Source organism: Pseudophryne corroboree, chromosome 1 (assembly GCF_028390025.1).
Source record: "Pseudophryne corroboree isolate aPseCor3 chromosome 1, aPseCor3.hap2, whole genome shotgun sequence".
NCBI classification, from domain to species: domain Eukaryota; kingdom Metazoa; phylum Chordata; class Amphibia; order Anura; family Myobatrachidae; genus Pseudophryne; species Pseudophryne corroboree.
In genome coordinates this window covers 992,432,802-992,504,890 of record NC_086444.1, presented here as the reverse complement: position 1 = coordinate 992,504,890, position 72,089 = coordinate 992,432,802, and the positions used below count along the sequence as shown (strand labels likewise).

The following is a 72,089-nucleotide window of genomic DNA, read 5'->3' as shown; positions in this document are numbered from 1 at the left end:
GCTGGATAAATTGAAGGAGGTGCTAAGACGGTGCGATTCCGCAAAGTATGTGGGACTTGTGGATGGAGCCCTTCATTTGCTTTGCCAGGATTCAAGGGTGGTCAATCTGTTGAAATCAGAGCACTACATTTTGTCCACGTACTCGATCCTAGGTTTAAAGCCTACGTTGTATCTCTCTTTCCAGCAGACACAAGTGTGCAGAGTTGCAAAGACCAGCTGGTTAGTAAATTGTCAATTCAAGCGGAACGTGACCCGTCAACAGCTTCTCCTTCAATTTCTCCCGCCACTGGGGCTGCAAGGAAAAGGATAACATTTCCTAGCCCACCCGCTGGCGATGATGCAGGGCAGTCAGGAGCAAAAGGTGACATCTGGTCCGGACTTAAGGACCTGCCAACGATTACTGACATGTCTACTGTCACTGCATATGATTCTGTCACCATTGGAAGAATGGTGGAGGATTATATGAGTGACAGCATCCAGTTAGGCATGTCAGACAGTCCGTACGTATACTGGCAGGAAAAAGAGGCAATTTGGAGGCCCTTGCACAAACTGGCTTTATTTTACCTAAGTTGCAACCCTCCAGTGTGTACTCCGAAAGAGTGTTTAGTGCAGCCGGTAACCTTGTCAGCGATCGGCGTAGGAGGTTACTTCCACTGAATGTGGAGAAGATGATGTTCATCAAAATGAATTATAAATTCCTCCGAGAAGACCTTTACCAGCAATTGCCTCCAGAAAGTACACAGGGACCTGTGATGGTGGATTCCAGTGGGGACGAATTAATACTCTGTGAGGAGGATGTACACAGTGAAAAGGGTGAGGAATTGGAGGATGATGATGAGATCGACATTTTGCCTCTGTAGAGCCAGTTTGTGCAAGGAGAGATTGATTGCTTCTTTTTTGGTGGGGGCCCAAACAAACCAGTCATTTCAGCCACAGTCGTGTGGCAGACCCTGTCGCCGAAATGATGGGTTTGTTAAAGTGTGCATGTTCTGTTTATACAACATAAGAGTGGGTAGGAGGGCCCAAGGACAATTCCGTCTTGCACCTCTTTTTCTTCTTTGCATCATGTGCTGTTTGGGGACTTGTTTTTTTACGTGCCATCCTGTCTGCAACTGCAGTGCCACTCCTAGATGGGCCAGGTGTTTGTGCCGCACACTTGTGTCGCTAAGCTTAGATATACAGCTACCTCATTGCACCGCTTTTTCTTCTTTGCATCATGTGCTATTTGGGGCCTATTTTTTAAATCTGCCATCCTGTGCGTAACTGCAGTGCCACTCCTAGATGGGCCAGGTGTTTGTGCCGCACACTTGTGTCACTTAGCTTGGCCATCCAGCTACCTAATTGCACCTCTTTTTCTTCTTTGCATCATGTGCTGTTTGGGGACTAGTTTTTGAATAGTGACATCTTGTCTGCAACTGCAGTGCCACTCCTAGATGGGCCAGGTGTTTGTGCCGCACACTTGTGTCGCTTAGCTTAGTCATACAGCCACCTCGGTGCAACTTTTAGGCCTAAAAACAATATTGTGAGGTGTTCAGAATAGACTGAAAATGAGTGGAAATGAATGTTCTTGAGGTTAATAAAACCGTAGGAGCAAAATTACCCCCAAATTCTGTGATTTTAGCTGTTTTTATGTTTTTTTTTTTTTTTTAAATCATCCAGATCCAAAACCAAAACACAAAAGGGTGGTTTTGGCAAAACCAAGCCAAAACCAAAACACGAAAGTGGAATTAGAACCAAAAACAAAACACAAAACACGAAAAGTGCCCGCCGCACATCTCAGCCATTAGAAAGTTATCGGAAGATGGAAACCCTTTTTAACATTATCTTATACTGTAAATTTCTTACCCTGTTTCCAAGACCAAGACATTGTCAATTATTAAGTTAACTTGTTAATTAAGTGAAAGGGAGACATGATATTTTTTGGTAGATGTATCAAGCCACGGAGAGAGATACAGTTGGGTATTTCCCCAAAGCAAATGATGGTTCTAACTACAGGTATAATTTCATGCACTGTGCTGGATAAGTGACAGAAGATGATTGGGTGCTTTGGACATTTCCACTTTCTCTGTGTCCAAGGCTTGATACATCTCCCCAAGGGGTATTTTCAATTAAAGTCGGATCCATTCCGACATGTATTTGTCGGAATGGATCCGACAACCCCTATTCAATCCCCATCTGAGTTTGACTTTTTCAAGTCGAATTTAAGATGGGATGCAGAGGAGGCGAGGGGGGCGAGCCACGGGGGGACAGCCGGCGGGCACACAGGAGACATCAGCGCTACAGTAGCGCTGCAGCAGGATGTCACTCAGCCGCCCGACCTCACGGCAGCTTCCACGTGGCTCCAGCAGCGTGCTGGAGCCGGGTGGAAGCTGCCGTGAGGTCGGGCGGGTGAGTGACATTCAGCTGCAGCGCTACTGTAGCGCTGATGTCTCCTGTATGCCCGTCGGCTGTCCCCCCGTCTCCCTGCGGCTCCCCCCCCCTCGCCTCCTCCGGGTCCGCATCTTAGTCCGACATCATTTTGATGTCGGACTGAGATGGTCAAAAAGGGGGCCAAAACCTGTCGGATTTGGCACAGTCTTCGACATTAACACGTGGATCGGCAGCTATTCTGCCGATCCATGTGCTTTTCGACAAGTCAAATTTATCGACTTGTCGAAACATTTTGAAAAATATTGAATATGTCGAATCTGGATTCGACCAAAAAAAGTCGAAAACTGCCGTCTTTTTCAACAGACGGCAGTTTTCGACCTCAATTGAATATACCCCCAAGAGTGCTGTATATAAAATATATGTCTAGCTGCTATACAGCAGGTCAGGTGCACCAGCAGGACAGTAGAGTAACAGTCATATCAGTAATAATTTGCTGACCCTGTGAAATTATCATGCATTAAAGAACGGAGACTCAGTCAATTAATACATAAAACATTTTTAGTTTATGCTAAAATATAAAAAATGTATTATGAAGAATATTTAACAAATAATATTTGTGAGACATCTCAGAAATCAGTCGGTTTTGGAGGCTGCCCACAAATATTAAACAGCCCCTGAATGTATGTATTGGGGGCAGCAATAGATATTGAAGATATCTGCTGCATTCCTCCTATTGTCCACCAAAAGTTTCTACGGCAGTTGGTAAACTGCAAAACTCACCAAACTCCAGAATATGAAGCATTTCTGAGCTTGGCCCGGCAGCTAATGCCATTTCTAAATGGCGTTTCTATCCCGTGAGCTACATTATGCAATTCTTCCCAGGAGAAGGAGCCTTTGGATCCCTCTGCATTACTGCCTGCTCTCATATCTGCAGTCTGACCGAATGCACATGTGAAGTAGCACAGCCGGGGTCTAAACCCAGAAGTAAAGTGATCACATTAGCTATTATTTTACTTCTTATACATTGCAGGGACGGGCATGAGATACTCATTGTGGCATAAAAGCTACACTTCTGGACTCACAAAGAGTCATCCTTCAGCACTCAGGAGAGGAAAAACCCCCTTGGGAGGAAACCTCTGGGGAACCATGACCTCAGGATTGCCCTTCCCTCTGGGCATTAAGAGGTGTACTAATAGGGGGATCAGTATGATATATTGGCGCACGGGATCCTATTGGTCGTAAAACCGACGCCGGGATCGCGGTGCAAAAAAGGCCAACAGGAGTGAGTAAGGGGTTTTTAACCCTCTTCCCACCCCCTTAACCATCCCAGTCCGCAGCCTAAAACAGACCTCCCCCTTTGTGCCTAACTCTAACCCTCCCGCGGAGGTGCCTCTTTCCACCCGCAGCCTAAATCTAACCCACTGGGAGCTATGGCTAATGGGAGTGGCGGAATGCTTACCTATACTTGCCAAAGGTCAACTGCTGTGTAGACTAAGAGGAAAAGATTAAAAAATATTGTTAGTGTATGAACAAGCAGAGAGACAAACTGCAAACAGTGGTGTGGTTGAATAGAGAAACAAATCTCTCTATGTAAATATGTTACTCTAACTATTCAGGACACGGAAAATGCCTAAATTAAGAACTAACCCAAGGGCCAGTTGTTTTTATATAGTACACACATGGGGGGGGGGGGAGTTCTTTCTTATAGTAATAAGTGGGTACCTTCAGAATAGAAGTTTGGCCAGTACATAATAAAAGCTATAAATTGCTAACATTTAGGGGTCAATCCAATTAGGTACAAGTTGTCATTGCAGCGATGTTTCAACATCGGCAAAGGCACCCAAACTCGCACTCCTTGTGGCCAGATAGGGCTGCGGGCACATTTGAGCGAGTGCCAGAAAGTGCGGCTGTTGTAAGATAAATTTGCACCTAATTAAATTGACCCCTTAGTTGTTAAATGTGATAAAATAGTAAAATATAATGGTGTAATTGTGAGCCTGATTCAGTTGTGGTTATTAAAGTGATCGTTGCTGCAATCTTTTGCCATTCGCAATTGCATCGCAGTCCAGGGATGTACGGTGAGCTAAATGGCTAAGGAGGCACTGGCTAACCCCAGAGCCAGATTTCCATGCAATATATAAGCCAAAGCGTACATCTGGATAATATACACAGGTGCAACAATATTAACTCCTGGAAATTTGGTGAGTTTTGATCAGAGATGTGCGGAAAAGATAAGCAGGTGAGGCACTGCCTCACCTGCCATAGACTTTTTACTCCAGAGTTTGGGCTATAAAAATTATTAGAATAATGCAAAGACGATATTTCAAACATATTATTAGTATTTTTCATATACTTTATTTAATCAAAACTCTTGTTTAAATGTAAGTATACCAGGAAAGGCTCTGCCTCACCTGCCTCACCCCACCGCACGTCACTGTCGCAGTCCACCCTGCGTGAATCTGAGCAGTCGTAGGCTGAGCAAGTCTACTAGACACTGAGGGCTCTTCAGCATCAACACAGGTCGCAATGGGTAATTTATACACATGCATGGAAAGGTGTTTGAACAGAAATGGCACTCCTGTGTAGTATTAGCCACCCCTGTTACCACCCCAAATGCCGACTTCCTGTCAGTCACTTTGCAATGGGATATTCTATGTGCATTAATATATCTGCCCCCAGTTTATTGATAAAAGGTCACCCAGTTCACTATCTCCAGAGGAGCAGCTTTTCCAATTTTGACATTAGGGGAAACGTACAGAGTAAAAATAGGCTCCCCACTACTACTGTGGGCATTATGTGTAAAATGGCACTACTACTGTGCGCATCATGTGTATAAGAGGCATTACTACTGTTGACTTTATACATATAAGGGGAACTTTTGTTTACATAATGTGTACAAGCAGTACTACAACTGTGGGCATTATTTGTAAGGGGCATTACAACTGTGGACATTATGTGTATAGGGTACACTAGTACTGTGGGCATTATGTGTATAAATGGCACTACTACTGTGTGCATCATGTGTGTAAGGGGCATTGCTACTGTTGACATTATGCATATAAGGGGCACTACTGTGTGGTATTAGATGTACAAGGGGCACTACTACTGTGGGCATTATGTGTATAGGGGCACTACTATTGTGGGCATTATGTGCATAATGGGCACTACTGTGTAGCATAACATGACTAGGGGGCACTACTGTGTGATGTAATGTAAATAAGGGACACTACTATGTGGCGTACTATGAATCAGGGGCACTACGTGCGGTGTAATGTAAATAAGATTGTGATTTTGTGTGACGTAATTTGAATTTGGAGTACTATTGTGTGGGGACAACCCCTTCTTTGTGAGACCACACTGCTTTTTTTCAGCCAGCTAGCTGTCACTTTATGGGAAGGCTCAAATTTATAATTTGCAGGGGGGCGCCAAACATTTTAGCACCGCCCCTGCCCCCACTCCCTCTGTATGTTCCATACTGAGCTGCCCCCTTCTGCATGATTTGCATTGTCCAATCTTCAAATATGTAATGGGTCAGCACAAGGAGCTAGCAGTGGATTTGTTTATTAAAAGAACTCTGTATAGGACACATGGGCACTCGCTGAGGCTAGAGGAGAGAAAATTCTGTACACAACTTAGGAAAGGGTTCTTCACGGTATGGACAATTAAAATTTGGAACTCCCTGCCGGAGAAGATAGTATTGGCAGACTCTGTAAATTTATTTAAAAACCGATAAGACAAATTTCTAACTGGAAAGGGTATCCAGGGTTATAGCATTTAACATAGTGACATTGATCTGGGAGTGGTAAGAATCTTTGTTGTCAATTGGTACTAAGCCATTACATCAGCAGGTACATAATTTTAACAGCTGATCACAAAATACAGGTTGAATACAGGTTGAACCCGATGGGCATTTTGCCTCTTTTCAACCTCACTAACTATGTAACTATCTCCCCCATAGTCTCTGTTTTGTACTGTGCTCTCAATACTGTGCTCTCAATACCCACACCACACGCACAATTAGATAAGTATGGTAACTTACCTCCTGCATGTTATCCTCCAGTCCTTACTGCCTGAGCCACCCCTCCCATCATCTTCAACTGACACTTTGCAGATCTCTTTGCCGGTCACCCGACACTCTGCAAATCTTTTTGCCAGAACTTTGCAAAAAACAACCATCATTTCTTGGTCAGACATACTATGTTTATAATTGTACTACTACATTTTGTTACGTACTTTCAATTTGATTAATTTGCAATTTATCTATTTTATTGACTTTTTCATCCAAAACCAAGATCCTGTCTCATAGACACCCAAGTTATCTGCTCCAGGTTTTATCTTCCCTATTGCTAGGACCATGTTAGTATCATACAATATCCACAGTGTGCAGGTTACAGTCATAATTTTAGAGCTACAGTAAATATCCTTTATACTAGAAATGACATTATGTGTATAAGGGGCACTACTTCTGTGGGCTTTAAGTGTATAGGGGCACTACTACTGTGGGCATTATGTGTATAAGGGGCACTACTATGGGCATTGTGTATAAAGCATTATGTATAAAGGGCACTACTGTGTGGTATTAGATGTACAAGGGGCACTACTACTGTGGGCATTATGTGTATAGGGGCACTACTATTGTGTGCGTAATGTGTATGGGGGCACTACTACTGAGGGCATTATGTGTATAAGTGGCACAACTACTAAGCGCATCATATGTATAAGGGGCATTACTACTGTTGACATTATGCATATAAGGGGCACTACTGTGGGCATAATGTGTATAAGCTGCACTACTACTGTGGGCATTTTTTGTAATGGGTATTACTACTATGGGCATTATGTGTATAATGGGCACTACTGTGTAGCATAATCTGACTAGTGGGTGCTACTGTGTGACGTACTGTGAATAAGGGATACTACTATGTGGCATACTATGTATCAGGGGCACTACATGCGGTGTAATGTGAATAAGATTGTGCTTTTGTGTGGTGTAATTTTAATTGGGAGTACTATTGTGTGGCCATGCCCCTTCTTTGTGAGGTCACACCCCCTTTTCAGGCTGCTTGCTGTCACTTTACAAAGTTTGGGAGCACTCAAAATTATAGTTTGCAAGGGGGCGGCGAACACCCTAGCACCGCCGCTGCCCCCACACCATACTGAGCTGCCTCCATCTGCCTGTGTCCTATACTGAGCTGCCTCCATCTGCCTGTTATGTATTGTCCGCTCTCCCCCACCATAGTTTCTATTTTGTACTTTGCTCCCAATACCCCCCACCACACACACAATTACATAAGTATGGTAACTTACTGTACCTCCTGCATGTTATCCTCTAGTCCTTGCTGCCACTCTGACCCGTCCCATCGTCTTCAACTGACACTTTGCAGATCTCTTTGCCGGTCACCCGACACTCTGCAAATCTTTTTGCCAGAAGATTGCCAGATGATGATCTTCTAAAAAACACAAAAGACTATCCTTAAGAATAGTACTAGTTTAAGTATAATAAAATGTCCTTTAGTCAACCACTTTTCCAATCTTCCTTAAACCAAACAACATATTTTCACATTTATCAATTTGCCATTTATCTATTTTATTTACTTTTTCATCCCAAAGCAAGATCCTGCCTCATAGAGACTTATATGCATCCACTGCCCTCTTTATTTCTGTAACACTACATTTATATTCTTAAATATGTAATTCCTTCTTGCGCTTCTCCTAATGTGTGCTTGTACCTATATTCCCTGTTCTGTCTATCTTGTCTTGCCTTTCAGCTGACTATACTGCACTCTGTCTTCCTTACCCCCCTCCATCATACCCTGCTATGTAGGACTCACCTCCTCCTACCTGTCTTCCTGCATGGTAACTGGAAACTTCTGCAGCTGTAGATAGAATGTTACAGGAAGAAGCATTGTGATGTCACAGGCTAGTGATGTCACAGTCTAGGTGTGATGTCACAGTAACCAGCAGCAAAGCTACTAAGTTACAGCTTTCTTACATATACATTTTATATATCAATTTTAACTGGATTTACATGAATTTCTAGTTAAAAAAAGAGACTAGTTTAGAAAATGAACTATACAGCTATGATGTACAGAGTTCCTCAATATATAGGTAAAGGGAAAACAGAAGTGAAAGGCATTTCTAGACTAACTCACTACCAATATTTTATAAGGAAATAAAGCTCTTTATCTAGCAGGCTGAATGAATCATTTTTCATTATATGAGTATATATATATATATATATATATATATACATACATACTGCCCAACTGTCCCGCTTGTTGTGGGGCCAGAGGCGGAACTACCGGCAGGGCAAGCAGTGCGTTGCACTGGGGCCCGCCTCTGTCCAGGGGCCCAAGCATGTAATGAGTCAAACTGACTCATTACATGCCGCTGTGCGCTGCGGGCAACCGCTGCCCGCAGCGCACAGCCGCCCACAGAGGAGAAGAGCAGCTGCACGGACGGGGGAAGGAGGAGGACGGAGGTGAAGGAGGGAGCCGCAGCAGCGCTTTGTTACTGGTGGAGGCGCTGCTGCTGCTGCCCCTCTGCTTCACTATAGGCTGTCTTCCGAGAACAGCCTATAGTGAAGCAGGGGGGCAGCAGCAGCAGCGCCTCCACCAATAACACAGCGCTGCTGCGGCTCCCTCCTCCACTTCGTCTACTGCCCGGGAATCGTCAAGCTGCACGAGGAGCCTGAGCCAGCGGAGAGGGTAAGTATGATTCTACTTTCTTTCTTTCTCTTTATTTCTTTCTGTCTCTTTCTTTCTTTCTGTCTCTTTCTTTCTCTATTTGTTGAGACTGCCTGCCGCTATGTGTAAAAATGGGGGACTGCCTACCGCAATGTGTAAAAAGGGTGGACTGCCTGCCGCTATGTGTAAAAATGGGGGACTGCCTGCCGCAATGTGTAAAAAGGGGGGACTGCCTGCCGCAATGTGTAAAAATGGGGAATCTGCCTGCCGCAATGTGTAAAAATGGGGAATCTGCCTGCCGCTATGTGTAAAAAGGGAGAATCTGCCTGCCGTAATGTGTAAAAATGGGGAATCTGCCTGCCGCAATGTGTAAAAACGGGGGACTGCCTGCCGCAACGTGTAAAAAGGGGGAATCTGCCTGCCGTAATGTGTAACAAGGGCACGCTGTCTGCCGTAATGTGTAACAAGGGGACGCTGTCTGCCGTAATGTGTAAAAAGGGGGACGCTGTCTGCCGTTATGTGTAAAAAGTGTACGCTGTCTGCCGCTATGTTTAACAAGGGCACGCTGTCTGCCGTTATGTGTAAAAAGTGTACGCTGTCTGCCGTAATGTGTAGAAAGTGTACGCTGTCTGCCACTATGTGTAACAAGGGCACGCTGTCTGCCGTTATGTGTAAAAAGGGGACGCTGTCTGCCGTAATGTATAAAAAGGGGGACGCTGTCTGCCGTAATGTGTAAAAAGGGGACGCTGTCTGCCGTAATGTGTAAAAAGAGGAATCTGTTCGCTGTAAAGTGTAAAAGGGTCTCTACCTGGTGTAGTGGTGCTACTGTGCGGCGTAATTTGAAGAATGGAGACTACTGTGCACCGTTTTAGGAATTGGTATTATTTTGTGGCCACACCCCTTCCCCGTGAAGCCACGCCACTATGTATTTTTGCGCGCGCCTACGGCGCGCACTGCCCCTGTTTTGCATGCAGGGGTGGGGCTCCGATGCCGTTTCTTGCACACAGTGCAAAAATGTCTAGTTACGGCACTGTTGCTAGGTATCCATTTCTCTGGCCCTGAGCAGGTTCCCCTCACCAGATCCTCTCAAGGGGTGAGGGGGTGGACTTGGATGGGATGGGGGAGGGGGGGGGGGCAAAGCATTTTGTCGCACCTGGGCCCACCGCTTGCTAGTTCCGCCACTGTGTGGGGCATCCCCGTTTTTTGGGGATTGTCCTGCTGTCCCACCCGCCGGCCACAGTGTGCTGCAGTGTCCCTCAGTGGGGGTGGGTGGGTGGGGGGGATTGCAGTTCGGAGGCTCCTATCAATCACTGCTCTGTTGTAGAGCAGCAGTGATTAGATGCCGTGCGCATGCGCTGTGCAACATGCCCCCATTTTCTGCACTGCTGCCTGTCGCCGCAGCATCGCACTCCCTGATCTGCACATGCGTATATATCTAAAAACATCACAGATATACAGTATGTACACACCGAGTTTACTTTATGGGCAAAGCAGTAAACGAATCCTTAAATCTCTGTTAGGGTGAACTGCGTTGATAAAAAGAAGGCATTCAGAATAAGAAGTCACCTTAAGCACTGCTGTTTCATAAATCACCCCAGATATGCGGGCACAGATAGTTATAATTGGTAGCATCAGCAAAGGCTACAGCTATAAATGGGATTAAAGGGGTTTTGTACAATGCTCCTTAATCTATTCCCACAGAGATGGGGGGGGAGGGGGGAGGGGGGGGGGACCATCCTGCAGCCTGAGTCAGAGGATTGTAAGGGGTATATTTATTACTGTGTGTTTTTTGGGGGTACCTGCAAATATAATGGATTCAGTAAAGAAATAGGGTGATTCTGCACAAGATCATTCTGTACATTCAGTAAGTGCAATGATTGGACTTCCGAGTTTAGGACCCAGGAGTCCTTCTCCTCACATACAGAATGATGCTCGCACTGCAGGGGACACTGGGAGGGATCCATTTAGATCCCTCTCAGGAATCAATAAGAAGGCCCATAGGCTTCTATTAGGCAAGGCTACCTACAGATGGCATTGCCTACTGGGTCCAAGTCCTGGAAAGTATCTCTTTCCAGAGCTTGGTACATATGGGAATAACTTTAGTACATCCCGTCTAAAGTCCTTTATGTGTTTTAAAGGGAGGCAGAGTATTATTTGTATTGTAGCAATCATACATGATATATGTATTATATTGTCCTAATTCAGATAAGTACATTAGGCCTGATTATGACTGGGGCACTAAAGAGGCAGGCGATGGGTTGTCTACTGAGACACCCACCAGCTGTGGCTGTAACCCACTGCGCTGTGCAAACAGTCGTACCATCAGACTTCGAGTAACCCCATAGGGTCAGACCACTCGCCCTCTGTGGGTATAATGAGAAAAAGTCCAGCACTCCACTCTTCCAATTACTGTACTTGCCCTGGTTCCCTCCGAGATGTCCAAGCATCAGTAATTACACAATATGGAACAGCACTACTCATGGTCACACGCAGAATAGATAACTGAAAGGCATCCTCTGTCCTTTATGTAGCCCACAGGAGATAGAAGGGTATATGGGGAGAAGCAGACGGCTGATTATTTGATCCTGCTCCAGTTATAAGGGCCGGCGACAGGGGGCGGTCAAAGGGGACCCTGTACCAGGCCCCACGGGTCAGAAGGGCCCCAAGGATATGACACTTATTGCACAGCAGGGATATGAGCCGTCTTGTCCAAATAGGGCACGAGCTGTAGGCTGTGTGGGTGCAGCCTCAGAGTGACAGGAGCCTCTCACACATACTAGCTGTGCGGCACAAGTGTGTGCCTGCTCTTCTGGGTCCAGCTCTGTTGCAGGCAGTTACGGGACGTGGCCAGTGTCGGACTGGGACATGAAGGTCCCAGCGGGGGGATGCTGTTGTAGGGGCCAAGGCTTAAGGGTGTGGCCAGGCTCCAGTGGGAGCATGGCCAGCCACCACAGAGGTTTGGCTAACCATTACAGAGTACATGTTCTGTGCCCCTTGGTAAATGTATAATAAACCAAATTCTTGTGAAGTATAATGTAACATATGTATAATACATAATTCAAGTGCACTAGGATAGAGTCTGGAACCTGATCCCCAGAGGAGGAGGAGGGTCCACAGGCAGTGGGGCCCACCGGTGGTTTCCCCTGTGGGCGAGTCCGACCCTGGACATGGTGTCAGCTCCCATGGCCAGGATTCATGTGCTCTGCGCTGGCCTCTTCTAGTGTGGTGTGAGGGCCGCATGGTACCTGCTGTGTGGTGTTCAGGTCTGGATACTGGGGAGTGCAGCGCAGGTTAGTCTCTTCCCAGGGTAAGAGTGGATTGGTGAGGGGATACAAGGCTTTGGGATGGGGTGGGGGAGCTAGGAATGCAGCATGGAATCATTTGGGAGAGACAGACTCTGGGGTGTGGGAGGAAGGAGAGAGGGAGGCACAGACTATGGGGTGTGTGGGGGAGGAAGAAGAGATATACATATTTATATATGTGTATAGATAAATATATATATATATATATATATATATTTATTTATTAACCGTTTCTTATATAGGGCAGCAAATTCCGTTGCGCTTTGAGATATATATAATATGAATGATCTGAGGGGGCCCCAGAGAAATCAATGTACCGGGCCCCAAGATTTCTGTTCCTGGCCCTGATAATGTGTTTTATAAAATTAGCTAATACATGTATCATGTTTAAGTGATTTCATAAGTTGACTTATTATTTCTTTTAGCATTATCGAAACATGATTGATCATTTTCATCACATTAATAAAAAGCCTCTATTTCAGGTAGAACATGGCACAATGGCTCGGGTGCAGGGTTATGTATGGATCTGCATAAGCCTTGGTCTTATTTCATACTCTGCAGCTTTCTCACATGGTGGAAGCTTTGCTGCCTGCTCTGACATGAGGCCAAAACACATCCGTGCTCAACCTCAGAACCCCAGGAGAAACTATGTTACCATTCATACCAACCGGTCCTTCTATCTGCCTGGAGAAACGGTCCCTGGTAAGCAGTCCAGAAAGTCCATAATTACCAGAAAGGACAAACTGGGATGTGTGTGTGTGTATGTGTGTGTTATTGTGGATCTGCATCTATTTAGATAAGCTTTCTATGCCCTGTGCATCTAACCCTACCATGTGCAGTCGTTTAACTATAACCAGCGCAGTAAATGCAATTGTTCCAGTATGTTGCCTAGCTATGCAGGGTGGGTGCCCCTTTATCGACTTGCAAGCTTATTTACTGATTGTATTTGCTAGGAACTGGTACTGAGAAATAAATATACTGTATGCACCCATGCATAATGACACAATAGTATCAGACAGCCAGATGATGTGTAAATGTGTGTGACTTGGGTTAGGGATAGAGCACAGCTGGTTTGTGTCAGTCCAGTCATTTCCATTTACTATTCCCTGTCCAACTATTGTTTCCTGCCTTCACGTGTGGTCTAGAAAGCTCAGTATCCTGAAATACTGGTGCCCTGCGTGGAAACGGGAATATTCACCTCGAATACAGTGCAATGAGTGAGCACTCTAGACTTCCGTCCATCAGATCAACTCTGACATAATCAATAGCATTCATATTCAATAATTAGGCCTCCTTTCCTCACCAGCCAAATCAACATTAAAAAGCATTCCTATGTATTAAATAAGCATCCCCAACTAGCCCCAAATCAGATTAATAGCATTTATATTTAATAAATAGAGTAGTCCTGTAATCCTGACCAGACTTGGCATAAACAGCATCTAATTCACAATTAACAAATAGACCTATTTTGCACTCAGGCAGCCCTCACATTAAATTAATAGCATTCCAAATAACTCCTCCCCCCCTCCACCACACACACACACACACACACACACACACACACACACACACACACACACACACACACACACACACACACACACACACACACACCCCCCCCATTACTGCTCACCCCAGTATATTTATCATCCCCAAACGCGTGCTATCTGTAGTAAGCTGTGGTCTGTTTATTGACCCTCAAGATGTGTCACTTTAAAAAATGACTGACCTTTTCTGTAGATATAATACAAATTCTAATAAATACTTCTCTCTCTCTCTAAAAAAAAGTGGCATTTGAGAATTTTAGCAATATTGACCTAGTTTCACTTTCATCCACACTCTGTACATGGAGGGAGAAAAGCTGACAATCACAAAGCCATGTTCAATATTGTTGAATGAGCTTGTATTGTTGGCATAATTTACAATGATGGACGAGTTGCTTCACCACTTCACTCAGCGTTGCTGCCAACCACTAATTAGCATCTGACGGCATTTGTTCTGTAAGTGCTGGCAAAGAAAGTCTTTACTGTTTACGCTGTTAAATATCTAGATGACACATCATTGTTCAGTTCATCCCAAATCAATAAATGATCTTTGAGCTAGTGACAGGTAGTTACTGCTGGTCGCACAAAACCTCAGGCAAGAATTACACACAGCTACTAACCAGTGTAACATTACTGCACTCCGTCATTTCCTTACACAGAGCAGCTCTATAAATAAGTCATAAGACTTTAAGTTTAATATGTATTTGGCTTGGTATCACTTAGAAATTGCAAAGGAGTCCTATTATTAGTTACATATTTTAATTATTTTCTTTATTTCTACTGAAAACTATTACATTTTTAAAATAAATTCTGCTATGTGAGTGCAGGAAAAATACTGACTGGAAAGAGATATTTTAGTATACAGTAATTTCATCATGCAACATTTGGATTTATTTATTTTTTGCATATTTTTGCCACAGAGAATGTACTGTAGCAACATGACTTTGTGGGATGTACATATGTATTGTGTGCACATGCAAACTACAATCTAGTGAGCTCAGCCTAATCAACCAATCAATGGGATAATTAAAATACTAGATGGGCCAAGTGGTTCTTATCTGACGTCAAATTCTAAGGTCAGCTGTTAATAGTTTGAGTAACAGTTGTGCCTGATTTAGAAACACTGCTTATTAAAAACCTACCATTAATGTTAATAACATACAGCACATTATGGGAGGTATTCAATTGTTTGAAAAGTCAATTAGGAGTCTGTTTTTTCCTATCTAATAGACAGGAAAAACCAGACATCCAACCGACTTTTCAAACAATTGAATTCCACTCTATGTCTCGAAAACATGTTGATTTCTATAATTCTGGAAAGGGTTAAAAAGTATTTTCAAAGTCTTCAGGGCTCCACTCAAAAAATAAATCTGAATTTCAAACAGAAAAACACATTTTCCAGGAGACGCCATTCTGCCAAATTCTCTCATTACACTAGAACACTGTTTCTCATAATCAGTCCTCATGGAACCCTAACAGTGCGTGTTTTCAAATTTCCTCAAGAATAATTAGTGCCACCTGTAGATCTATTTTGTTACTCAAGTAACACATCTGTGCTCCAGCTACATGATCTGGAAAACATGCCGTGTTAAGGTTCTGTGAGGGTCGGGTTTAAGAAACACTTTTCCAGAACAACATTTAGAAAGCTAGAAGCATCTCTTCTGTCATCTAAGGTTCATGACTCAATAAGGAGAAAGACCTTAGGCGAGGACGGGATTCAAGGCAAAGTGACATGGTGGTCACTATAAAGAAGATGAATGTTTACCTCAGGTTTGCAAAAATATACCTGGATGATCTTTAAATGTTCTATGGACAATGAGTCAAAACTGGAGCTTGGTGTATAGTGACCACATTATGTCTGGAGAAAAGCTAACAATGTATTCCACAGTATAAGGTTTATACCCACAGTCAAGCATGATGAGGTGGTGTTATCATTTCCGGATATATTTGTATCTTAACATAGATGAACTGATATGCTCTTAATTACGGGATTGTTAAGAAGAAAGTCAGGGTCCATCAATCAGCTGACGCACAGGTCTGTTACTACAGATTTTCATTTAGCATTTGGCCTGTCCATGACTTCAGCCTTACTTGGCATAGTTTGCTATGTGTTTGCTGCATTCTTCTCTTATGCCGCTTTCAGAATTAAGAGCCAGATCAAGCAGCCAGCAAATTTCTGGGTCTGAGACTGGAATACCTAAAGATTTATTGTCCAATCTGGCTGGTTGGAACGAAAATCTGGTAATGTATGGGAGCAAATGACAGTTGACCATTTGCTCTGACATGCCTGAAAACTGACAAAAATTGTCAGATTGGTTAAACCATTTGATTTAACCACTTTGAACGCCCGTTTTTGTCAGCTTTCTGGCATTTCGGAGCAAATGGTCAATTGTCATTTGCTCCCATACTTTACCAGATTTAAGGACAACAAATCTTTAGGTGTATGTCCAGTTTTAGTTCCATGACCCTGGTCGGAGGCAGAGTCGTTAACCGGGTTGTTTCTTTTCACACACGCAGAATTCCCAGGTTGATGAGTGTTCATGTGCAAAAACACAGAATATAGCTGTATTTGTGAAAGGTGTATTAGTCAGTGGCTGCAATTATTATTTTCTCTGACGTCCTAAGTGGATGCTGGGGACTCCGTCAGGACCATGGGGGGAATAGCGGCTCCGCAGGAGACAGGGCACAAAATTAAAAGTTTGACCACTAGGTGGTGTGCACTGGCTCCTCCCCCTATGACCCTCCTCCAAGCCTCAGTTAGGTTTTTGTGCCCGGCCGAGAAGGGTGCAATCTAGGTGGCTCTCCTAAAGAGCTGCTTAGAATAAAAGTTTGTTAGGTTTTTTATTTTCAGTGAGTCCTGCTGGCAACAGGCTCACTGCAACGCGGGACTAAGGGGAGAAGAAGCGAACTCACCTGCGTGCAGGATGGATTGGCTTCTTAGGCTACTGGACACTAGCTCCAGAGGGACGATCACAGGTACAGCCTGGATGGGTCACCGGAGCCGCGCCGCCGACCCCCTTACAGATGCTGAAGAGAGAAGAGGTCCAGAAATCGGCGGCTGAAGACGTCCCAGTCTTCTTAAGGTAGCGCACAGCACTGCAGCTGTGCGCCATTGCTCTCAGCACACTTCACACCGCGGTCACTGAGGGTGCAGGGCGCTGGGGGGGGGGGGCGCCCTGGGCAGCAATGTAATTACCTTTACTGGATAAAAATGCATCACATATAGCCCCTGGGCTATATGGATGTATTTAACCCCTGCCAGGATTACAGAAAAAACCGGAAGAAGAGCCCGCCGTGAAGGGGGCGGGGCCTATCTCCTCAGCACACAGCGCCATTTTTCCCACACAGATCCGCTGGTGGGAAGGCTCCCAGGCTCTCCCCTGCACTGCACTACAGAAACAGGGTTAAAACAGAGAGGGGGGGGGGCATATTTTGGCGATATTAATATATATTAAGCTGCTATAAGGGAAAACACTTACTATAAGGTTGTCCCTGTATAATTATAGCGCCTTGGTGTGTGCTGGCAAACTCTCCCTCTGTCTCCCCAAAGGGCTAGTGGGGTCCTGTCCTCTATCAGAGCATTCCCTGTGTGTGTGCTGTGTGTCGGTACGTGTGTGTCGACAGGTATGAGGACGATGTTAGTGGAGGCGGAGCAATTGCCTGTAATGGGATGTCACCCCCTAGGGAGTCGACACCGGAATGGATGGCTTTATTTATGGAATTACGTGATAGTGTCAACACGCTACAAGGTCGGTTGACGATATGAGACGGCCGGCAAACCAATTAGTACCTGTCCAGGCGTCTCAAACACCGTCAGGGGCTTTAAAACGCCCATTACCTCAGTCGGTCGACATAGACACAGACACGGACACTGACTCCAGTGTCGACGGTGAAGAAACAAACGTATTTTCCAGTAGGGCCACACGTTACATAATCACGGCAATGAAGGAGGCGTTACATATTTCTGATACTACAAGTACCACAAAAATGGGTATTATGTGGGGTGTGAAAAAAAACTACCTGTAGTTTTTCCTGAATCAGATAAATTGATTGAAGTGTGTGATGAAGCGTGGGTTACCCCCGATAGGAAGTTGCTAATTTCAAAGAAGTTATTGGCATTATACCCTTTCCCGCCAGAGGTTAGGGCGCGCTGGGAAACACCCCCTAGGGTAGATAAGGCGCTCACACGCTTATCAAAACAAGTGGCGTTACCGTCTCCTGATACGGCCGCCCTCAAAGATCCAGCTGATAGGAGGCTGGAAAATACTCTAAAAAGTATATACACACATACTGATGTTATACTGCGACCAGCAATCGCCCCAGCATGGATGTGCAGTGCTGGGGGGGTTTGGTCGGAATCTCTGACTGGAAATATTGATACCCTGAATAGCGACAATATTTTATTGACTATAGAGCATTTAAAGGATGCATTTTCTTTATATGCGAGATGCACAGAGGGATATTGGCACTCTGACATCAAGGGTAAGTGTGCTGTCCATTTCTGCCAGAAGAAGTTTATGGACGCGACAGTGGTCAGGTGATGCGGATTCCAAGCGGCATATGGAAGTTTGCCGTATAAAGGGGAGGAATTATTTGGGGTCAGTCTATCGGACTTGGTGGCCACGGCAACAGCCGGAAAATCCACCTTTTTTACCTCAGGTCACCTCCTACCTCAGGTCACCGTCTTTTCAGCCTCAGTCCTTTCGTTCTCATAAGAACAAGCGGGCAAAAGGCCATTCATATCTGCCCGAGGCAAAGGAAAGGGTAAGAGACTGCAGCAAGCAGCTCCTTCCCAGGAGCAGAAGCCTTCCCCCGCTTCTGAAAAGTCCTCAGCATGTCGCTGGGGCCCTACAAGCGGACTCAGGTCCGGTGGGGGGGTCGTCTCAAGAATTTCAGCGCGCAGTGGGCTCACTCGCAAGTCGACCCCTGGATCCTGCAGGTAGTATCACAGGGGTACAGATTGGAATTCGAGACGTCTCTTCCTCGCAGATTCCTGAAGTCTGCTTTACCAACATCTCCCTCCGACAGGGAGACGGTGTTGGAAGCTATTCACAAGCTGTATTCCCAGCAAGTAATAGTCAAGGTACCCCTACTACAACAAGGAAAGGGGTATTATTCCACGCTGTTTGTGGTACCGAAGCCGGACGGCTCGGTGAGACCTATTCTAAGTCTGAAATCTTTTGAACACTTACATACAAAGGTTCAAGTTCAAGATGAAATCACTCAGAGCAGTGATAGCGAATCTGGAAGAAGGGGACTTTATGGTGTCCTGGGACATCAAGGATGCTTACCTCCATGTCCCAATTTGCCCTTCACACCAAGGGTACCTCAGGTTCGTGGTACAAAACTGTCACTATCAGTTTCAGACGTTGCCGTTTGGATTGTCCACGGCACCCCGGGTCTTTACCAAGGTAAAGGCTGAAATGATGATTCTACTTCAAAGAAAAGGCGTATTAATTATCCCTTACTTGAACGTTCTCCTGATAAGGGCAAGATCCAGAGAACAGTTAGAGGTCGCAGTAGCACTATACCAAGTAGTGCTACAACAGCACGGGTGGATTCTAAATATTCCAAAATCCCAGCTGATCCCGACAACACGTCTGCTGTTCCTAGGGATGATTCTGGACACAGTTCAGAAAAAGGTTTTTCTCCCGGAGGAGAAAGCCAGGGAGTTATCCGAGCTAGTCAGGAACCTCCTAAAACCAAGAAAAGTGTCAGTGCATCAATGCACAAGAGTCCTGGGTAAATGATGGCTTCTTACGAAGCGATTCCATTCGGCAGATTCCACGCAAGAACCTTTCAGTGGGATCTGCTGGACAAATGGTCCGGATCGCATCTTCAGATGCATCAGCGGATAGCCCCGTCTCCAAGGACAAGGGGGTCTCTTCTGTGGTGGTTGCAGAGTGCTCACCTTTTTGGAGGGCCGCAGATTCGGCATTCAGGACTGGGTCCTGGTGACCACGAATGCCAGCCTGAGAGGCTGGGGAGCAGTCACACAGGGAAGAAATTTGCAGGGAGTGTGGTCAAGCCTGGAGACTTCACTTCACATAAATATACTGGAGCTAAGGGCAATTTACAATGCTCTAAGCCTGGCAAGACCTCTGCTTCAGGGTCAGCCGGTGTTGATCCAGTAGGACAACACCACGGCAGTCGCCCACGTAAACAGACAGGGCGACACAAGAAGCAGGAGGGCAATGGCAGAAGCTGCAAGGATTTTTCACTGGGCAGAAAATCATGTGATAGCACTGTCAGCAGTGTTCATTCCGGGAGTGGACAACTGGGAAGCAGACTTCCTCAGCAGACACGATCACCACCCGGGAGAGTGGGGACTTCACCCAGAAGTCTTCCACATGATTGTGAACCGTTGGGAAAAACCAAAGGTGGACATGATGGCGTCCCGCCTCAACAAAAAACTGGACAGGTATTGCGCCGGGTCAAGAGACCCTCAGGCAATAGCTGGGGACGCATTGGTAACACCATGGGTGTACCAGTCAATGTATGTGTTCCCCCCTCTGCCTCTCATACCCAAGGTACTGAGAATTATAAGGCGAAGGGGAGTAAGAACGATACTCGTGGCTCCGGATTGGCCAAGAAGGACTTGGTACCCGGAACTTCAAGAGATGCGCACGGAGGATCCGTGCACTCTACCTCTAGACTTACCGCGGCTGCGTTTGACGGCATGGCGGTTGAACGCCGGATCCTGAAGGAGAGGGCTCCGATGGAGGAATTTCAACTGGGTCGATTCCTACATTTCCTGCAAACAGGATTGTCTATGGGCCTCAAATTGGGGTCCATTAAGGTTCAAATTTCGGCCCTGTCGATTTTCTTCCAGAAAGAATTGGCTTCAGTTCCTGAAGTCCAAGCTTTTGTCAAAGGAGTACTACATATACAGCCCGGTTGTGCCTGCAGTGGCACCGTGGGATCTCAATGTAGTTTTGGGATTTCTCAAATCCCATTGGTTTGAGCCACTCAAATCGGTGGATTTGAAATATCTTACATGGAAAGTGACCATGCTACTGGCCCTGGCTTCGGCCAGGAGAGTGTAAGAATTGGCGGCTTTATCGTACAAAAGCCCATATCTGATTTTCCATTGGGACAGGGCAGAACTGCGGACGCGTCCTCAGTTTCTCCCTAAGGTGGTATCAGCGTTTCACCTGAACCAACCTATTGTGGTGCCTGCGGCTTCTAGCGACTTGGAGGACTCCAAGTTGTTCGACGTTGTCAGAGCCTTAAAAATATATATATATATTTAAAGGACGGCTGGAGTCAGAAAGGCTGACTCGCTGTTTATACTGTATGCACCCAACAAGCTGGGTGTTCCTGCGTCTAAGCAGACGATTGCTCGTTGGATTTGTAGCACAATTCAACTTGCGCATTCTGTGGCAGGCCTGCCACAGCCAAAATCTGTAAATGCCCACTCCACAAGGAAGGTGGGCTCACCTTGGGCGGCTGCCCGAGGGGTCTCGGCATTACAACGCTGCCGAGCAGCTAAGTGGTCAGGGGAGAACACGTTTGTAAAATTCTACAAATTTGATACCCTGGCTAAGGAGGACCTGGAGTTCTCTCATTTGGTGCTGCAGAGTCATCCGCACTCTCCCGCCCGTTTGGGAGCTTTGGTATAATCCCCATGGTCCTGACGGAGTCCCCAGCATCCACTTAGGACGTCAGAGAAAATAAGAATTTACTTACCGATAATTCTATTTCTCGTAGTCCGTAGTGGATGCTGGGCGCCCATCCCAAGTGCGGATTGTCTGCAATACTTGTACATAGTTATTGTTACAAAAATCGGGTTATTATTGTTGGAAGCCATCTTTTCAGAGGCTCCTCTGTTATCATGCTGTTAACTGGGTTCAGATCTCAAGTTGTACAGTGTGATTGGTGTGGCTGGTATGAGTCTTACCCGGGATTCAAAATCCTTCCTTATTGTGTACGCTCATCCGGGCACAGTATCCTAACTGAGGCTTGGAGGAGGGTCATAGGGGGAGGAGCCAGTGCACACCACCTAGTGGTCAAACTTTTAATTTTGTGCCCTGTCTCCTGCGGAGCCGCTATTCCCCCCATGGTCCTGACGGAGTCCCCAGCATCCACTACGGACTACGAGAAATAGAATTATCGGTAAGTAAATTCTTATTATTGTTGTTAATAATAATTATAATAGTAATTTAATTATATAGCACTCTTTCCCAGTAGGACTGAAGGTGCTTAACACATATAATGAACATAATACAATACAGTAACAATGAAAAGCTTTTTCATACAATACAGAGAGCATGGAGATATTAAAGGGGCATTAAGGAAACACTTAAGTAAACAGGAAAGTCGTGAGTCTGTTTTTGAAAGATCCTAGAATGGGGGCCTCTCAAACTATGCAGGGAAGTGAATTCTATAGAATCGGAGCCTCATGGGCAAAAGCTCGACAGTATGGAAGCTTTGAAAGTCAGTATGCCAATCTTGAAATAGATTTGCCATTATACAGGCAGTCAGTGAGGGGGGAGTAGGGAATGGGTGTTATGTGTCTGGAACTGGGCTGGCTGGTTAGGGATACAATTACAAATGCATGTATGACTTTTGGCAGATCTTAAGAGTGCTTGATTCCGGCTAAGGTATGTTCCTCAGATGAAAGAATGGGGATATGATTGTGGCTGATACCTGATGTTTAAGTGTCAAGCCACCATCCAGGACAATGCCAAAATTCCACACAGTGGTTGTTCATAGTGAGAACATTAGTTGCTCATAATGAGAATTATATGGGGATTTTTCATGAGGAGGCTTCATCATTTGGACTACAAGTGATCGAAACATTTTTTCCTGTTTCATAAACTCTCAAATAAAGAATTTAGGGTGTTATTTAGCATCAGTCGCAAAATTGGTAAAACACACACTGGGCGATTATCGGCTGTCTGCGCATGTACTGTGACCGCATTGCGTGTGCGCAGACTTTCACAATGCGATTGCATCCCGTCACAATGCACTCACATAATGATTGATAGGCGGCAGGTGTTCGGGGTCGATGACGCGGTGTTCATGGTGAGTGATGCGGGAAATGCAGACGTCATGGGTGGGTGACATCATATGCGATTGTTGCAATAGAAAATATGTCGCCGGTTCGTTTGCTGCGTATGCAGGGAGGCAACCGGCATTTCCAATATTTCTCAATTTCTGTGCTGCGTTTGAATTTCAAATGCGAACGCAGCGCTGGGTGGTGCTTCACATGCTGGACAGACTTGTCCTGTGCTGGGCTGCTCTGAGCATGCCATTTTGAGCAGTAGTAGTTCCGCAATTTTAGCAGAACTGCTACTAAAGCTGAATAACCCCCTTAGTCAGCACTTTATTTAAAGTTTATATAAAATTGTGTTTGTGCATACCTGCTGACTGCTGTGCTTTTAGAGGGACAGTCCCCATACTGTTCCATGGACCTGCAATCAGCTTTGCCCCAATTCATGGGGGCCGGGAGATATTGCACTGTGAATGCCAGTGTCTCTACAGCAGTGTTTCCCAACTCCAGTCCTCGGGGACCCATAACAGTGCGCGTGTTACACATCTCCTAGTTGGTGCATAGGTGTATTCATTACTGGCTGTCACAATTCAAAAGATCCAAAGGTGGAGGTAATTATTTCTGTGGGGACTGGAGTTGGGAAACACTGCTCTACAACAAACATCATAAGAAAAAAAATAGGGGGACATGGTCATGCTCATCCCCATATTGTCGTATCCACGCCCCATGCTTCTCTGTTGAGACATCTTATTTTGGGAAACATGTAAATAATTATTATAATTATATATATATATATATATATATATATATATATATATATATATATATAGGTCCAAAACGTGTTCAATACCCCAGCACCCACAGCTCATGGAGGTTGGAAAGAGCTACAATACATACAGATGTGTTCTGGCTCATTCAACCTGCGAATATGTCACATGGCTGCATGCATCCTTATTGCAATTAGCCATGGCCACGTGTGACCCGTTTGCGGGAGCATATGTACCATGTGATCCTATGGATTGTGGGAGCATATGTAATGCACTCGCACGGTCGCGGGGACGCTAGTCATGGCAATCGACTAGCGATTACCATTGTTATCAGCAAAGATGAGCTAGGACTCATCTGTAACACATGTATTAAAGGAGGTCTCAATGTCCACTTTCCCACAGTTTATGCCATAAGAGGGCAATATTTAGCTGAATATTAGGAAAATTTAATTTTCATTGACACTGGAGAAACTAAAGCATTGCTGTCGTTCAAACTCTGCCTAGTTCCAGAAGAACGTTCCTCATAACAGGACCACCAGCTACAGAAGAGAGAAAATGGAGACTTATGTATTTAGTTCAGTATAAGTACACAGTGCATATTACTCGTATCAACAACACATCCAAAAGGGACCAGAAGTATTGTGATACTGAAATCCTTACTATTTCCTTTGCAGTTACCATAAGAAGTACTCGGGATTTCATGGGGTTTTTCCTTCAAACTCGTAGAACATTGGATGACCAAGTAGCTGGATCTTTTGTGTTCATTCCACCTGGATCCAAACTACTGCGCTGCTTTGAAGATGGAGACACTGTGACCCATTCGGACAAGTCCTTGAAAAGAAATCTCTCTTTTGTATGGAAGTCACCCGATCATCCTGTTGGAGACATAAAATTCTTGTGAGTGTTCACAAATTACATTCATATAATATTTTCCTGTATTTTTCAATTGACTCAAAATAGATGTATTTGTTTCAGGGGTCCTTATACTTTATATTATTTCATATTGTTAACTAAAATATATAAGGCGGGATGTTTGGCATCCAAGTTTGCCGGAGGTGCGGGATGCCAGCCGAACCCTGACCTTTTTTTAAAACAGCAATCATTTACAAGGCATGCTTTTGCCTTTAAAAAACCGTCCGAGTTCGGCCGGTATTCTGCACCTCTGGGAAACTGGGGCACCATTACATCCCACCTATAGTGTTGTGGTTATCTGTGTTACAGTATATGCTTCTCTGTTCAAGCACAGAAAGATAAAGGATATATACCGTGGTATGTGGTTGTTGTGTTGACAAGCAAAATGTGGACTCCAAAACACTGGTAATGGGAGATCGAAAAGTCAAACATGCTGGCACTACAACAGTAAACATGATGATTAACCATGAAAATAAGTAGCATTTCACATTTCTCACTCACCCAGTGCTGGCGTTCCAGGATCCACATATTGTTTTTTGACATTTGAAAGGGAAAATTCAATTGTTGGAAAAGTCAGTTGGGTGTCTGTTTTTTTCTGGTCTAACAGACTTTTCAAACAATTAATACTGCCCTAAAAGTCAACAAGAGGCATGTATCCCTTTACTGTGAATAGTACATGTACTTTTCAGAATGGAAGAGTATGAAGACTCTAGAAGAGAGGAAATATAACAGAGAGACTTCACAGTGACAAGTTAAGATACATCGCCACCTACTGTGACTCCAGTATAGCTTCTCAAGTACTGCTTACCGTACAGCTATTATATTCAAACTATATATTCAGCATTATTCTGAAGATGGAAACAATTCAATATTTCCGTAAGAGAAGTTTTAAATGTTTTAACAAGTATCAATTTCTTTAAAAATAAAAGGAAAGCGGAATGTTCCTTTTTTGTTTTTTCTATTTATCATAAATTTGTATAAACATTCAACACAATGGGAGGTATCCAATTACCCACGGTAAAACATCAGGTGCGAAAAACTGACGTTTTTCGCTATTTTCCCCGATGTTTCACAGATTTTTTTTTGTTCACAGCCTCTCCTATTAGATCGCATATAAAAATTGCCCTTTATCCCGAAAACACACCAGTTCAGTGAAACCTGTGGGGATAGCCAAGGGCCTAGCTACCATAGGTGCAGGGAGTGCAGCTGCTATGGGGCCCAGAGCTGAGAGGGGCCACCTTCCCTGTCATAGTAACATGTGTTATATACATTTTTCACCATTGTTAGGTACATAGGAGCCCTTACAAACTTTTGCCTTGGGGCCTACAATATATCTTGGTATGCCCCTGGACCTGTTAATTATAATGTGGTAATAAGTGAACTGGAGGGTACTGTACTATTACAGACTGGGACATTGTAATGTTGCGCAATATGAACTGGAGGCACTGGCTTTATGTGAATTGGGGATTCTGTGTTGCATAATATGTACAGCCAGCCCTAGAAATGACACATAACGTAAGCTAGGGCACTGCTATGGGGCATAACATCAATAACTGCTGTGGAAAGGGGTCTCTCTACAATAGAAGCATTGTCACAGGGGCCCCTCGAAAATGCTGCTATGGTGCCCACCATGTTTTGGCTACGCCCCTGGGGATAGCCCTGGGGAAGAACATTACCCGCGCTAATGTACCATGGGTAATAGGATACCGCCCAGTGAGTAAATAATGTAATGGTGAAAACATTGTAACTCATTAAAACATGAACATTTTATAGTCCAGTAGATTAAATTAACAAAACAGAAGAACAAGAGGTTTCAGGATGATTATAAATCCCTGGATAGTCAGATGGGAAAAGTCAATCGGACTGGTAATACAGTGAAGCTAATATAATATAATCCTTGTCGACAGACTATTGATAATAATAATAATAATAATAATAATAATCATAATCATAATAATCATATATTAACAGTAATTATGCACATACATTTGGTTGTATTAATATGATTTATCCTGGCTGGAAAACTATTTACATTTCACAGAGTACTGTAATATGTCTGTATTACACAGAAAACCTCCTTTATTTTCTTTGATGCTATAATAATTTCAATTGAATGTATGTCATTGTAAGTAGTTGAAAATACATTTCCTTGTGACTATTAAATACACTTTACTGTTTAATACAAAATAATAATAATCTCCCTGTGTACATTTTACAGTATGCGTATAATTGGTGGCAAACAGCGCAATCTACATTAAATATTAATTATGGTGACTATTTTTTGATGCTGATCGAGTATATATTAATGTACTTTTGGGTTAAAGTTTTACTGGTTTATTATTACTTTCAATGTCAACACTCCATTCACACATACTGTACTAAAGACACAGCCATAGGACAATTAAACACTAGGCTTTGTGAACTTGATGTGTTAATATTAAACAATTTCTTTCACTTTTACAGTGTATCAGTGGTTCAGTCATACTTTGTTTATTGGGCACGGATTGAATCGACCATTGTGTCTGGACACATACATAACAAGATTTCTGAGCAGCAGAATCCAGAAGCATCAAACATGAAGACATCTTCAGTGACGAGTACTCCTCTCCATAAAATATTACACCTAGGTAAAATATTCCACTATATTGCCCCTCCATGGGGGCTGCTACATGCAGACCTGAGAAATCCATTATACTAACCGACTTTATACAGCAGAGGCAGGAGGCGGGCTAGTGGCATACTAGTCTACTCTCAAATGGCTGGGAGTCTCCCAAAAATTGGGTGTAGCTCTTGGCCCCCTGGAAGAGTGGGCAAGTCTCCTGGAGCCCCCCACCAAGCTGCCTACTTACCGAGTGAAGTCAGCAGTCCAGGACACTGAATCACGCCATTGTAGACACCCCCCCCACTGTACAATGCAGGGGGCATGGCCACAATGACATGATTGTGACCACCATGCTCCCATACCTCCTCCTATGCTGTGACAAGCCCCTACTGCACCCCTATGCCTCCTCACACCTTCGATCCTCCCTGCCGACCTGGCAGCCCCCTCCCAGAGAGGATGGGGGCAGAAAGTCAGTAACTATTGGTAGTGGTGAGTGGGTGGACCTATAACAGTTTGCAATCTCTTAATTGTTGCTTGTGATTGGTCATTCTGCTCACTTCTTTTTCCAACTAGGGTTAGTGGCCCTATTAGTATAATTACTGACCTAAGTGGTAGTGCAGATTTACTAATATTGCATAGTACATGGATGGGGAAAAGAAGGCAAATGGGCCATATGTGGCTTGTATGGCAATTGGGTCTAGCATGTTGCCTCTCATGCTGTGATGAAATAGCTGAGAGCACACAGATCAGAAGTCCCTTACATCTGATTGGACAAACTTGTCAGTTGGCACATCAACACCAGGAAGTGTCTAACATAGTGGGCATCTGGCATATTGTGGCTGCATGTTACAGAGCTGAAGCTGGATTCATATGGTGGAATGTTAAGGCACACACTCTACCATTATCACTGAGACTCTTTTTGTCATAAAATGGAAAAAGTGGAAAAGAAAGACTTTGTTTCTCCATGGACTGGTTATGCAGTTCCTGATAGAGCACTTGTTAACATCATACTGTAGCATACCAATAAGACAATAATTCTGTCATCACAAATCTTATCTCAGTGCTTTATGGCTGCTTTGGAGCCGTTTAATTAGACATACTGTAGGGTTTCCAAAATCCTGATAAGCAGCTACAGCAATAAGACACTTTGGGCTTACTTCAGTTAGCTGCAAATCATAAAATCAATTTGCCACATTATAATGCATGGAGTGCAGAGGCATTTATGTTTTTTCATGCAGAAAAAATAGCGGCTACTTTTGTGTGTAGTCGGGGTTGGACTGGCCCACCGGGGTACATGGGAAACCCCCGGTGGGCCCCACTGCCTGCAGCCACCATTTCCTCCACCTCTAGGGATCAGAATCCAGACTGTGCACTTGAATTATACATTATACATATGTTACCTTATACTGCAGAGGATTATGATGTGTTTTCTATAGTGCATTGCTGTTATTAATCGGATAAATGATCATGCATGCACAAGCAGTATTTACTATATAAATTTGTCAAGGGGTCCAGCCCATGAATTCTTTAATGGTTATCCAAGCCTTCAGGGGCGTTTCTACAGAGGAGGGGGCCCATGTGCACCTCCGGGTGGGCCCCCTCCTCTGAACGGCGCTGTAGACTCCGGCAATGTGCCAAAGTCTACTGCGCATGTGCAGGTCTCCAGAAACATGGCACCCACCATGATCCGTGGACCAATTTGGCTACCGCGCATGCGCGGTGGCCATTTTGGCGGCGATTTCTGCGCCTGCAGCTGGACTCTGGTTAGGTAAGTATGTAAATGTGTGCAATGTGTGCGGTGTGGGCCCCCCCGGGACCCAGGGGCCCGTGTGCATTGCACACATTGTACCCATTATAGAAACGCCAATGCAAGCCTTTGTGGCGGTTGGTCACCCCCCCCCCCCACTGTAGAGTAGCCACACCCCTAAATATGGGCCCCTACCACTGCATTCCCCTGGTAGGCCCTTCATGCCCCAGTCCGACACTGCGTGCATTGAACAAATACTGGGCATATTTGTGTTTGGAAATATAGAATTAAGACAAACCTTTCCACAACTGTAGAATCTCTCTGCACATTTTAAATCTGCCCAACCTGCAGGGCAACATTGTTGTGCTCCTTATTTGCTTTGCTCTTAATATAATAAAAGCTTTGCTTTGAATAATATGTCACACATAACTGTTTAGTCTTTTCTTTTTTAATAGACTCAAAGCTTTCCAATGCGTCAGCTCACACAGACAAGCCATCTTTAGGGAGAGCTACTGAAACCAAACCCCCAGAACTGCTGCCCTACTCTGTTACTGGGAAAATGAAGCATGCCTTGCCTGATGCCACTGTCACAATTCCTCCACACTCCTATACACCATCCATCAGCAATGGCCTTAGCACTGCAACAGCAGGATCCTCTCTCCAGCTTCATCTGTCAACTGTAGAGACTGTAGCGTCACAGAACAAGACATCACATCACAGCATTATTAGCTGGTATGGGGTATTTGGATTATTAAAGGGAAATATAAAAAATAGTAACTATCAATATTTATCTATGAGAACCAAATATATTACACCTGCTAATTTGTTATGTACAGTAAATGAAAATGTGTTTTGTTAAATAGGACTCCGTATGCACTTAAGAGAAGCGTAACACCTCTGTGTTCTTCATGCCAGAAAGAAAAAAAGGTAGGAATCAAAAGACCCAAAAAAAAAGAGCCAATAACAGGAGATTAAATATGATGAAATCAAAGACTAAAATATTGTTTAGTGTGATACAGAAGATAGACATTAAAAGTATAGTAAGTCATTAGGTCTACACCATAGCGTCAAAATGTCAACACAGATTTTTTTTGGGGGGGTGTTATTTTGTCTATTTAAAGATTTTTGGGTTGAAATTTGTTGCAGTGCTTCGCTCGCCGCGCTTTGGGTGCGGTGGCTCGCTCCACTTCGCTCGCCACATGGGTACTAACGGTAATAGTCTGCGATATTGATAGTAAATTTGTTTAAATGCGTTCGCTCGCAACGCCTCGGGCTTGATGGCTCGCTTCACTCGCCACAAGGTTACTAAAGGTAATAGTTTTTGACATGGATTGTAAATGAAGCAAAAAGTGTAAAAACATGAAAAAAAACTAAAAAAACATGTCGACCATATGTATTGACCTTTTTCATGTTGACCTTTTGACCCTGTCGACCTTTTTCAGGTTGACCTTTAGACCGTCGACTCTATGGTGTCGACCTCTCAACTACCTCACAATATTGTTAATAATCTAAAAGACTGAGGGTAGCAGACTCTTATTTTGTAAAGTGTGTGATATATTGGAATATGTTCCTAAATTCTGTAAATGCACTTGCAATTGTTACATTGTGAAGCTCTGTTATGTGTCTGTAGCCGTGTCCTGAAATGTCACATTCTTTTTTGCATTCTATTATTATTTGGAAAAAAAATATTTTAATATGCAAATTAATAGATTTTTATGAGTTTACATCATTCTTTGCTTACTTTCATTCTTCTCATATAAATTTTTTGCTGCATTTACTATAAAATTAATAAAAATGTGTAACTTCATAAAATGCTCATTCTGTTTTAATGGGTCACTAAATATTGGATTCCAGCTTCTTTGTATACAAGGGCAACTAATAACCTTTTCAAATAACCTTTACAAATATGTAGGTACTCGGGTACTCGGGAACGGTATGTAGGTACTCGGGTACGGCACATTGCGGACCGGATAGAAAGATTGTTGGGAGAGGCCCGGCGGTCTTGGTGCACGTTGGCACCAACGACAAAGTTAGTGGTAGGTGGGATGTCCTTAAGAAAGATTATAGGGACCTAGGCCAAAAACTAAAGGCAAGGACATCTAATGTAATATTCCCCGAACTATTACCTGTGCCACGCGCTAGTCCAAGGAGGCAGAAGGAGATTAGGGAGGTAAATGTGTGGCTCAGAGGAAAGAAGGGTTTGTGTTCCTGGAACACTCGGCTGACTTCTCAGTCAGACGCCATCTTTTTTGTCGCAATGGATTGCACCTGAATGAGGAGGGGGCTGCGGTGCTGGGGAGAAGGATGGTTAGAAGGTTGGAGGAGATTTAAAACTAGGTGCCTGGGGGGAGGGATTAGTAAGAACTAGAGGGACATCTAGAGAGCGAAGAAAAGAGGGATGTATAAAGTATACTGGGGGTGGAGAGGGGGAAGGAGAAAAATAGTCAGTGATGGTAATTTAGGGAAAACTCAAGTTCCTAAGGAAACGTTATCTACAACAAAACTTGTGGATCAGAGAATTACTAAGCTTAAGTGTATGATTGCTAATGCAAGAAGCCTAACAAGTAAAATGGGTGAATTAGAAACAATTGCACTTAAAGACCAATATGATTTAATAGGCATTACAGAGAAAACATGGAAGGGTACACCCTCTTCAGGAGAGGTAGGACTAATAAAAAAAGGAGGGGGTGTTTGTCTTTATGTTATACCATTCTTAAAACCGTATTTAAAGGAGGAAATTTACGAGGGGACTGGAGATAACGTGGAGACATTATGGGTTGAGATTTCGAGTGGGGGTAAAGATACAAAAAACTTTTAATAGGGACAAGTTATAAACGGGTGTGGTATGGGAGGTAGATAGTAACTAGGTCGACGGTGTCTAGATCGACCACTATTGGTCGACAGTAACTAGGTCAACAGGGTCTCTAGGTCGACATGGTCTTTAGGTCGACATGGTCTAGGTCGACAGGTCAAAAGGTCGACATGAATTTTTTATGTTTTTTTGGTGTCGTTTTCTTCGTAGAGTGATTGGGAACCCCAATTAGTGCACTGTGTCCCCTCGCATGGCTTGCTTCGCTCGCCATGCTTCGGGAAAGTTGCCTCGCTCTGCTACTGCTTCGCTCGGCACAGATTACCATTCAAATCATAGTCCACGTGGATCGTTAAGTATGAAAAGGTTCAAAAAAAGAAAAAATCATGAAAAACTCATGTCGACCTTTTGACCTGTCGACCTAGGACATGTCGACCTAGAGACCCTGTCAACCTAGAAACCCTGTCGACCTAGTTACTGTTGACCTAGAGACCGGATACCGTTATAAACCGCCAGATATTAGTGCTTGTGATGAATTACAACTCTTGCAGCAAATCGAAAAAGCTGCAGGAATGGGGTATGTCATTACTGTTGGGGACTTTAATTACCCGGGCATAAAATGGAACACCGAAACAGTAAATACAGCTAGGGGCAACAGGTTCTTAAACATGCTAAAAGACCATTACTTGTCCCAGGTAATTGAGGAACCAACTAGACATAAGAGTATATTGGACCTAGTACTAATAATGAGGAAATAATATCAAACACTAATGTAGGGGAGACCTTAGGAACTAGCTATCATAATATGATCACATTCGATATCCGCTTCCAAAAACAACAATATAAGGGTCTAAGACTTTTAACTAGAAAAGCTAATTTCATATTGCTGAAACAAGCAATGAAGGACGTCAATTGGGAAAATTTTATTTCATGGTAAGAATACGGCTGAAATGTGGGATGTTTTTACAACTGTTCTCAATAAGTACACTAAATTGTATATTCGCAAGGTCAACAAAAACAGGAGTAGTAAATTCAAACTGATGTGGCTTAATAAGAAGGTCAAGGAACAAATGGATAAAAAAAGCGTGCTTTCAAAGCATTTAAGTCTGACGAGACGGTGGAATCATTCCAGTTCGACAAGGAATGTAACAAAAAATGCAAAAAAGAAATCAGAGCAGCTAAAATAGAAAACGAAAAACAAATCACAAAGGAGAGTAAAACAAACCCCAAAAAGTTCTTTAAGTATATAAACGTAAAAGTTTAAAAAAAGGAGAATATTAAGCCTTTAATGGGAGAGTTGGATGTCTTGATTAATGATGGTAGGAAAAAGCGGATTTATTGAATAAATTCTTTGCATCAGTATTCACAAGAGAGGACAGGTTGACAAGAGTAAAGCACAACATAAGCTATAATAATAACAACCCATTGCTAGGTACTTAGTTAAACGAGGAAGTAGTCTGGGAGAGACTAAGTAAAATTAAGATAAATAAATCTCCTGGCCCGGATGGACTTCACCCCAGGGTTCTTATGGAACTTAACGCAGAGATATCGAGACCCCTGTATCTAATTTTCAGAGAGCCAATTACATCAGGAATGATACCAAAGGACTGTATAGCAGAGGTAGTCCCAATATTTAAAAAGGGTATTAAAACTCATCCCGGTAACTATGGACCGGTAAGTTTGACATCTATAGTGGGGAAAATACTGGAAGGTATATTAAAGGATACCATACTAAGAGTACTTGGATATCTCCAAGGTTATTACAAGGAATCAGCATGGTTTTGTGAAGGACAGGTCATGTCAGACTAACTTAATAAGCTTCTTTGAGAAAGTGAGCAATAATATTGATGGGGTAAAGCAGTAGATGTGGCCTTTCTGGACTTCGCTAAGGCATTTGACAAAGTCCCACATAAGAGACTAATTTTCAAATTAAGAGAGCTCGGGGTAGGAAACACTATTTGTACTTGGGTAAGTAATTGGCTGTACAAGAGGGAACAGCAAGTGGGGATTAATGGGATGTTCTCTGAATGGGCCTCAGTACTCAGTGGAATACTGTACCGCAGGGATCAGTTGGGCCATTGCTGTTTAACATATTCATTCATGACCTAGGAGAGGGACTAGAAAGCAATTTTCGCAGACGATACTGAACTATGTAGAGTAATTAATTCAGACAAGGATGTTGAACCTCTACAGAATGACTTATCTAGACTTGAGGTCTGGGCGGATAAATGTAAAGTTATGAACTTTGGGACTAAAAGCATTCAGGCAGCATATAAACTAAATGGGTGAAATGTAGGGATAATGGTAGTTGAAAAAAGATTTGGGGGTGCTCATCAATAATAAACTTAGTAGCAATACGCAATGTCAAAATGCAGCAACAAAAGCAAATAAGGTGTCAGCACGCATAAAACGGGGAATGGAGACAAGGGATGAGAGTGTAATCCTGCCACTGTATAAATCATTGGTGCAGCCACACCTGGAATATTGTGTACAGTTCTGGGCACCTCACTATAAAAAAGATATCTTGGAACTCGAAAGTGTTCAGAGGTGAGCTACCAAACTGGTTAAGGGGTTAGAGGCACTGAATTATGCGGAAAGACTTAAAAGGTTAGATATGGTTACACTGGAAAAGAGGCGATTGAGAGGGGACATTATTAATATTTATAAATACATAAAGGGACAATACAAAGATTTATCAAACAATTTGTTTATCAAAAAATTGCTACATAGGACATGAAGTTAGAAGAAAAAAAATTTCATACACAACGGAGAAAAGTGTTCTTCTGAGTAAGAGCAGTAAGGATTTGGAATTCTCTGCCAGAGAAGGTAGTATCAATGGATTCAATCAATAAGTTCAAAAATGGATTAGATAGATTCCTAGCTGAAAAAATATCCAAGGATACAGCATTTAATTATTATAAACTGATAATACAGGTTGAACTCGATGGACAATTGTCTTTTTTCAACCTCAACAACTATGTAACGTAGGGGGTCATTCCGAGCTGATCGCTCGCTAGCTATTTTTTGCAGCGCTGCGATCAGATATTCGCCGCCTATGGGGGAGTGTATTTTTTTTGCAAGTGTGCGAACGCTTGTGCAGCCGAGTGGTACAAAAAAAGTTTTGTGCAGTTTCTAAGTAGCTCTGAACTTACTCAGCTGCTGCGATCACTTCAGCCTGTCCAGTCCCAGAATTGACGTCAGACACCCGCCCTGCAAACGCTTGGACACGCCTGCATTTTTCCAACCACTCCCTGAAAACGGGCAGTTGACACCCATAAATGCCTTCTTCCTGTCAATCTTCTTGCGATCGGCTGTGCGAATGCATTCTTCGTTAAATCCATCGCCCAGCATTGCCCAGCTTTGTACCCATACTATGCACCTGTGCATTGCGGTGCATACGTATGCGCAGTTTTGCCGAGGTTTGACCTGATCACAGCGCTGCAAAAAATAGATAGCGTGCGATCAGGTCGGAATGACCCCCTATGTAACTATGTATATCACAGAACAATGATATTTAAATCAAAATGTACATTTGAAATACAGCAGATTGCATGGCATTGCTTTGTGTTATCATTTCAAGTATTTAAGTAAAACTGGCTAAAAGGTTTGATGTACAATAGTGTCCTACCATGGAATAACTGAAAGGAAGACCACATCAGTAACTTTTGTCTCTTAGTCGCTCTCTTGTTTGTCATTGGAGATGACAAGATGTTATGGGTAAAAATATTATAAGTTCATTCACTTTTATGTGGATGTACTATAATTATTACAAAAGGCCTAATTCAGTTTGAGTTGTAGTTTTGCAAAAAATCGCAAAACTATAACTTGCTTCTCTAACATGTGGGGGGCCACCCAGCACAGGGCAAGGCCGCCCGCATGCCGGGTCCTGCCCCCTGCTAACATGCAAGCGCATTGCTATACACCGATAAACTTGCATGATTTAGGTAGCCCCCAGTTTATGTAGCTTAGTTGCGTAGGCAGTCAGAGGGCCACCATCTTTTGGGTCGCATCGGCTGCATGTGACGTCACACAGCTGCTGCAACCCACCCACCCCAGCAACGGTCCGGACACGCCTGCGTTGTCCAGATCAAGCCCCTTAAATGGAGCATCGACACCCACAAAATGTGGTGTTGACGCCCCGTTCCTGCCTCCCTCCAGGTCTTAGACTGCAGTCGCAGTTTATGACCGTGCACATGAGCACACCGACGTGTGTTCATGTGAAGAAGTGCTGAAATCGCCAAATAGCTATTTCAGCACTTTTGTGGGCCTTACTGAATTAGTCCCAAACCTTACAATGAGTGAGCTGAACCTGTTGCTGTGGTACTGGTCCAGGTTTACTGTCTCTGACAGATGTAGTGAGTGAGGCTTAGTCTTAAGTTGCATGTAGCCATGCCTGTGTCTGCATTTTGTTTTCCACAGTTGTGTCTGCCACATTATGCTAATGTCACTACAAAGTCCAGTTTATTAAAGAGAAAATAAAATCATGGTCAGTTGTAGTCCAAATGATAAAACCTCCTTCTGAACAATACCCATATAATTCTCACTATGAACAACCAAAGGTAAATTACCAAAGCTGGGACACCCTGGGACCACCCTTCACCTGTAGCTAATCTAATCAAAAGTGGGATGATTATTACTATAGTAGCGAGGCTTTGGGAGATATTCTCCTTTTTTTTTTTAAACAATTATTTAGAAAAAAAAATTTCAGTCATATATTATGTATGGGAAGTATATAGAATCTGCATCTGTTTCCAAAGTCGCGTCTGCATCTTTATGCTAATGCTGCTACAAAGTCCTTCCCTGATGTACATCCATGCATCCGAATCTGCAAGTACTGAGACGCATACTGTCAGCAACCTTAGATGTTCAAATAGCGCTTGGCGTGTCTTTAGACGGACCAACGGTCGCACTGTAAAAACTTGTACAAATCCTATGGCAGGTGCAAATTATTGGTCTTAATATGGCCTCCTATGTGAACAATTCTGCGACTTTGAGCACAACCACTATCAGTGACATGCCAGCAATATTCCCATAAGACACTACATCTCCATGGATTTGAGTAGCCACCCCATGTTACCTCCCAGTCACCACACAGGGCAGTAAGTGAGAGTTCAGAGGTATACAGTATTGTTCAGCTGGTCTTTACAGCAACTGTAATCAAATAGGACAAATGGGTTTTAAGGAGTCAAACATGGCTCCCAGATTTTCCAATTTGCCCCTAAAGATGGATAAGGCTCAGAATGAGCCCAGAGGCAAAACATTAAAGATTCTGGATAAAGCAGAATAAGAGAGAGAATACATCTTCTCATTAGAGCCTCTAGTAGCCTCCAATTATGCCCTACTAATGTCATTAGTACATCCACTCTCATTTTTGGACAGACATTTTATTTTATCAGTAGACCCTAAAGGTTCATTAGCTGGCCCCGAGCATTAATTATTATTAATTATTATTATCCTTTATTTATATGGCGCCACAAGGGTTCCGCAGCGCCCAATTACAGAGTACATAAACAAATAATCAAACAGGAAAACAGCAACTTACAGTTGACGACAATATAGGACAAGTACAGGGTAAATAAACATAGCTACATCAGCAGATGACACTGGAATAAGTATCAGGTGGCAGAAGACTGCTGGATTTGGTGCAGCTGAAGATTATTAAAGTAAGAAAAGGGTAAACACATGAGGGAAGAGGGCCCTGCTCGTGAGAGCTTACATTCTAAAGGGGAGGGGTAGACAGACAGGAGTGAGACAGATGGGGTACATAGAGAGCGTGGAACAGAGGTTTATGATGAGATTTGGCTGGGTTTGGTGAAGAAGTGGGTCTTGAGAGCCCGTTTGAAGTTTTGTAGAGAGGTGGAGAGTCTGAGGGGGAGAGGTAGGGAATTCCAGAGAAGTGGTGCAGCACGTGAAAAATCTTGGAGGTAGGAGTGGGAGGAAGTAATCCGTAGGCAGGAGAGTCGGCGAGCATTAGCAGAGCGAAGAGGACGGGTGGGAGTGTAAAGCGAGATAAGATCAGAGATGTAGATGGGAGAGGAGTGGGTGAGGGCTTTGTAAGTAAGTGTGAGAAGCTTGAAATGGATTCTGAAAGGGAAGGGGAGCCAGTGAAGGTCTAGTAAGAGAGGAGAGGTGGACGTAGTGCGTTTGGTGAGAAAAATGAGCCGGGCAGCAGCATTGAGGATAGATTGGAGTGGAGAGAGGTATTTGTCAGGAATGCCAGTCAGGAGGAGATTACAGTAGTCCAGTCTGGAGATGACCAGTGAGTGGATAAGAGTCTTAGTAGCATCCTGGGTCAGAAAGGGTCTGATCCTGGAAATATTTTTTAGATGAAAACGGCAGGTTTGTGAGAGGTGCTGAATGTGTGGTTTGAAGGAGAGGAAGAAGTCAAGGATTACTCCAAGACAGAGCACTTGGGGGGTAGAGGAAATAGTAGTGCCATCAATAGATAATGAGATTGTAGGAGGTGAGGTTATGCGGGAGGGAGGGAAGATGATCAGCTCGGTCTTAGACATGTTAAGTTTAAGAAAGCGCTGGGACATCCAGGAAGAGATAGCAGAGAGACAGTTGGAGATACGAGTGAGGAGAGTAGGGGAGAGGTCTGGAGAGGAAAGATAGATTTGAGTGTCATCAGCATAGAGATGATATTGGAAACCAAAAGAACTAATGAACTTACCTAGTGAGGACGTATAGAGAGAGAAGAGAAGAGGACCAAGGACAGAACCTTGGGGTACCCCTACAGTTAGTGTAAGTGAGGGGGAGGTGGAATCATGAGAGACAGAGAATGAACGGTCAGAAAGGTAGGACGACAACCAAGAGAGGGCAGTGTCACGCAGACCAATGGAGTGAAGGATTTGCAGTAGGAGAGGATGGTCCACAGTGTCAAAAGCAGCAGAGAGATCAAGTAGAATAAGTAGAGAGTAGTGTCCCTTAGATTTAGCAGCATGGAGGTCATTGCATACTTTTGTAAGGGCAGTTTCAGTGGAGTGGAGAGGACGGAAGCCAGATTGGAATTGGTCAAGCAGTGAGTGTGAGGAAAGAAAGGAAGTAAGGCGGTTGTAGACAATACGCTCAAGGAGTTTGGAGGCAAAAGGGAGGAGAGAGATGGGTCGGTAGTTGGAGAGAGTGTTTGGATCAATTAATCATTGCTGTGGCCAGTATGGAACAATGGGGCAGATGTATTAACCTGGAGAAGGCATAAGGAAGTGATAAACCAGTGATAAATGCAAGGTGATAAATGCACCAGCCAATCAGCTCCAATATGTAAATTAACAGGAGTTGATTGGCTGGTGCGTTTATCACCTTGTACTTACCACTGGTTTATCACTTTCTTTTGCCTTCTCCAGGTTAATACATCTGCCCCAATGTGTGACACATTGTGTACACCACAACTCGCTCCTCTGTAAAACCACAGGATGAAAAATAGCACAATCTTTAACTCACTCCTCATAATTGTTTTAAACTGGCTTTCACACTACATGCTCAGTCCCTGCTACCTGGTACACACACATACAGAAAAACAAGTGTGGTTATATTAACCCCTGCAGCCTCCCACAGCTACATCTCCTGTTTCATGATAGTTTAAGCTGGCTACAAACTACTTCATCTCCGAAGCAATATGCAGATTTATTGATTGTTCTAATTATTACAGTATGTGTTCAGCAAGTGTGACAAAATCTCTCAAGGTATCTGGTAAAAGCTTGTTTTTGTCCAGTGTAAATGTAGAAACCAACATATAATCCATTCAAGACATATCCAAGTTATTGTCTGATTTGAGCAGGGCTTCATCCTGAGCGGCTCTGACCAATTTGGTGCCCTAGGCAAGATTTTGTCAGGTCCCCCATCCACCTTCTTTCTTATGTGGGAGCTTTTGCAAGTGGCAAAGGCACATGGCCTTGTGGAAGGGGCATGGTCCCACAGAGGGGCAAGGCCTTTTGGTGCTGTGCTCCCTTTCCTCCATTGTGTTGTGCTCCCCATTACACATACATAACTCCCAACATCGGGAGATGGGGAAGCGAGACTCTCTGGCGTGGCTAAGCCACGTCGTGGCCAAAAGGGGGCATGGCCTATAGACATGGGGGCATGGCTTCGTGGAAGTGCTGCCATCGCAAGTCATGCCACCATTTTATGTCACGATGGGGGCATGCCCAGCGCTCTGTGAGCTGCTGGAATGCCCCTAGCCCCTCCGTCTCCCATGAATAGATGCTGTGCGCATGCACCTATTCACTGCTTCTCTGCTAGGCAGGGTAGTGACTGACAGGAATCTCCCACCTCCCTCAACTCTTCACCATGGGACACTGCGCCCAGCGGGTGAGACAGCGGGACAATCCCAAAATAACAGGACTGTCCCGTGAAAATTGGGACAGTTGGGAGACACACAAGTGTCTCTCCAGACCCAGTCCACACAGGTGTCTCTCCAGACCAGGCTCCAGAATGTTGTTAAAATAGTGCACACATATTATAATATCTCAAACAACATGAATGAATCCTGCAGACTCAGTCCACACAAGTGTTTCTCCATCAAGCACATTTACTTTCTTTGATGTCTAAAGGCTGCCCACTGCTCTGCCTAGCTTAGTGTTGTTGCATGATATCAATTAGGTGAATGGTGTATAGCAGACCTTCAAATTGGTGTCTAGTGTATGTACTCGCCTCCACCACCTACCCAGTTCCTGCATTATAACTGTTTTAGGGGAAGTTTCAGTGTTATTTAGCAAACAATTGCCCTTATTTATCAATGAGTGATAAATTTAAATGTGAGTGATAAATTTCACCAGCCAATCCGCTCCTGTCATTTTTCAAACACAGCCTGTGACATGGAACTTAGGAGCTGATTGGCTGGTGCAATTTATCACTCATTGATTAATAAGGGCAAATATCCAGTGTCTTGATTTGTAAATTGTGCCAGATGTCTTCCTAATAGACCACCATGTTTTACCACAATTCAGAACTTGGCCGTATCTAGAGCATTCCTCATATGCACTGTACTGTATAAAACACACTCTTCTCTGTTCCACCTGGTGCATCTTCCTAGTACATGGGCCTCTTGTCTCCTTGTTTCTTGTCTATCCTGGTGTCTGCTGCTTTACTTTAATGCCATATTTGTGGCAAGCTTAGTCATTATTTGTTTTAGAATATACATATTTTATAGTATCTCTACTCTTGATAAATCTAAAGCTACTCACTACTCACCAAGCGGAACAGAGATACGATTTACAAACATGGTCTAAAATTCTAAAACCTTTTCCTACATTGTTTTCAGATACTTTCTACAGAAATGACATTGGCTCCAGCAAAATCAACACTGCCTACTGATTCATTTGCATGGCTTACTATTTCACTTTTACCTAGCCATAAAACATTTCCAGACCCTATGAAGTTCAGCTTACGCAATGCACAGATCCACCATCTACCTCCGTCCACAACTGAAGGTCAAATCCACAAGACAACCAAAGAGCTGTCTGCAAACTTTCTGCAACAACCAGAATCTGCAGCTTCTCAGAGAAGCATTGAGATCCATACAGAAAATACATCTCCATGGGTAACCAGGTCTATTCAGAAATTTCCTGGCAAAGAAGGAGAAAATAAAGGTAGAGGCATGCAGCTTGCTATGACCCAGCTAGGCATCCTCTTAGGCTGCTCTGTAGTATTAGGGATGGCCCTTGCTGCTGGCCTGCGATGCATCCATGCCCAATACTGCCATAAAAGGAGTGAAGTTTCCTTCAGTGAACCAGATGAAAATGTGATTACACTAAAGGAGAATGGAGAAATGAGGCATTTCAAGAAGATCAGAGAGAACAGTTTTGTGCTGGTCCAAGCAGAGTACAACTGGATAACTCCAGCAAGCAGTGTAAAAACACAATAAATGATCATTTACTGTAAGAACCAGAATACATGTCCAACCTCAGTGCAAATGTCATTTTTAGCTATGTGCCTATTTTGCATTAGAAAAATAAACACACATTTTTGGTTTTGTCAGGTGAGATATTTCAGTTAAATGATGGAAAGGACACATTTATGGGCATTTCTGCATAACAGAGGGCCTTAGAATTATTTTGGATTTTTACAAACCCTTGGATATGGAGGTGATCAGCATATACATTTCATGTGGTACTTTTTATACCTTCAAGGCACACTATATATGGGAATTCTCATTCGATGCAATTTTGCTGATGTCATAGAAGCCGCAACCAAGCCAAATTTTAGGTGGAAAAAAAGCAAACCATTTTATTCATTATTATTTTCACCCTAATAATGCACAGGTACAGTATAAGCCGAATGAATTTCTGGGGGTTTAGATTATGAACCAATACAAAGAGTAGGTGGGCCAATTCATGGCAACTGCTTAAAATGTGAAATGCACTGTGGAAAATATTTTTTAATAGCGCTTTATACACAGTAAAGTCACGTTATTATGACCACCAGCTAATAGCCAGAGTAACCGCCATGTGCACCACGGACAGCAGCTAGATGGGCTGAACTGACGTTTCTTACACACGTCTGGTAGCCCCAAGGTTCTTTTTGACGGTGAGCTGCTCCACTGTAGCGTGTCGGTTGGCCCTCACTCACCTTTGTAGCTGACATTCACCTCTCACATCAATCACACATGGTGCTCTGCAGTTTCCATGACGGTTATTCACAATGATGCCATTTGTCTAGTCACGATACACCTTCACCACACAGTTTACAAACTGCGCTGTTTCGGAAATACTGCCACCCTTGGCTGGAAAGCCGATAATCATCCCTTTTTTGCAACTCGGATAAATTGCTCCTTTTATCTATAACAGCAATGAGTGATATGTGTGCAGACGGCCTATTGCACACCTTATATACCCACCAAGCTAGCGCAAAACACATGGCGTACTTCAGGGGCTATGCGTTGCCAACACCAAATGTAGGTGGTGGTCATAATAATGTAACTCGAATATATAATCATTTTTATATATGTATATTTTAGGTTTTGCATTACATATTAGATTTCTTTCATAATAAGCAATATAGCTGAAATGTATTAGTTTGAATCTTTAAACGAAGTACATTATATATATTTTTCTAGTGAGAACATTTGAACTTTCCAGTATATATATTTGTAAGCACAAAGTTATATATCACGTAATTAATTTGTGAATTGAGTAAAAGAATAAATTAAATATCTATCTTGTGTACGTGGAAATGTATTAAATTAGTTTAGTTTCTATTTTGCCTTATATGACCATGTGTCTTTCTTTGTTATTTAATATCACCTTCTGTAGCTGTTAGCAGCTGGATTTGAAGACATTTGACAGGAGTTTAGAAAGTGCTATAAAAATATTGATTGTAATAATAATAATAAAAAAATGCACATACGGAAAATGACATTAGATAACACTATCATACGTAAAAGGGACAAAGTAAATGTCAGCTTATGGTCCTGTCAGCTCATGGGGCCAAACATTGCTTTTCATCAGGTGCAAATGGAAAGAGATCTTTCCCATCCATTCACACCTGTTAAGGAGACATGTTTAATTCTAACAGCAAGAAAATTCTGCAATTTTACCTCAGGTCAGTTCAATACTTTTATTGTCAGAATGTTCACATGTTTTCTGAAAGCGCTCTAGAGAACAATGGAATATTGTATTTTTTCCATCTGAGTCTCTTACAAAAAAACAAATAGAAGCAAAATAGGTATTTCATATTTGTTGAAAACTGATAATTGAATATTCTTAACGGGCACTCTCAATTGGCCATTATTTTATCCTAAGCAACCCATAAGATTAGTCTGATAATTCCAACATCAATATTTATTGTACACTACCCTGTAATTTTCTATCAATCACAATGGAGATCTCACATCGCTAGGCTCTTCTGACACTGCCATTCGTATACAGTCACACTTAGATTGTTAACGTATTCTTTGTAGTTTATTACAATATGTATTGTACATGTAAGAGGCATTATTGTCTCATAGAGCTATTTTATATGTAAGTACTGTATTTGTCAAGGAGCTATTGAACCTACTATATTATATGAAAAATACAAGTAGATCGTTTGGCATCTGCGAGTAATTGAGTAAGTGCGGCTATACCCGGGGACATGGGTTTGGGGTGAGATCAGATGCAAAGGGAGTGAGAATTGGGGCTGTTGGCTATTTTTCCTGTTACAAGGGCACCTCAGCCCACTCACTTCTAATTGAATTGATTCCTTTTTAACACACATTCTGTACAGTATGCATGAAAACATTTTTATTCTTCTTAACTATATATTAGGAATTCCTGACTTAAAGGGCTGAGTTAATGGAAAGTTTCCTCTGTTATGTATAACTGTCTCCTTTCTAGTTTTCTTTTTTTTATACATAATTTTCTATATTATTAATTGATTTTTTCTGGCGACTTATTATTTGGTAAATACTTGAGAAAAGAATCAGCAGCTAAATAAAGGAGTCACACAAGTCACCCAAAAACATCTCCAACTTCTAAGGATGAACCGTGGTGGAGCCACCTCTGCATTCACACGTATCTTATGGGGCCTAATACCAGTAATAATTACCATTTGTATCTACTAAAGAGTTTGTCTGCATCACATACACTTCCACTGCAGGACCAAAACTAGGATGTTTGTCACCTAGGGCAAGGCAGTAATTTATTATATGAATGTAAACAAAATATAGAATTTTTGTGGCATATTTATAAACAAAAATGTGTGGGAAATCATCTGGAAATATTGAGCATCCCCTTTGCATGTAGCAATATATGCTGTGGTCCCCTATTTTCAATCACAAAAGGGTCCTTCATAGGTTTCCATGGGGGCTTTTAGATTGTGACATTTACCATGCTACAAAATGCAAGCTTAGCACTAGTAGCATGGGAATGAAGTTATCCTTACCCAAGACAAAGACTCACTGGATATCTGGACATCTTTGATTGAGGTTTGCAGGCAGCATTGTGCATCTTGTAAAGGACGAAGAAATCTAATGCTTCCATTGGCAGGCCCAGCACTCTTTTATTGTTCAGGTAGGGAAAATATGTAAAAACTTTTCCTGTACATTTCTGTAATTTCTGTCATATCTATCTTAACATCTTGCACCCAGTATTGGGTCATAATGTATTTATAATGAATAGGTTGGATATCATAACGTCACCATCAAAGGCATGTTCAGGTCACCAACTCTGTTTAAAACCAGTTTATTATACATGATAACACAGCCTAAAAAATTACAAGCAATTACCCCCTGTGGGTTATTCTAGAGGACATTTAGGTAATTGTCATCCTCAACTTATTACCGTCGAATGGGCAACTGAGGAGTGACTTTTCCCTCAATGCTTTGAACAAGTTAACAACTCTTTCATTTTAGGTGGCCAACATGTAATATGTGGACACGTGGATGACACATTCCTATCTGTTGATTGGGTAGTGAGGTAATAAATACCACTTACTTTGCCGGGAGATCCAGATATCACTCCTAAATTGCAATACAGTATGTCACTGCCTTATTTTCTTTTTACTACAGGGGTCAGATTGAACATGTTATGGGAACATGACTAATTGTCATCCATACAAAACAGGGGCCATATCTGTAACCCTGTTTTTGGGGTGGAGGGGGCAGCAGCAGCTATGCCAACCCCATATATATTTTTGGATTTAGTTCATCTACAGAGATATCCTCTACTTATGCTTGGCTTGAAGAAGCGATTCACACATTATAAGCAAATCCTGCCTGCAGATATTTCAGCATCCTGTGTATAATTTAAATGGTACATTAGCCTAATCCATTTGACATCAATTTGGGGGTTAATTAACTCATCGAGAAATATGTAAAATATATCTCACTATTAAAATAATTACGGCATGGACTGAAATTGCTGCATACTGTATTTTGCCAAGTAGGCACTTATAAATATATCTATGAATTAAATATGTATACTTCCAAAATATCATATTGTAATGAAATGCTAAATACTTTCTACATGTCTGCAAAGTATTCTGGAAGTACTGAAACATATTTAATAATAAGTATCAACTGAGTAATCATGGACACCTATACAAATCATATAAAACAAGAAAAAGTCGAAATATAGCGCTCAGTGTGATTCCATTTGATATACTTAGAGTTCATAAATGTCCATGTGGGAATATCAACTTCATTGGTCAATCTTGCTGCTGAAATGTGGATCGGAACTTCTGCTTCACAAGTAGACTCAAGATAATATGGAATAAAAGCAGAGATAACAGATCATGGTGCAGTATATCCTTATGGAATATAAAGTTGATATTATGTCTGATGGCAATAAATTCTTTGTCTATTGGATGGCGTACCCCACTCACAAGAAAGATAGTAAGAATCCGCTCATAAAGGTATCTTTAACTCTACCATAGTACACGAATCGTGACAGGGAATGCGTACCGTTACTCACTCTGGAATTAGCGTAGATCCTCACGTAGCGGTTTCTTTTCTCGTCACTCCATAAAATAAATATGCTGGTGGCAATGAATACTAATAAAAAAACTTTTTATTGTTATAAAAAACAGGGGACCACAAATGGCTCGAGGCGGAACATGTGATAACTGGTGAGCCGTCGGCCGAAAACGGCAACTACCAGCAAGTTCTAAAAACACAGAATTCCAGCCTCAAGGGAGCAAGTGTGTATAAATCCTCCTGTATATCTTATTCCAACGCGTTTCTACCCAGTAAATGGGTCTTTTTCAAGGAAGAAGATTGATCTCATGAATAATTCTATTTAAATAACACAACAGGAAGTGATGTCAAACTAAGCCAATTGGGTAATCATGTGGGTTACCTAGGCAACGTGTCTCCACGTGTACCCAGAATCCCACATGGTAATTAAATTGGCCGTGACGACATCCGTGTTCCTAATAGAACACTATGTCCGATTATCACCATGGTTACAAGACGTATCCACGGGCTTCCGCCCGCCGATCACATGCACAGACAGGGCCCTGGAATGACGGACTTCCGCCCACGCATCACGTGTACTTCCGCCCGTCCTCCACAGATCGAATGTCCAACTTCCGCCCTCCAAGCACCGTACTTATGTGCTTCCGCCCTCCAGTCACCACACTAATAGGTTTTGGATTTTAAATCCACTCTGGCGGCGGTAAAGAAATTAATCAAGTTACCATAGTGACGAATCACCATGGCAACAGTGCATGATCATCACCATGGTTACAAACGAGTCCGCCGATCGCATATACAAACAGGGCCCTGGATTGACGGACTTCCGCCCGTGAATTACACGTACTTCCGCCCGTCCTCCACATGTCAAAATAGAGGGTTATGTTGACCTACTTCCGCCCTCCAAGCACCGTGCTTGTGTGTTTCCGCCATCCAAGCACCGCACTTATAGGCTTACTTCCTGGGCTTAATTTGACGGCACTGAATAAATTAGACATGTTGCCATAGTGACGAATCACCATGGCAGCATGATTATTAACCCTAGTTACAATGATGATGATCATTGCTACAAAGGGATAACCAAATAAAATAAAATAGAAACCACTTGAAGCTGAAATTGTGTAACATAAATGTATAAAACTTATAAAAACCACCGTAACTCAAGTCACTTGAGTTACGGTGGTTTTTATAAGTTTTTATAAGTTTTATACATTTATGTTACACAATTTCAGCTTCAAGTGGTTTCTATTTTATTTTATTTGGTTATCCCTTTGTAGCAATGATCATCATCATTGTAACTAGGGTTAATAATCATGCTGCCATGGTGATTCGTCACTATGGCAACATGTCTAATTTATTCAGTGCCGTCAAATTAAGCCCAGGAAGTAAGCCTATAAGTGCGGTGCTTGGATGGCGGAAACACACAAGCACGGTGCTTGGAGGGCGGAAGTAGGTCCACATAACCCTCTATTTTGACATGTGGAGGACGGGCGGAAGTACGTGTAATTCACGGGCGGAAGTCCGTCAATCCAGGGCCCTGTTTGTATATGCGATCGGCGGACTCGTTTGTAACCATGGTGATGATCATGCACTGTTGCCATGGTGATTCGTCACTATGGTAACTTGATTAATTTCTTTACCGCCGCCAGAGTGGATTTAAAATCCAAAACCTATTAGTGTGGTGACTGGAGGGCGGAAGCACATAAGTACGGTGCTTGGAGGGCGGAAGTTGGACATTCGATCTGTGGAGGACGGGCGGAAGTACACGTGATGCGTGGGCGGAAGTCCGTCATTCCAGGGCCCTGTCTGTGCATGTGATCGGCGGGCGGAAGCCCGTGGATACGTCTTGTAACCATGGTGATAATCGGACATAGTGTTCTATTAGGAACACGGATGTCGTCACGGCCAATTTAATTACCATGTGGGATTCTGGGTACACGTGGAGACACGTTGCCTAGGTAACCCACATGATTACCCAATTGGCTTAGTTTGACATCACTTCCTGTTGTGTTATTTAAATAGAATTATTCATGAGATCAATCTTCTTCCTTGAAAAAGACCCATTTACTGGGTAGAAACGCGTTGGAATAAGATATACAGGAGGATTTATACACACTTGCTCCCTTGAGGCTGGAATTCTGTGTTTTTAGAACTTGCTGGTAGTTGCCGTTTTCGGCCGACGGCTCACCAGTTATCACATGTTCCGCCTCGAGCCATTTGTGGTCCCCTGTTTTTTATAACAATAAAAAGTTTTTTTATTAGTATTCATTGCCACCAGCATATTTATTTTATGGAGTGACGAGAAAAGAAACCGCTACGTGAGGATCTACGCTAATTCCAGAGTGAGTAACGGTACGCATTCCCTGTCACGATTCGTGTACTATGGTAGAGTTAAAGATACCTTTATGAGCGGATTCTTACTATCTTTCTTGTGAGTGGGGTACGCCATCCAATAGACAAAGAATTTATTGCCATCAGACATAATATCAACTTTATATTCCATAAGGATATACTGCACCATGATCTGTTATCTCTGCTTTTATTCCATATTATCTTGAGTCTACTTGTGAAGCAGAAGTTCCGATCCACATTTCAGCAGCAAGATTGACCAATGAAGTTGATATTCCCACATGGACATTTATGAACTCTAAGTATATCAAATGGAATCACACTGAGCGCTATATTTCGACTTTTTCTTGTTTTATATGTTTGTTTATGTGGGTGAGGTGGCCCACTTTTTTGTCGTTTAGCTGCAGAAGTGTATTTGCGCCTTGGGCTTCTGATTATTTTCTTTTTGACCTATACAAATCAGTCTTGCACTGAGGATTGTATAACAGAGGTTGGAGTGACCTTCCTGCTGGGTGCTCTATTGAACCATACTCTAATAAATGACATGACTAATACATCCCTTTCTTTGTCAATATGAGATACTCCTCCAGGTTGTCCCTTCTCCCCTGTTGCATAGTATGTCTCCCATTTGTGTGTCGTCAGTACATACAGTATATAGAAAAACATACTGTAAGAACACACAAGGGAACAACATGTGTAGTATGTTCAAAGAGAAAGTCCCGGAATTCCCTCTGTGATTCACATGAGGATAAATATGGGAGTGAAGTTGGAACCACCACCTTGTAGATTATTCTTCCAATCAAGTGTACACCGTAGCATTCCCGAACTCACTTATATAACAAGTGTTTTTTATGTATAAAGATTTCTTAATGAGTGTACTTTTCTCCCCATTATTCATACACTATTCAAAATGCGTACTCCACTCACAATGAGGGTGGATAAAAATAACACATAAAGGTTTCTTTTGGTCAGAAAGACTTGTTGACAGTTGTGGATGTACCCATACTCATGGTGTAAAGATGTTTCCAACTCCTATCAAGGTATCTTTCTGTCTACCGCAAGTATTAAGTTTCTTTACTTCTTTCTTTCTTTCTTTCTATCTTTCTTTTCCCAAACTCAAAATGGATGGCGTTTGTTGAGGACCAGAGAACTCCGATATAGTAAACAATGTTTAATAAATTCAAACACAAACTACAGCATAAAAAAACATATACAGGTATGTAAAATCAAAACCAGATTAAAAGTCACAGAAAAAGCTGCCTTCTTTTAAACAGGAGGGTGTCCTTAATAATGGACGTGTAGTATAACCGCAAGATCAGTTCTTAAAATGATACAAAAAGTATAAAAAGAAGATGTACCTCCTTCTTTGACAGCTACATTGGCTATTAAAAAGAGAGTCACCCTTACTCTGGTCAACGCATTTCAGTTCTATATGAACCCTTATCAAGGCATATAGGAAGTGTGAATGAGCACGTATTTATTGCAGCGATTAGCCAATCACCGGAAGAACCGGAAGTTTTGTGACTACCATATAATTAAAATATACATATTAAGCACCATAGCGATGATGAAACCATAAGTGACGTTCCATAATATCAGCTTCGTTGGTTACATACTGTAGAAACATAGAATTTTATGACAGGTAAAAACCAACATGGCCCATACAGACTACCCTTTAGGGTTAAGGTATTATGGTTATGGGTTAGAGTATTAGGGTTCGTTTAGGGGATTGGGTTAAGGTATTAAGTATGAAGAAATAGGGTTGGTTTAGTGGTATGGGCTAAGGGTTAGGGTGTTAGGGATAGGATATTAGCGTTGGTTTAGTGGTGTTGGCTCAGGTATTAGGTGTATGGGTTATTGTTATTGAAAGGTTTGGGGTTAGGGTTTTAGAGTTTTAGGGATAGAGTATTAGGATTAATGTTTAGGGTGAGGTTTAGATTAATGTACCAGGGTGAGGGTTAGGATAGGGATGCTCTACATCCTGGATTTACTGGATTCAGTGTACAGTATGTGTCTTTGCTCCTGGGAAATGTGGTGCAGAGAGGGTGGTTTAGTCATCCGGTGGTGGTTAGCAGGGAACAGGACCCCGGCCTACAGCAGCAACAGGAAGAGTGTCAGACACAAACTCATAGCCAGGTCACTGAGGTCCAGCTAGGGAGAGTGTTCAGGATGGCATATAGGAGTTGTAGGGGAAAAACTACAATAATCAGACGTTTTTCAAGCAAGAGTTACAGTATCTCTAGTGTCCCGATATTTGAATTGGAGGGAGACCAAAAAGCAGTTTTCGCAAAGTAGTTTTACAGTAGTAGAGATTTCAGGTAGACTGTTATCCTACTATTTCCCCCTGTTTAACTCCTGTATTAATCATAATAATTCTTTAAATGCAATATCACTTAGAAAATAAAAAAAAACACTTTGAATAAGAAAAAATACAGCAGCCCATACACTAATCAATAGTTGTATAGACATGTGCGCTGAATGATTATACCCCACCCCCAATACTCTCTTCACACTACAGGGCTAGCAACAAATTCCACAGCAAGCAATGCCTGAGTAGCATTCCATTTACCTAGACATTTACTAAAAGCCATGCCTTAAATCAGTCTAGAGTTTGCAGATTGGAGAAGTGTAAATTCCCAGTGTCCCTTATACCTGTAGTTATGAAAACATCGGATCACGTGATCTTATTAGTTCCAGTTGAACAACAAGGGACATCGGGACTGTAAGGAGGAATTTACACGTCTCCTTGGTAACCAACAAAGCCGATATTATAGAACGTCTTCTCCAGTTTCATCATCAATATGTCCCTTCCGGTTTCGTTTACGAATGTCCACTTTTTTACAGTTTAATACAGACAAGCACATTGTTATCATTATGGTGTGTAGATTTGGTTTTTAATGTGATACATACTGAAAAATTGTTCCTGTATTGAATATAAGGATTGCTATAGAGCTTAATATGTACACTTTACTTATATGCCCTTCATGGAACTTTCCGGTTAACTGGGATTGGCTAATTAATGCAATAAATAAATCTTATTCTCATTTCCTATATGCCTTGATAAAGGTTCATATAGAACCGAAACACCTTGGCCAGAGGAAGTGTGACTCTCTTTTCAATAGCCATCGTAGCTGTCAAAGGAGGCGGTATGTCTTTCTATCCGCTTTTTATACTTTTTTTTAATACAACTTGATTTGAAGCATTAGTTCAAATATACATAAACAGCATATTTTACTCTTTTTGCTGACATATTGGAAATAACAAAGACCAAATACAATTGTCATATGAGTATTACATACTGAGGCAAATGTGCTGATCAAATAAAAAATGATATTTTGTTATCTTTGGACAACAATAGAGATAAAGAGAAGGTTAAGTAAGTGAGATAAGTGTGTGTGTGTGTGTGTGTGTGTGTGTGTGTGTGGGGGGGGGGGGGGGGGGAGCCCCATAAAGACGGTGAAAAATTCCAGTCAGAGGGAAGTATCGGATCATCTTGTAGGAGTATCGGAATTTCAAACCATAATGTTGAGTGAAAGCATTTGCGAATTTGGGCTTTTATATTAGAAGACAGAATGGCAATGAAACTTTCCCAGGTATAAAACAAGTGTTTCACCCAGTTTTCTTTTTGAAGGGAGCAGGGGCGTAACAAGACCTTTGTGGGCCCCATAGCAAAATGTTGCTTCATCAGTATGGTGTCTGCCTTCAGTGTAACAGGTCATGAGTTTTAATCCTGGGTATGACTGCTAAGAAATGTGTGATTTAAAATAAATGACAATTAAATATCTATACATTTTTTTTCCAGAACACTCCATGTACACATATGGCCAACTGGGATCAACTTACGCAACTGAAGCGAGCGTAATGTTGATCCTGTAAAAATGGCAGGGCATGTAAGGTGAGTACATAGAACTAGCCTGTGCATAAGAAAGTGGTCTGACAATGGATCTGTCCAAAAGGTGGCCAACACTACGAATCCCCTCTGAATGCCAAAGGGTGAAGGGGTAGGCTGCCACACCACTCTGACATTCTGGGTTTTGTAGTGAAGGCAGAATTTGAGTTATATAAGTGTTCACATTAAATCTTTTATGTACCAATAACCATAACTTTCTAGTGAACATAAATATGAGATTAAGAATTATATCAAGTTCCGCAATAATGTAAGTGCAAAAATGCTACAAGATGAGTGTCTGCCAAGAATCCCTGTTATAGTTATGTCCGTGTAAACATTGGAATGTTGGATCCAATCCCTAAGAAGTCAGAGAGCCGCCTGGTTGTACCACACCACATTGGGGAAAGTAATGCCACCATGGGCCTTATGCTGCTGTAATTTAATACAGCTGATTTGGGGCTGTTTATTTTGCCAAATAAAAGTACAGAAAATCCTATTAATTTCTAAAGTGTCCATATTAGATAACAACAAAGGGAGGGTTTGGAGGGGATAAAGTGATCTAGGATAAGACACCATCCTAATTAGAATAGCTCTGCCCATATATGATAAACTAAGATGTCTCCAACCCTCCAGCTCAGCACTAAGGTGGCGGATGGCTGCAATTATATAAAGTATCTAAGGAGAGAGATATATCTTTGGGAAGTTGGATACCTAAGTACTGTAGTATATTGAGTGCTTATCCCACAGAAGGTACATTGGGCCAAATTCAAGGTTGATTGCAAAATAACACTATCCTCTAATGGGCAAAACCATGTGCACTGCAGGTGGGGGCAGATATAACGTGCAGAGAGAGTTAGATTTGGGTTGGTTATATTGTTTCTGTGCAGGGTAAATACTGGCTGCTTTATTTTTATACTGCAATTTAGATCTCAGTTTGAACATACCCCACCCATATCTAATTCTCTCTGCACATGTTATATCTGTACCCACCTGCAGTGCACATTGTTTTGCCCATTAGAGAAAAATGTTATTTTGCAATCAATCTTGAATAAGCCCATTGTGCGGACCCATGAGGGTCGTGTACAACGTTCTTTTAGCAAAAGGGCAGCAGATTTTTAATAATGTACCACAAAACCTGAGGCTAAACCAAATTGCTTAACTTTATGCATGAGAGGGCCTAAGGAGACTTAGGGGTTGGAGAGATACAATAAAATATTATCAGCAAATGCTGAAATCTTAATGGTCCGATTTCCAATCCGAATCCCCTCAACAGTTGATCAGGTGTGAAGAACACGTAACATAGGATCGAATACTAAATGACAAAGGAGCGGTGACAAAGGGCAGCCCTGTCTTGTTCCATGAAACATTTCAACCTTTTTGCCTCATAACCCGTTAACTAAAAGTGAAGTAACAGGAGAAGTGTAAAAAAAGGCAAGCAAGGCTTTGGAATTGGCACCAAAACCACGACGAGACAGGACATCATATAGATAGTGCAATGAGACTGTGTCTAATGCTTTTTGAGCATCCATTACTAAAAAGCATATTTTAGTGTGTGAAGGTTAATGTGAGGGACGAAGCTGTCACTCTTGCAACTGCGGACCATACAGTATACCCTTCACAGAATAATGGCCACTAAAGAAACCTAGCTGATGTTCCTTTAACAACAAGGACAAAATGCCCTATAAGTGAGTTGCCATGATTTATGGCTAATATTTTAAGGTCCATACTAAAAAGCGCAATTGGTTGATAAGATGATTGGAACAGAGGATCCTTTCCTAGTTTCGGGATTAGGGCGGTATAAGCTGCACTGAATGAATGGTACATGGTATGCCATCAATTAATTTCAAAGGTATAGTTCAATGAGAGTGGGGGCCATCTTGACCTGGAGTATTTTATAATATTCAATTGACATTCCACCAGGACCAATAGACTTATGAAGAGGCATCTCTGAGATAGTACTAAAAATCTCCTCATCTGTGTCATGGTCCAACAATTTACATTGTGGAAGTGAGAGCTCCGAAAGTCCGGCGTCGTCGAGTAGGGTGGAAAGCACATCAGGGTCACATGGCAGAGCCTTGTATATGTCAGGGAAATAAGATTGACATTTTGGGAAAATCTCAGATGAATTAGTTAGAAGAGGGACAGGGCTGTTAGCTCTAAGGGCAAGAACATTGTTTTTACACATCACTGTCCCGGACATATTTGCTAGGAGTGAACCCATGCGATTTCCCCATCTAAAGTATTTGTTTCTGCCAAAGCTAATTTTTTATTTTGATTTGTGATAATAAATAATTTTCTAACAACTGACGAGTCTGCTGATATTTTTCTAATAAGTCAGCATAGGGTTTAGCTACATATTCAAGATAACGAGAGGAATAGCCCTCCCAAAGGAATTGTATTTTTCCTGATGGGATTTACATTGTATAGTTACATAGGATATAATCTCTCCGCAAATTACTGCCTTTGAGGGCTTTCAAAACAGTATGGGATTGTCCCAATGCTCAGTAGTATTATCAACTTATTCCATCCATTTATTCTTTATTCCAAAGGAACTGATGAAAATAGTCAGACCGGTACAAATAAACTGGAAATTGCCAAAATTTAGGCCTAATTTCTGAGTGAGGGGGGGCGGATGTAGACCAAAACCATGGCATGATCGGAAGTTAAAATGTCAGAGATATTAGTAGAAAGAACATGGGGGACTAGATGATCAGCCAGTAAAATGTAATCAATAAGTGAGAAGGAGTGGTGAACCCTGGAGTGAAATGTATAGGTCCTGTCCATTTTCTGATAGAGTCTCCAGGGATCCAAAATAGTATAAAATAGGTGCTTAGCAAGAACTATGGCAACCCTATGTGATTTGGTGCACTGCGATGCAAGCAGGCAGTACTGGTCGACAGTGGCGTCGAGAGGGGGGGAGGGGTACAAATTACTCAGGCATAAGCTGCTGGAGAGACCTGGGGGTGTCCGATTCCGCTAATAACCCGCCACCTCCCCACCCCGAGTGTACCTGTGCTGTGGCCAGCCGACGGCGGTGCCATCTTCCCGGTGATATCTTCAGGAAGATGGCGCAGCACATAGCAAGTACAGACTCAGGCACTGTGCCAAAATATTTGCTCTCTAGTGACCAGCGTCATCGTCCTAAATATCACTGGGAAGATGGCGCTGACCAGGGAGGAGGGATCCGCTTCCAGATCAAGTACGATAGGAAGGGTATGCCCTCCCGATGCCATCACTGTGTTAAAACGGTGCCCCCCTTGTGCAGCGCGCAGGGCCCCAAAATTATTTTATTTTTAGAATAATTTTATATTAAAGGGTGTAGTAATGCCCACTCTCATAATCCCCAACCCTGCCCCTTTACCGGGGCCTGGTGTGGCTCTTGACGGCCCTGCTGGTCGAGACCATTTTTTAAATACTTTTTGTGTTGTTTTAAGTACTGATTGTTGCTGTTAGACTACCAGTCCATTTTTAAGAACTTTCTGTTTAACAGAATGTACTGTAGCTTGTTCTGTTTATTATAATCTGGTTTTGATATTACTTACCTGTAATATGGGGTTTTTTATGCTGTTTTTGTGTGGAATTATTAAATAAAAAATTATATATAGGAGTACTCTTTTCATCATAATATACTCCCTTCAATTGGAGTTTGGGAAAAAAAAGAAAAAAGAAAAGAAGTTTAATACTTGCAGTGGGCAGAAAGAGACCTTGATAGGAGTTGAAAAGGTCTTTATACCGTGCCTACGGATATGCCCCCAACTGTCAGCAAGTCTTTGTGACCAAAAGAAACCTTTATATGTCATTTATATCTACATTCATTGTGAGTGGAGTGCGATTTTGAATAGTGTATGAATAAGGGAGAGAAAAGTACACTCATTAAGAAACCTTTAAATGTAAAAAAACCTCTTGTAATATTAGTGAGTTTAGTGAGTGATGTTCTAGGGGTGTTCTAGGGGTGACCTGCCTTAGTTCTGCCTTTGCGCCAATTTTGAGTTTCCTTCTAAATGGTATTTTGTTGTATTCTGTATGTCGCACTTAGGATTGCTCCGCACAAACGGGGAGCCAGATGATTCTCTTTTCATGGAAGAAAATTCCAGCAATAGCATGTAGCACATGCGCAGAAATGAATTTACACATTTTTGTCTATCTGTGGCTGATTCTAAGTCAGGCGGTCCTTGGCCAGATGCATGTAATGGGCATTTCTGGAAGGCAACAATGTGATTGCACAAACAGGTATGCCTTGAGGGAGTGACGTGCATACCTCCCAACATGCCCCTCTCCAGGAGGGACACAATGCTCTGCTTCTGGACTTTTCTCTTCATTTATGATTGCAGGCACCTGTGCTGAATGGCTTAATAGATGAGAAAGGTATTTCAGCACAGGTGCTGGCAATCCTAAATTATGAGAGAAGTCCAGAAGCAGAGCATTCTGTCCCTCCTGGAGAGGGTCATGTTGGGAGGTATGACATGTGCGTGTAGCTGAGTCGTAGTTAAAGAGAAGGGAGGCCTGTTTCAGGCGGATCTCTTACACCTACTGTAGCCTGGGGCTGGTGCAGGTACCTATAATAATGACAGTTGCAACTGTTTTCAGAAGAACAGTGGGTGGAGCGGCTTCCCACTAAGCCGCACAGATCCTGGCATTAGCCCTACAGAAACTTGCATTTGTAGAACCATACATACTATTACTAACATGTCCCGTTCTAGTAGGGCCAAAATGCTCTGTTCCTGGACTTCCCTCTTATTTTATGATTGCCATCGCCTGTGGTGAAACACCTTTCTTATTAATTAGCTAGTTCAACACAGGTGACAGCAATCACAAATGTAGAGGGAAGCCCAGGAACAGAGCATTTTGTCCATCCTGGTATGGGTCATGTTGGGAGGTATGTAGAGAGTAGTAAATACTGGATGGCCTTCGAGACATCACACAGAGACACTTTGTCTCCGGCTGCCTGCTGACAGAGAAATGTAAGTCTTAATAAAGCTAATCCCCCCCCCCCCTTCCCTCCCGCAGCCTAACCCTCCCCGGTGGTGTCTAACCCTAACCCCCCTTTCCCGCAGCCTAAACCTAACCACCCCCCCGTCCTGCAGCCTAACCATAATATTAATGCTACTGAATGCATTCGCAGGGACAGAGCTTTCTCACAAGCTAAATTATCGCATTGCGGATTGGGTTGATTTTATCATATCACATATGCATCCTCAGATGTGGATGGTGATAAATCGACTCCTTATGCTATTAAATCGTCGACCATTTATTAACAGTACATTACAATCAGTCAGTCATACTAAAGGGTTAATGTATTTGCAATTATAGCTTTGGTCCTTAACCCACTTTACCCACCAGCACATGCTTTCTTGTCAGTACACTTATATCAATTAGTGGCTCCACATGTGCTATTAATTATCCCACCTGTTTTCTATCAGGTTGGCCTGAGAACTACATACTCTTAAGGATTGATAATATACAGAATACTTGCCTACCTGACCCTCTCCACGAGGGAGACAATGCTCTGTTCCTGGACTTTCCTGGTAATGTATGATTGCCATCACCTGTGGTGAAACACCTTTCTTATCAATTACCTAGCTCACCACAGGTGATGGCAATCATACATTACCAGGAAAGTCCAGGAACAGAACATTTTCTCCCTCATGGAGAGGGTCAGGTAGGCAAGTATGATATAAAGTAATTGAATAACAGCGATGATTTAACAATTGCACTATAAATTTAGAGGTGGATATGCATTTATTATTATTATTATTATTATTATTATTATTAAATTTTATTCATTAAGGCACCACAAGTGGTTTGCAAAGCCGTACATATGGCAGGCGTAGAATAATACAGGCTACAGAGAACTTAACAATACAGAAACAGAAAAACTAAAACAGAGCACAAGTAACAATTAGCACACCACAATTCTCAGTACACAATACAGCTGAGATGTAAATATGTTCATAATGTATGTATTAGACATTTAATACAAAGTTCAGGCACACATATGATTACTACAGTTGTCCCTCTATATAGAAATAATAATAATAATAATAATAATAATAATAATAATGTTTTTATATAGCACTTTTTCTACCAATAGGACTCATAGTACATTTAAAAATAAAAACACAGGATACAAAATAACTTAATAGAAAAGAGAACTAACCATTTTGGCTTCTAAATTTCACTTTTTTTTTTGGACCAAAAGAGACATTAGTGAAATGCTTGACTAAACAGGAAAATCTTGGGGCTGTTTCTAAAGGTTTCTAGAGTGAAGGCTTCTCAAACTGTGTGAGTAAGTTCAATAGAGTCGGACCAACAAAGCTAAAGAAGCTTGACTCCCAAATAAATTCCCGGGAGATTCTAGGTACTTCTAATAGTCCTTCATCTACATATCGCAGTAATCGAGTGGGGCATTAAGGGATCAGAAGCTGCTTCAGGTACCTTGGAGCCTGGTTATGTAGAGCTCTGAAAGTCAGTAAGCAAATCCTGAGATATATTTCCATCTTACAGGCAGCAAATGAGAACAGATACGTGTTTTGTGACAACAACAGAGCTGGTTAAGCATGGGCGCAACTAGGGGTGGGCTAAGGGGGCAGGTGAACTGGGTGCTGGATTGGAGGGGGCGCTGAGACCCCGTAACACCCTCTCCCTATGCAACAGCGGTAGCTAAGAGCCGTCAGAGCTGAAGCTCCAGACTCTACTAGCTGCCGCTTAACAAGGAGCTGGCAACACCGCATTTCCGTGATGAAACTGAAAATAAACTACAGCTCCCCCCCCCCCCCCCCCGCACCGCCTTTAATCATACTACAGTGCACTGCTGAGGGGGAAACGGATAGGCAGCCGAAGGTCTGAAAAGGGGACGGGGCTACACAGCACTGTACTGTGCACAGTACCAGGACAGCCAGCAGCATGGGAGAGAGGAGAGCTCACTATAGTGCAGCAGCACAGCCTAAATAGTGAGTATGATTTAGGGAAGGGGCACTGTTTGTGTGTGTGACTGCTTTAAACAATTTGTGTGTCTGTATGAACATGTGTGTAACTGTATGTGAATATGTGTGAGACGACATATCTGTATATGTGCTTGTGTGTCACTGTGTGTGTGTGTGTGTGTGTATATATATATATATGAGACTCTATATATGTATACAAGTGTGTGGCTATATGTATATATGTGGGTGCAGCAGCTACGAGTCATTTGCCCATATGGAGTTTATATACAGATATATATATATATATATATATATATATATATATATATGTAGAAAGGAGGACACAGCACTCTCGGGTCTTGAGATTACACAGCAAGCTGGATTAACAAAACAGACTGCGCTGCTGAGCACACAATACCATGCTTACCGTAAATACCAAAACACCGAACAGACCGGGCACAGCGTCCACGTCATCGTCGGGAGCCTATGACATCACAGCAAAGTGATGTGCGCTATCCAGCGCCATTACCACAACAACCCGCTAGATGCGGCAGCAGTGCTAGGGAAAAGATACAATACAATAACACCAGGAAAATACAGTGAAATAACATCCACCCAGTAAATAAGACACTAAATAGTGTTACATGCGCGAATACACTCATGGCAGCCTTGTTGTAAAACACTAACCAAGAAGACTAGAGGGACAATTAAATGAATTAAAGTCATACTAAACCTATCCTACATAATCCTGCATACTCAGTATAGGTAATACATATTTAGAGAAAACATCCTAGGTTATTTGACTCATTCAAGCCAAAAGGTGCTACAGTACATAGCTGAAAGATCCAGCGAGCCTCCCTTTGTAATAGATGGGCCCCCCGGTCATCTCCACGGATGTTCAGGGGAACATGATCTATGATTTTATGGCGTAAGCTAGCCAGCGTATGTTTCACCTCACGGAAGTGCCGGGCTACAGGTTGCTCTTGGGGGGCACCCTCTAGGGGCAAGACGTATTGCCTGCCGATGCAGTGCCATCCTCTCCCTGAACTGGCAGATAGTCTTTCCAATATATAGCAGGCCGCAAGGGCATTTGATGTAGTAGACAACAAACGAACTCTGACAGGACAGAATATGTTTGATCCTGATCTTGACACCCGAATTTGGGTGAGTAAATGTAGGGCCACACTCCATGAAACGACAGGTTGTGCAGCCCAAACATTTATAACACCCAGGCTGCCGGGCCAAAAAGGTCTTAGGTGTTGCAGACTCTAAAGTAGAGATGTCATTTCTGACCAGAATGTCCCGAAGGTTCCTGTTTCGCCTATAACTTGGCATCAACTTGGAATGTTTAAGAGATTTAAGGTCTGGGTCCTGCATGTTATTATGGCTAAAAGGATGAAAGTTCTGGACAAAGGAAACCTTATTCGCATGTTTTTTGTCCTGCGCTTTCATACGAAGGGTATCCTGTCTTGGGATTGCCAGAACTTGTTGCTTGATAGTTTTAAGATGGGTCATGTTATAACCTCTGCTTGTAAACTGTTGCATCATTTGGTCTAGCCTAAACTCTGCTTTCTCCAATGTGTCACACGTATGTACAGCTCAAAGAATTTGAGATTTAGGTGGACTGGGGGTCATTCCGACCCGTTCGTACGCAGCGGTTTATTGCTGCGGTGCAAGTGGGTGCGGAATGCGCATGCGCGGCGGCCACAGTGCGTGTGTGCGACGTTGCCCAGTGACAGGGGTTGCCGGGTTATGTTGCGGCTACCGATGGAAGTGGTCACAGAGCCGACCGCTAAGAAGATTGACAGGAAGAAGGCGTTCCAGGGCGGATCCGGACCATTTGGAGCCGTGATAAGCTCAATATTGTTCAAAGGGATTACCAACAAGGAATGGTTTACTCTTGGGTTAACAACCCATGTATTTCTTCAAAGCACCACAGACTATCCAGGTGGCATCAAAGACGTGATGACAATACCAACAACTCTTCTGGTACACATTCTTCACAGAGTGACTTTGATAGTGATCAAGCAAGCAGCTCTGGTAAACCCCCTTTAGAGGTTCGTACCTGCGCTCCTGCGGGGTCCCTACAAAAAAACCAGGAGAGGGGGCCAGTGGCAAAGAATCTACAGGAAAGAAGCAAACATCCAAAAGACAGACTTAGTATTCAATCTATCTAAAAGAATGCTCTCTGCTGATGAGATCAGTGTACTCAACAAGGGACTTTCTTTTATACCGTGATCTAAGTTTGACAACTTCACATGGACAGTGGATGTTCATAAATTTTCAAGACAAATCCGGTAGAAAGAATTTTTTGACAAGCAACTGGTCCAACTACCTTCATCACAGATACAAAGATTTAGACCCAAATCGTCCTTTGATCCCGTATCTTCTAATAATTCTTTAAAAGTCTTCACAAGCACACTCAACCAATGTGTGCTGGAAGAGACAGGTAATTCCTCTCCTCCAAGGAACAATCTTACTAGGGGTGAGAGAGCTGCCCTGAAAAAAACTGAAGGAATACAATGACATCGTCATTCGCCCAGCCGATAAAGGCGGGGGCATGGTTGTCTTAGACCTTTAATACTATAGGAGTGCGATTCATCAGCAATTGAGTGACCCACATGTCTATTGGAAGCTCGGGGTGAATCCCACCACAATGTTCAAAAAAGAACTCGATGCAATTTTATTGGAAGCGGTAACACAAGGAGTTATCACTGAGAAGGTCTGTCAGGCTTTGACAGTACAATTTCCTTTAACCCCGGTTTTATATTCAATTCCCAAGTTACACAAGAATACTACTCATCTGCCCGGACGACCTATTATCAGCGCCAGAAATTCTATATACTATACAATCTCTCAATTTTTAGATAGTTTTCTGCAGGAATTGATTCAGGATCAACTCACGTATCTGAAGGATTCTACCACCTTCCTCAGAAAATTAACATCCTTACCAACATTACCCACAGGATGTCACTTATGTACACTAGATGTGGTATCCCTATATACCAATATTCAACACGACAGAGGGGTTCAGGCGGTACGTAGATTCATGACAGGGAACCGGGCTTACCGTGGTCCTGACATTGACTTCTTCTGTGAGTTACTAACTCTGTCATTAACTAGAAACTACTTCTTATTTGACCGACAATGGTACATCCAACTAAGGGGATGTGCCATGGGGTCTTGTGTCGGGCCGTCCCTGGCAAACTTATTTATGTTTGAGATTGACAAAGACCAGTTCCTTTTAAATCCCGCAATCGAAAATAGTGTACCTAATGCGGTACATAGATGATCTCTTCATCATTTGGTCCGGTTCAACACAAGAATTTGCACTAGCTGTTGATCATATCAATACCCATGACACTAATATACAATTCACGTATACTATTAGTGATAATCAGGTCCATTACTTGGATGTGGAGGTTTTACTTCTCGATTGGAAGATACTTACAGATCTGTACAAAAAGCCGACAGACAGAAACACTATCTTAAGGGCAGACAGCCAACATCCGGGTTTTGTCTCGCACAGTCTCCCTAAATCTCAATTTCTTCGAGCAGTACGTACGTGTGACACGTTGGAGAAAGCAGAGTTCAGGATAGACCAAATGATGCAACAGTTTACAAGCAGAGGTTATGACATAACCCATCTTAAAACTATTCAGCAACAAGTCCTGGCAATCCCAAGACAGGATACCCTTCGTATGAAAATGCAGGACAAAAAACATGCGAATAAGGTTCCCTTTGTCCAGAACTTTCACTCTTTTAGCCATAATAACATGCAAATTGGCAAGAAACTCTGGCCAATCATCACGGCGGACCCAGACCTTAAGTCTCCTAAACATTCCAAGTTGATGCCAAGTTATAGGCGAAACAGGAACCTTCGGGACATTCTGGTCAGAAATGACATCTCTACTTTAGAGTCTGCAACACCTACGACCTTTTTGGCCCAGCAGCCTGGGTGTTATAAATGTTTGGGCTGCACAACCTGTCATTTCATGGAGTGTAGCCCTACATTTACTCACCCACATTCGGGTGTCAAGATCAGGATCAAACATATTCTGTCCTGTCAGAGTTCGTTTGTTGTCTGCTACATCAAATGCTCTTGTGGCCTGCTATATATTGGAAAGACTATCCGCCAGTTCAGGGAGAAGATGGCACTGCATCGGCAGGCAATACATGCAGCCATAGAGGGTGCCCCCCAAGAACAACCTGTAGCCCGGCACTTCCATGAGGCGAAACATACACTGGCTAGCTTACGCTATAAAATCATAGATCATGTTCCCCTGAACATCCATGGAGGCGACCAGGGGACCCGTCTATTACAAAGGGAGGCTCGCTGGATCTTTGAGCTATGTACTGTAGCACATTTTGGCTTGAATGAGTCAAATAACCTAGGATGTTTTCTCTAAATATGTATTACCTATACTGAGTATGCAGGATTATGTAGGATAGGTTTAGTATAACTTTAATTCATTTAATTGTCCCTCTAGTCTTCTTTATACAATGGTGGTTGGGGCTGTCTTTTCACCATTGTCCTGAGTTTTCATACATTTTTTTTCCGGTAAACTACAATAGAGAATATAATTTGTCCAGTTGTAGGATGGATCTTGGGCTCTGGGGCTATCATTATTTGGATTTGAGATATTTATACATTTATTTAGGTACGACCATTAATTAACCTGTTATAGAATGGCTATTTTGGTCCTGTCTGCATGTTTAGGAATCATTGTATCTTTTTTATAGTATCTTTTTATATCTTTGTTAGTGTTTTACAACAAGGCTGCCATGTCGAAACAGTGTATTTGAGCATGTAACACGATTTAGTGTCTTATTCACTGGGTGGATATTATTTCACTGTATTTTCCTGGTGTTATTGTATTGTATCTTTTCCCTAGCACTGCTGCCACATCTAGCGGAGTTGTCATAGTAATGGCGCTGGATAGCGCACATCACTTTGCTGTGATGTCATAGGCTCCCGACGACGACGTGGACGCTTGCCCGGTGGTGGTCTGTTTGGTGTTTTGGTATTTAAGGTAAGCATGGTATTGTGTGTTCATCTATGTCCTGATGAAATTTTTAAATGAAACGTTGACGACAAGCTCAGCAGCGCAGTCTGTTTTGGTAATCCATCTTGCTGTGTAATCTCCAGACCCGAGAGTGCCATGTCCTCCTTTCTACATCTAGTTATCTCTTTCACCGGCACCTGGGCACTTATTGATCTTTAACAGAGTGCCAGTCTCCTGTTTGCATTATACATACATATATATATATATACATACATACACACACATACACATGCACGCACACATGGGGGGTAATTCCAAGTTGATCGCAGCAGGATTTTTGTTAGCAGTTGGGCAAAACCATGTGCACTGCAGGGGGGGGGGGGCAGATATAACATGTGCAGAGAGAGTTAGATTTTGGTGGGGTGTGTTCAATCTGCAATCTAATTTGCTGTGTAAAAATAAAGCAGCCAGTATTTACCCTGCACAGAAACAAAATAACCCACTCAAATCTAACTCTTTCTGCACATGTTATATCTGCCTCATCTGCAGTGCACATGGTTTTGCCCAACTGCTAACAAAAATGCTGCTGCGATCAACTTGGAATTACCCCCATAGTTACATGCGCTGGGGAAGGGGGGGCACCAAGTTAATGCCTTGCTCCGGGTAACAAAAATCCTAGTTTTGGCCCTGGGTTAGGTAACACCCTGACAAACGAATTTTGTGGCAGCTGCATACTCTACCAGCTGCAAGCTGTGTAATTATTTTGCTGGGAGCCCCAGGTAGAGGGCATTGCAGTAGTCTAGGCGTGATGTTACAAATGCATGTGTGACTTTAGACAGATCTTAAAGTACCTGTGCACATGCACGCTACCCTCGGAAACTGAGTGCGATTATCCGCAGCCAGGATGAGCCTGGCTACATCTGTACCTGGAAAAAGCTGCTCTTCAGCTTTCTGGCGTAAACTCAGGATCTGTGAAAGCAGAATATGCTGAAGACCTGCAGAAGGTGTCAAAGTCAGAAAAATATCACGCTGCACGTTGCCATATATGCACTTCATGTGTGTGTGCACGCGGCATATTTAAATCAAAATAATGTATTTTATAAGTTAATATTCCCCTGAGTTCAGCAAAGTATGGTATATTAAAGATGGCTCTTTGACCTTAGAGATTCCCCAAACAATAGCTTGCATGTTGGGAGGGCTTCACATGTTCATATGCATAGTTAAGCACAGGAATAGTAATTGAAGATTAATTGTATTCCAAATCAGTATCTTTCCCGCAGACGGAGTACAATAGCCTTTAATTACACTGAGCTTTGAGACTCAATGAGGAGGGCCAACACCTGTGTTTACGAAATGGGGCTGGATTTGTCTCCAGAAGAATGATTGCTGAGATGTCATTGTCTCAACTGAAAGTGGACATCATGAATATCGAACAAAACCCAGAGACAGGGTTTTGTTTTGTATTCGCCAAACAATAGCTTCCCACAAGACAGGAATGTGTTGGTCATCACCCATTGTTTTGCATAACCAAGGCCACTGATACAAGACAGCCCACATACTGTGAAAGACACACTTCCTGTGGATGACACACCCCCACAGCTGGAATGCAGGTATGATATTATCCACTGGAAATCACAGGGCTCACTCACTCACACAGCTACCTGGCACCCAGCAGCATGGCTGCTTCATCCCTAGGACTGACCTCCAAGCAGAAGGCTAAGTATAGAATTCACATGGCTAGATAAGGAAATATAGACAGATTGCTTTAAGGTCAATGGTGCTGGTTTAAATAGGATATTGTAACTTGTTTGTGTGATAGATCTGGGAATCTGTGATGGTAGCTGGGACATTAGACAACCTGTAGCATAGCATTTGTGGTATTTGTTTGCCTATGGTGATTTAAAATAGATTGTGCTGGTTTGTTATAATATATCTTGTCAATCATGAATACCGCCATGCAGTTACTTGTGAATATGGGTTCTGTAGCAATGGCATGCTGGGATGTGTGGTTACATTGTGATCTGGTGATTCATATAACATGGACTGTATGCAATAAGATGGTTCTAGGAAGTTGGATTGGAATGTGGAATAAGATTAGTTGGTTTGAGTAAAATGGCTGCTGCTGGGTGTTTTCCCCTCCCCCTTTCAGCCATGTGGTGCAGTCTTTGGAATCATGGGAGTTTTCCCAAAATGGAGTCTAGCTTCTGTCCCATGCGGTATTGTAGGGTTGTGTATATAGGGACAGCCAGTATGGGTAAGCTCAAGTATTTTCTCCACAAAGATTCTCAGCATTGACTAACTGCGCAGCGATTGTTTCTCACATGTGTAAGCTTCTCTGCAACCATATTGTCTTATTGTTATTGTTAGCCATTCTCTCTCCCCCTCTCTCTCCCCTCCCCCTTAAACGTAATTGTGTCTTTATTGTATTTTATGTGTAGTAACTTGGTTAGATATTCTATGTTATTTTGGTAGTGTATAGCTTGTATTGTATTATTCTTTTTGAACGTTCATTCTCTCACTAAAGGCGTTAGAACCTTAGACCGGTATTTGATTGATTATTATAAATGCATAAAGGTTTCTCAGAGCGTCATAGTCGCTCATACAGCTTTTAAGCTAACAAGGTTACACTGCATTACATCTACACATTGTCACTGCACAAATGTTTACAGTATAAGTACATTCCTTAAGGTATAGTTAAGGGAGTACCCTTGCGGTACTTTTTGCGCCAATTGCGTACTGTGTCTCTTAACCTTTTAAAGTGTTTTAAATAGGACAAATATTATAGACATTGTCAATTGGGGGCTCTCCTCCGGTCTTCACATATCTGCACTAGGTAACTTCAGCAGACATTATCGGTCAGCAAAGAGTGGAAGGTAGTATCCCTCGTTAAACCGTTTGGAGGTCGGGGATACTGCAGTGCTGACCAGTTAATTGTCTGCTTCACTTGGTAAGGAGTGCTGAGGGAATTCGTGAACTGGAAGGTAAGAACAGTACGTTATTGTCTTTGTAAATCTGGTTTTTATTTCTATTTGGTGCCAACTACACACGCAGATTGGATGGTTTGTCTGTTTAAATAGGTTTAAAATTATTTTTAATCGCTCTGCATAGCATGATAACTTTAGGAGTTTGAATGATGACTTTCTTTGTGACAAGAAGCAGCATGGTCTGTCCACCATTTTGTGTGGCCCTCATGGAGGTGAAAGGGGGAGGAGCAGCGGCCATTTTGGGAAGGTCAAATTTTTTTTTCTCCCCTAAGCGGCTGATTTTCAGTTGACTCAGGAAATAATCAGCCATCCATTGTCAAAAAAAGAAATCATCATTTAATGAGTTTTTTTTTTAATGCATTTATTTAATCTATATCATAGTCAATCATAAGTAATAATGATTGGTACTTATATGTACTATCTATATGCGTGTGCTTACATCAATGTATGTTATTAGATTAAATTTAGAATTGCATGTTCATTTGTGTAATTTTCACATCTCACCTTCCTGTTTGCCATTTGCATTGATAACGTGCTAAGAAAGATTTGTTGCTATTAGTAGTTAAAAAAAAAGATAAAAAGTAATATTTAAGGGTATAATTGTAAAAAGCACGCACACTAAAGATACAAGGAGAGATCTGTGTGGTGCTCGGTAGATGATCAAGGATCACCTACATTGATAAACGTGTTAATTGTGTTACGGTGGATATCTGTCTTGCGTACACGTGTCTCTAACAAAAGGCTGAGACTCGCGTACGCAACCCAAAGGCCGACGCACGCAGCGTATATTACGCAACGGAGCGTCTGGGTACGCCCACGTAACTCAAATCACACGATAGTGTTATTTTAACAGGCGAAAGGTGGCAACGCGATAAATAGCGCAAGTCGATGTTAGTGTCCCAAATTTAAGCTAATAGATCCTTCTCCAATTTACAACTCATCTGGTCTAAAGGAAAGAAATTTATGCGCAGAAATAGAAATAGAAACAAAAGTGTACATGTGGTGAGTGAGTGTTTTGCATATATAAGTTTATACAATTTTTGAGGTTGAACCACAAAGAAGTCGAGTTCTCGTGAGGTACATGCATGTAAGTGACGTACATGGTGGCTAGGGAGGCATCCCTTGTTAAACATATAAAGAGCATTAGAGTGTAGCAGACCAGGAGGTCATACTGTAGCAGACCAGGAGGTCAGACCAGGGGGTCTTATAACAGACCAGGAGGTCTAGGTACAGCAGACAAAGAAGTCCGCTATAGAGACAAGTAGCCCAACACCAGGAAGGGTTGGTGCGAGACCCATATAGGCCATAAAGCTCAGGCTGAAGGAATTCGCAGCTGCTGAATGTCGATTCCGTTGGTCGCTCCGTACATAAGATTAGTTGCTTATGTGCTGAACGATTGTACCGCACGTAATTGTGTTCATTAGTTAGTAATCTGACCCAGTACCATTTGCGTACGAAAGGGGTCATAAACGTTATTTGTACATTCTGACGTGATTTGTGTAATTTTTTATTTTCTAAAGGGAAGTTCGCTGGTCACTCAGGAATTATCCAACAACCAACAATTACAGGAAAGGGTTAATGCTCTGCGGATCACACTCACATGTTCCAGTAAACAAAGGTTCATAGGGGCCCTGGGTCGAGTACGCCAGCACTAGGGCAGTGTGTAGGTCGTATTGGTCGGCGTGGGCGAGTGAGTGGGGTACTCGGTAAACCGCCACCGTCAGCCTATCTTGAACATTCTGGTTTTTGTAAGGGTTCGCTGAAGGCCCTGATTTGAAGGTCAGAGGTAGCGAAAGCAACGCCTGCAAGTTATGGGGGCCAGTTGTTCGGGTAGGGGACGATCAACCTCGGTTCGGGTTGATTCAGTAAACCGACCAATCGGGTCGGCAAGGTATGTAATGTGTGAAAAATACGGTTCACACACAGAAGTTTTATGTGATGAATGGGAAAGAATGACTGTACATGACGGGGAGAAGTTTCCCCGGGTAGGTAGCTTTAGCCCAGATGTGTTACAGAACCTAAGGAGAAGGATAGGTCTCATTAAATCAGTAAAGAGACGGATCAAACATTATGAGTATTTAAAATTGTGGCAACAGGAAAGTGAAATGCAAAGAAATTTAACTTACATATCTGACCCTCATCTTGGGAAGAGAGACATGGCAATGGAGAGGATTATGGTTGCGGAGAAAGGCACAATGTTGTACAATAAAAATGCACTTAGCAACTGTATTATAGATGATAAGAATAAGTGTAATAAACATAACAATGATAATTGTAATACTGTTAAATGTACAACTATTAACCTATGCAAGTTGCACCCCATGTCAAACTTCCCTCAGGAATACAAGCAAGAAAGTGAGCCCAGCCCGATGTCGGCACCCCTTCCAGCAGCCATCGCACAAGACATCCAGGTGGACGCGACCAAATCGGTAAAGGCAATAATCAAACCCCCTAACGGAGGGTCAGGTGAGGTCGTGTCCACAGGTACGTACAATGTTTTATATCACGCACAAACAAATGTACCCCATATTGTAAGACCAACACAAGGTGATGTAATTGAATTTAGTCCTGCCAGGGTGATCACAGTCCCCAATGGGAAGACTGACGATCAGGGAATCATTCCCGTCAAGGACAGTGCAATGCGCCGTCCCTGGTCCCGGACAGAATTGAGACCAATCATGTCTGATTTCCCAGATCCTAGGAAAGATCTAAGTGTATGATCAAAGATTCACAGAAGGTATATCAACTCCCTAGACAACGACATAATCATGGTATCCAAGGAATCAGGGAGGTACAGGGAAAGCGGTTGATGGTGATGAGCATCCAAGCGTTTGAGGAGGCATCAAATCAACCAAGACCCCATTTCACTGACACTTGGAGGAAGCCCAGGGTTTGTGATCTTTGCAAAAGAGAAGGGCATTATGCCAGTAACTGCAACAGCCCACATAAAGTCAGACCCCCTAGACATGAATATGAGCATGAATATGACACACCAAATTATAAAAGGTGATCATTAGGACTGATGGTAAGCCTGAGGTAACAGTTAATAAATTGGGAGGTCATTCCCTGAAGACACAGGAATGACCGGGTGAAACGTTGTAAATGTATCTGTGAAATGTTTCTTTTCTCTCCCCATCTCTGACGATTATTGATAGGACTCAAACATTGCATATCTGCTTGGTCTTTGCAGAAGTCTACCAAACCCCAGCATGACCTATCCGCATCAATGTATCCTGGCCAGATACAGAGGGTGGAGTATGGAGGTGCTGGTGGGAGGGACTGCGCAAGGAAACCATTGGACATGTAGATATGACAGCCTGATGATCTGACAATGTTTTAAAATGTTTGAAAAATGTTTTTTTTTCCTGTTGCTGTTTATTGATGTGTTATATATATATATATATATATATATATATATATATATATATGAATTGTTCTCTCTCTCTTTTGTTTTTTTTTTGTTTTCTCTCTTCTCACTCATGTTTTCATGTTTTAAAGATGGTATGTCACACATCAGTTAGACAAATGGTAATGCAAGATTTTTTGCTCCTTACAGAAAGTTTGCTGGTTTGGAAGGAATATTGCATCACCGGAATGTTCGTTTGGAAGACTGAGAGACAGCACCTTTGAGATGACAGCAGAACGAGAAGAACAACAAGACTAGAGAACTAATTATCGTAACAAGTTTCTCTCCCCCTCAAACTGTTTTCCTATACCCCCATTACAAATTTCTCCTTTTCTCCTCCTGTAAGATGGACTCGCCTCAAGAAACTGTGATCCGTGTTTTCATGTTGACCCTGATGTTGACCAGAGCAGTCTGTTTCGGTGAGAGTACCAGTGAGGTCGAGAAAGGATCCAGAATGGGTTTCTGATGACTGAGACGGAGGTGTAAATTTCCAATAGCAACACAATCACCAAGCAAAGGCGAGTACCGGAAACGATCTAGCAGCCATGTTATTTGTAAACATTGTGAAGGATTGTTAGCTGAAAAGAGAACCGTATCTGTAGACTCTGTGACAGTGTAGTAGAGGATGGGTGCATCAAGGAATGTCAGTCCAGTTTTAACATTAACATGAACCGGCACCCATTGAGTGACTATCACTCCTTAGTGGGTAAAGTGTTAAATCAGACAGATTGTTGGGTATGCTCTCAAGTACCTCAAGGCCACAGCAAGCCTGGACTAGTACCATTTCCTTTTAACGATAGGGGAGGTACTTGAGCTAAGTGGTGGGAGGCCGATGGACAGGAGGTTTAATATCTCTAGTCCTCCTAGTTTGAAGCTCCACCAATATCATGTGGATAGACCCCTAGTATGTTTTAACATTTCCAATCCCCGAAAGCCGGGAAATTGGGAAGTGTCATGGAATAACAAAACCATGACCTTTTCACATAGAGCCGATAGAATGCCAACAGATATAGAACTTATACGCCACATAGCCGGTAGTGGAAAATCATTCCGATATAGGTATACCCTAGGAAGTAGGATCATGAGAGTTGGAGAGGTATCACCAGGATACTGTGCACATATCATACAAACAGATACGTGTACTAGACAGATGGGAGAATTAGGGTTAGGAGATTTCATATGGAAAATGTGTAATATGGTTATGTCCTACTCCGTCCCATATGTCCTCCCCGATGATGCATATTTCATATGCGGGAGGAAGGCGTATAAGTGGCTTGCCCCAAACTCAGAAGGATTGTGTTATATTGGAAAAGTACTGCCTGAAGTAATGACTGTATCACATGCCAAAATGAAAGATATACACCATGGTGCTCAAGCTCCTTATACTCACACTCATTACGAGCACGTCGTTA

The 72,089-nt window shown here is 42.6% G+C and overlaps 1 protein-coding gene across 1 annotated transcript; it reads left to right on the top strand.

The window, feature by feature from the left end:
* Positions 1-15,537: 15,537 nt before the first annotated feature.
* REELD1 (reeler domain containing 1) lies at positions 15,538-42,642 on the top strand. Its single transcript, XM_063948313.1, has 6 exons — positions 15,538-15,672; positions 24,339-24,561; positions 27,040-27,203; positions 29,381-29,657; positions 29,789-29,852; positions 40,994-42,642. The coding sequence occupies exons 1-6, from the start codon at positions 15,660-15,662 to the stop codon at positions 41,594-41,596; spliced, it is 1,344 nt and encodes a 447-aa protein (XP_063804383.1). The 5' UTR covers positions 15,538-15,659; the 3' UTR covers positions 41,597-42,642.
* Positions 42,643-72,089: the final 29,447 nt, after the last annotated feature.

Excerpts from the sequence above, each read along its gene's own strand:
- REELD1 (XM_063948313.1), top strand. Across the intron at positions 29,658-29,788 it reads CATCACAGCATTATTAGCTG|GACTCCGTATGCACTTAAGA; the intron begins GTATGGGGTATT and ends TTTGTTAAATAG. Across the intron at positions 29,853-40,993 it reads CATGCCAGAAAGAAAAAAAG|ATACTTTCTACAGAAATGAC; the intron begins GTAGGAATCAAA and ends CATTGTTTTCAG.